Source organism: Cupressus sempervirens, chromosome 3, assembly GCF_028749045.1.
Source record: "Cupressus sempervirens isolate cs-2001-9-10 chromosome 3, ASM2874904v1, whole genome shotgun sequence".
NCBI lineage: Eukaryota > Viridiplantae > Streptophyta > Pinopsida > Cupressales > Cupressaceae > Cupressus > Cupressus sempervirens.
The window spans coordinates 452,825,668-452,897,756 of record NC_143120.1 but is presented as its reverse complement, the minus strand read 5'-3'; the positions used below and the strand labels follow the sequence as shown (position 1 = coordinate 452,897,756).

At 34.8% G+C, this 72,089-nt stretch overlaps 1 protein-coding gene across 4 annotated transcripts; it reads right to left on the bottom strand.

The window, feature by feature from the left end:
* Positions 1-27,690: 27,690 nt before the first annotated feature.
* On the bottom strand, positions 27,691-61,168 carry LOC149567032 (Phospholipid/glycerol acyltransferase family protein). 4 transcript variants are annotated; one of them, XM_089820257.1, is made up of 10 exons: positions 60,174-61,168; positions 59,193-59,303; positions 58,974-59,011; positions 58,513-58,577; positions 57,907-57,975; positions 43,954-44,087; positions 43,058-43,198; positions 30,350-30,511; positions 29,907-29,992; positions 27,691-28,441 (listed from the first exon to the last, which is right to left on the bottom strand). In XM_089820257.1, exons 1-8 carry the CDS (start codon positions 60,834-60,836, stop codon positions 30,407-30,409), a joined length of 1,326 nt encoding a protein of 441 aa, XP_089676383.1. In that variant the 5' UTR covers positions 60,837-61,168; the 3' UTR covers positions 27,691-28,441; positions 29,907-29,992; positions 30,350-30,406. The 4 variants fall into 4 exon arrangements, with proteins under 4 accessions (XP_089676383.1, XP_089676385.1, XP_089676384.1 ...); XM_089820259.1 differs by having other exon boundaries at positions 30,448-30,511; XM_089820258.1 differs by lacking the exon at positions 29,907-29,992.
* Between the last annotated feature and the right edge of the window lie 10,921 nt (positions 61,169-72,089).

Sequence of the window (72,089 nt, the reverse complement as noted above, 5' to 3'; positions counted from 1 at the left end):
AAATATGTATAACGATGAAGAAAATGTATGTAACACTAATACATTTGGTTATGCAAGTCGAAAGGTTAGAAATATGAGTAGAATTAGATAAAAAAACTATTTATTGAGAAATGGATGCTTTAATTTATATAATTCCTCTAATATGTAATTCACATTCTGCATGTGGTTTTGGACCTACTGATGTGTGCAATGAGTGTGCAGGAAAATTAGCTGAGACAACTCAACGAAAAAGTGGAGCTAAACTACTTGTTAATTTTGTGCTAGCCTTATATTGTAATTCTTTAAAGGTTGTAATTTGATCTTACTATTCTCCTAACTTTTAATTGTTCCTAATAAGCCTTTAAAGGCTTAGAAACATTAAATTTAAGTACCCCTATGGGTAAGGGTATGGGTGGGGGTACTTTCCAACCCTTTAGCCTCCTAGGTTGACTCTTAGGGTCTCTTAAAAACCCTATTATAGGCTGATTTCGAAAATGGGTTGCTCTTTACTTGGGTTAGTGAAACCAAACCTCCATCTTGAGTTACTTGAAGCTTAGTGGAGTCAAGGACCATACTTAGAGGCATTTTTGGAGGAGTTTAGCTTTTGTCACCCAATCCTCTAGTTTTGGAGGAAGTCTTGAAGATTGAAGGGAGAAAGGGAAGCTCTTCTCAAACCACCATTGCCATAACTCTTTTATGAAGGTAGGAGTTCTTCACTCCATGATTGGTTCTTTATGTGTGTTCATGTTTTGAATCTTGCTTGAATCATGTTGGAGACATTGTGTAGTTATGCATTTCTTGCTTGTGTGTTGTGGGTGGATTTGGGAGAGATTTTATCTTGTTTTCTTTGGATTTTATTCATATGCCTTCTTGATGTTTTGTTTGGTTTTTAGAAGTTTTCATGGGGATGTTTTGGCAACACTCACCCTTGGATAGGGAAGAAGTGGCCATGTTGGGGAAAGGGCCTTAGTTGGACCTCAATGGTGTAGTCTCCTCTCATGGTGAGAGGAGGGAGAAAGGGTAGGGTGTATGGGCCCCTACTTATAATCCCATACCTTGTTGTTATTGAGAATTCTTGAATGTGGAATAGAATGAAAATCCTTGTGGATATAGCCTCGAAAGGGCCTTGTGAAAGAATGGAAGTTCTTGAAGTTTTAGCCTCGAAAGGGCTAAGTGAAGGTATGGTGATTGACTTCTCCTATTGAGAAAATCTACCTTTCCCCTATATTGGTCCACTGTTGGACCTATTGTGCAACCGGGTGGGAATGCATGTTCAATTTGCTTATCTCCTTGTGTTGTTATCTCTATGTTGGTTCTTGTCTCTTCCATGTTTACCCTTGATGCAATGAAGACATTTGATAAAAGTTCTCTTGTGGAATCCTTGAAGAAAATTCAATGAATTGTAATATTATGTAAGTTGTAATTGAAATTGGATGTAGTGGCAAAGACATCCGGTTTTCTTACTAGTTCTTTCCTGATGGAGCCTTGAACCAGGATGAATAATAGAGGAAAGAAAAAGATTATGAAATTCTTCTTGCAATGCTCTCATGTGTTTCCAAACTTTGGCATACGTATGTGAGGAATTAGAATGATTGTAAATGTCTTGAATTGGGAAATTCTGAGTTTCAATTATGATAATGAAAGGCAAATGGATGTATTGAAGTTTCAATTCAATGTTTTGAACATTAACATGTTATAATATCAATCCTATATTGTGATCACCAAGCTAGCACTTTCATTGTTAAGTTACAATAGTGATACAATTAAATTTGATAAGGATTAATTCATCACCTTTTTTTTTGAATTCTGAATATGAGATCATAATTCCTTGCTAAGCTTCATAAAGAATAAAATCAATTTGATTAAGAGGATTATATTCCTTTGCATGCTTGTGTGTCAATTTGATTTAGAAGATTATAACTCCATATTTCCTTTAGAAATGTTTAACTCATCTTGTTTATCAAAGAATTTTAGCAAGGAAACATGTCAACACTTAGCCAAATTTGGCCTCTTAAGAAAAAAAATGTGCACCTCCAGGTCAAAAAAAGGCCCTCTGGAAAATGTATGGGAGAGATTTTAATTTCCCCCAAGTCACAGAGAATATTCTTTATATTATTCCTTTGGGTTGCAACAAAAAAATCAATATTAAATCTTTTTAAAGAAAAAAAAAAGATTATAAATTTAATGCATCTGAAATTTAAAACATTTAAATGGGAATCTTATTGACTTAACTCAACTACAAAACTTTTGCATTTACTCCTAAGGGCTAAGGGGGCTTGGGCCATCATGTCCAATCTTTTTTTTTAAATAAAAAAAAAGACAAACTCAACATCTAAATTAAATTTCCCCCTCCTGGTACAAGTGTCAAATGCATGTAGGAGGGTAAGAAAGATATTATAATCCTAAAACCTAACTACCCAATGCCCAATATTCTTCCCCCTCCCCCCCCACTTCATGCGCTGACCTTCTTGGGAGGCAATTAAGTTTGTGTTTAAAAAAAAAACATAGGGAAGCGCATGATTTACTTCCCCTACCACCATATTGCACAGGTCCTGCATGATGTGTCCCCCACGCAAGGACAGGGGACGGACCTGCAATGCGCAGGCCTTGGGTAGTGCGTGGGCAGGCCCTATAGGATGGGGATCTGGGGTTAGGTCATAGTCTAGGGGGATGGGGTAGTTAATAAAGCTTTTGTGTTTTTTTTTTTTATTTTTAAATTTGTTATGACTTAGGGTATTAGTTGTTAGTTAGAGGGAATTAGGTTAGTAGTTAGGGTAGATTAGGATAGTATAGAATTGGTTGTTTTAGTAAATAATTTTATATATATATTTTAAGTAAGCTTAGCATTAGATGGTAAATTAATTAGTTAATATTTAATGAATAGAAATTTTTAATGGGTTAAATTGAGTTTAGTTTTCCTATATTGTTTAAGTCTTAAAGTAATTAGATGTTGAATATATGTCAATGTTCTAAATGTTAGAATGATAGTTACGTTTTTATTAAATGTGTATTAGTCTTGTTTAAATTAGAATTAGTAGTTTAAATGACGTTTAGTTGACTGGTAGATTTATTTGAATTAACCTTAGTCTTAGTTTTTTAATTGCAAAGATAGATTAATATAAGTTAGATTGTTATATTTTGTATTAAGGATTACTTTAAAACCTATATTTAGATTTTAGTTGTTAGTGTTAGGAAGTAATGCTATATTCCTTTTAGGTTGGTATTGGTGTTAATATTAGATAGAGGTTAGATGTTAAAATCTTAGAATTGCCTCTATTAGAAAGGTTCTACGTGAAATTGAATATAGTAATTTAAAACAAAATTGATGTCTCAATAATTAGGTTTATTCTATTGTGAGCTTCATAGATTAATTTTAATGTGGACTTAAATTGCGATAATTTGAATAAAGCTTAGATTAAAATATGGATTCATTGAACATAGTCACCAACCTTAATAGTGAACATTAAATTAATTAATTAGATCGATATGAGAATGAAGGAAATAAATTTGAAAATTTAGAACATAGAAAGTAAAATCGTTAATGTTGTTATCTCTTTGGTATGTACAGTAAAGGTTAGTTGGATTCTGGTTTAAAATTTTAAAAAGGCAATCTGAATGAAGTTAAAAGAAGTTAATTCATGACATTAAGCCTAGGGCAATGGATTAAAGATGTAACGACGATCAAGTTATTCATTTAGTATAAGGGCCTAGTTAATTAGACTATCCTTAAGGTTGTAACAATTGATCATTATTAGTTCCATTATAGTTAAACCCTAAAACTTTTTCGACCATGTTGTCTTGCTTAATCTTAGTTAATCATAAGATCATTTATCAACCCCATTATCTTAATTAGATTATGAAAAAAAAAAATTGTGTGTTTTTGTCCTTACTTTTTGGCATGACATTTTGGTATCAGAGCCCATGTTTCAACACTAGGAACCTAAAACCATTATGCTTCTGAACTTAACTAAAAAACTTTAATTGTGTAGGATGCCTCCTGTTACACAGACCAACCGATGAGGTAGAGGTCATAGGGCGAGAGGTGGTAGAGCAGGACAAGAGGATGGACCTCCACCTCCACCTCCACCACCACTGAACCTGAACCAGGACATTATAGACGCACTTCAGACTTTGATCGGTGTAGTTCAGCAGAGATTAGTACTTGTAGTTCAGCCAGGTCAGCAGATTCCAGTTGTGGAAGCAGAGGGACCTAGAGGAGGTGGACCCAGAGTCTGAGAGAGGACTAGGAGTCCCCCACCGAGACAGTTGGAGGGACAGGGTGAGCATGAGGAAGAGTCAATACACCAGAGAGGACCCCCACATAAAAAACCTCCTAAACATATAGGAGATGATATCAGGGAATTGATTTGACTCGAGCCACCTTTATATACCAGTTCCACTGGGGGGACAGTAGCAGATGCATGGTTACAGAGCCTACAGCAGTGCTTTGGATTATGTTCGTATGGGAGTAATCTAAAGGCACGACTAGTAGTTCATCAGTTGAGAGGAGATGCCTCCAATTGGTGACATTAGGAGGAGACCATTAGAGGAGTGAGCATGGATACTCTCACCTGGGAGTCATTCCTAGAAAGGTTCAGGGAGAGGTACCTGTCTGAGCACTTCAAGCAGAAGCAGATAGAGGAATTTCATTCACTACGTCAGAGGGGTCTCATCGTGGCTCAGTATGAGAGCAGGTTTCTCGAGCTCCTTCCTTATGTCGAGTACATGAAGGACAAGAAACTGCGAGTGCATCGATTTATCATGGGCCTGAATTTCTCACTTCAGGGTCCAGTTCTCATGGCCTTTCCTACCACCTTCAAAAAAGTTGTTGAGATGGAACTAGTGGCAGAGGAAACTTGAGGTAGATAGGAGTCACAGGATCGGTCTCAGAACCAAAACTCTACCCACCCCCTTGGAAAGGGAATCAGAACTAAACAGCAGGGTCCCCTAAGGGCCAACAGTCTCAGCAGCAGAAACCCCAGCAGCAGCAGCAGAAACCCTCACAGGGTTATCAGGGCTCCAAGCCCAAGTAGTGGCATTCATAGGGTCTGAGGCAGGATTAGAAAGTACAGGCCCCATAGTCACAGCCAGCGAAGACTCAGCACTATTCTAGGGGTGGATTCAGTGGATCTAGCAGGTCAGGAGGCCCACAGCAGTCTGGATCACAGGGTGCCCGATCCTATACATGAGGACCATGTTACACTTGTGGTGGCATGGGGCATATTGCTAGAGAGTGTTCTCAGGGACAGTCCTCCAGTGGTCAAAGAGGGGCATTTTTAGAGCCGATAGTTGGCAACGTAGGCAGATCTCACAGAGTTTTTGCAACAGTTGACAACCGCCAGGCCGAGCATCAGGCCACGATTATTGAGGCTATAGGTAGTATACGAGGTAGCATGGTTACTATTTTACTTGATTCTAGAGCTACTGATTCATTTATATCTCCTTTTGTCATGGAGCATTTCGGGCTAGTGGTAGTTAGTCAGGATGTCAGCTGGGAGGTAGAGTTAGCCTCAAGAGCTAGAGTGTCAGTTAGTTCCATGGTGCATAGTTGCCCGATTCAGATTGGAGACATGTCCACGATGTTGGATCTATGTATTACCCCTCTAGGTTCTTATGATGTTGTTCTTGGCATGGATTGGTTGTATGCCCACAACGCCAAGATGGATTGTTGACAAAAGAGGGTGGAATGTGTGGATGAGTATGGTATCTCTAGAGTGATCCTCGAGGTTAAGAGACCCATATCCCTTCGTATTATTTTTGCTATGCATCTTAGATAGTGCATGCGAAAGGGATGTCATTTTCTCGCTATCACCATCAGCAACAGGGAGGAAGATCCAAAGGGGGAGCCATCCTTTGATGATTTTCCTGTATTGCAAGAGTTTGTAGATGTTTTTCCTTCAGAGCTTCTTGGTAGGCCTCCACCTAGAGAAGTGGATTTTCATATAGATCTTGTGCCAGGAGCAGAGCCAGTGTCGAGAGCACCATACAGGATGACTACCCATGAGCTTAGTGAACTTAAGATTCAGTTGGAGGAACTCTTAGAGAAGGGGCATATTCGACCTAGTGTGTCACCTTGGGGCGCACCAGTGATCTTCATTAAGAAGAAGGACGGATCACTTAGGTTGTGTATTGATTATCGGCAATTGAATAAAGTAATTATTAAGAACTGATACCCTCTTCCTAGGATTGATGACCTCTTTGATCAGTTGTAGGGTGCTCGAGTATTTTTGAAGATTGATCTCAAGTCAGGTTATCATCAGTTGAGGATTGTGGATAATGATATTCCTAAGACTGCATTCCGTACTAGGTATGGTCACTACGAGTTCACCGTGGTACCGTTTGGCTTCACAAATGCTCCAACTGTATTCATGAGCCTCATGAATGGAGTATTTCGTACCTTTTTGGATAAGTTCGTGGTTGTTTTCTTGGATGACATCTTGATTTATTCACATGATGAGAAGGAGCACGAAGAGCACTTGAGATAGGTATTGCAGAAATTGAGGGAGAACCATTTGTTTGGTAGCTTGTCGAAGTGTGCATTCTTTAGACCTGAGATACATTATTTGGGTCATGTCATATCAGCCGATGGTGTCTCAGTGGACCCATCGAAGATTAGGGCCATCATGGATTGGCCAACACCCACCAGTGTCACTGAGGTGAGGAGCTTTATGGGACTAGCAGGGTATTATCGACACTTCATTGCAGGATTCTCTAGATTGGCACATCCCATCACATCTCTTGAAAGGAAGGGAAAGAAGTATGAGTGGACAGAGAAGTGTGATAGAGCTTTTCAAGAGCTCAAGAGAGCCCTCACGAGTGCACCGATTCTTGCAGTATCAGACCCATCTGCGGACTTCGTGGTGTGCACTGATGCATCTTTGGATGGTATAGGGGCAGTCCTTATGCAGGATGGCCGACCCATTTCCTTTGAGCCTAGAAAGTTGAAGACTCATTAACTCAACTACCCTACTCACGACCTAGAGCTTGCGGCAGTAGTTCATGCCTTAGTGAGGTGGCGATACTTCTTACTGGGTCATAGATTTGAGCTTCATTTCAACCACCAGAGCTTATAGTACATATTCTCAAGCCGAACCTTAATGCTAGGCAGAGAAGGTGGATGGAGTTTCTTTGTGAGTATGATTTTGATGTTCATTACATCAAGGGGAAGGAGAATGTAGTGTTGGATGCCTTAAGTAGAAAGCGCCATGAGTTATCATCCATGACTACTTGTACTAATTTGAGAGAAAGTATTCTTTAGCACTTGCTAGCAGATGAGCTTTATTCAGAGGTTAGTTAGGTGGTGCGTTCTCAGAGACCCTTAGAAGGGAAGTATTCAGAGTATTCCTTAGAGTCCGACGGACTCTTGCACCATAGAGGACATATGTATGTACCCCTCACTGGGGGATTGCGTGAGTTCATTATACTTGAGGCTCACAAAGCACCTTATGTAGCGCACCCCGGTGTTAAGAAGTTACATGCAGATTTGAGACAGTTATATCACTGGCCAAGCATGAGAGTGCAGATTGCTAACATAGTTGCGAGATGCCTCGAGTGTTAGAGGATGAAGGCAGAGCATCGGCATCTTGGTGGGCTCCTTCAACCTCACGAGGTCGCTGAGTGGAAGTGAGATGTTATATCTATGGACTTTATTGTTGGTCTCCCCTTGTTGTCTCATCGCCATGATGCCATTTTGGTGACAGTTGACACATTGACCAAGGTTGCTCACTTCTCTCTCGTGCGTACTACATATACAACACAGAACATAGCTCAGGTATTTCTACGAGATATCGTCAAACGCTGCTCATCCTTTTGGAGAGATTTGTAGTTGGCATTGGGCACTAGGCTCAATTTTAGTACAGTGTACCATCCTCAGAACGATGGGCAGACCGAGCGAGTGAATCAAGTTTTGGAGGACATGTTGCATATGTACGTGATGGACCATTAGGTCAAGTGGGAGGAATACCTACATCTTGTTGAGTTTGCCTATAACAACGGGCACCATTCTTCCATAGGTATGCCACCTTATGAGGCCTTGTATGGAAGACCCTGCAGGATGTCGTTGAGTTGGGATAGGATCGAGGATCGAGTATCTATTGGCCCTCAGTTGGTTAAGGAGATGGAGCAGCAGGTGACTCTAATTAGACAGCACTTGAGAGAGGCACAGGATCGACAGAAGAAGTATGCAGATGCGAAGAGGATAGATCGGGAATATCAAGTTGGTGATAGGAGTTTTCTTGAGGGTGCAGCCACATAAGAGTCCGATTCAATTCAAAAAGGGCTCTAAGTTGGCACCCCGATTCGTTGGACCGTTTGAGATCCTAGAGAGGATAGGACCAGTTGCCTACCATTTAGCCCTGCCACCCAGCCTATCATGCATCCACAATGTGTTTCACATTTTCGTACTTAGAGGATACATTTATGATGAGTCTCATATTATAGATTGGGATGCTTTGCAGGTGGAGTCGGACGGCCAGTTAGCGCTACAGCCCATCCGCACTTCGAGGTCGAGAGCTGGACCAGGTTAGAGTCTAGTGGGATTGCTACGATGAGGCTACGGCTTCTTGGGAGGATGCAGCATAGATGCGAGCACAGTATCCTTATCTTTTTGATGAACTCTAGGAGGAAGTTCATGCCTAGTGGGGGAGGATGTGAAGCCTCGCCCTGACCCATCCTAGCACCGAGGATACATTATTATTTTGATGCTCATGCTTTGTTATGTCAGAACATTATTGGATACATTGAACATTGATAAGCTATTTTTATGATGTGTGATGCTTACTTCAGTTATTTGATTTTGTCATTTAATGCTTATAAATATGTATAACGATGAAGAAAATGTATGCAACACTAATACATTTGGTTATGCAAGTCGAAAGGTTAGAAAGATGAGTAGAATTAGATAAACAACTATTTATTGAGAAATGGATGCTTTAATTTATATAATTCCTCTAATATGTAATTCACATTATGCATGTGGTTTTGGACCTACTGATGTGTGCAATGAGTGTGCAGGAAAATTAGCCGAGACAACTCAACAGAAAAGTGGAGCTAAACTACTTGTTAATTTTGTGCTAGCCTTATATTGTAATTATTTAAAGGTTGTAATTTGATCTTACTGTTCTCCTAACTTTTAATTGTTCCTAATAAGCCTTTAAAGTCTTAGAAACATTAAATTTAAGTACCCCTATGGGTAAGGGTATGGGTGGGGGTACTTTCCAACCCTTTAGCCTCCTAGGTTGACTCTTAGGGTCTCTTAAAAACCCTATTATAGGCTGATTTCGAAAATGGGGTTGCTCTTTACTTGAGTTAGTGAAACCAAAGCTCCATCTTGAGTTACTTGAAGCTTAGTGGAGTCAAGGACCATACTTAGAGGCATTTTTGGGGGAGTTTAGTTTTTGTCACCCAATCCTCTAGTTTTGGAGGAAGTCTTGAAGATTGAAGGGAGAAAGGGAAGCTCTTCTCAAACCACCATTGCCATAACTCTTTTATGAAGGTGGGAGTTCTTCACTCCATGAATGGTTCTTTATGTGTGTTCATGTTTTGAATCTTGCTTGAATCATGTTGGAGACATTGTGTAGTTATGCATTTCTTTCTTGTGTGTTGGGGGTGGATTTGGGAGGAATTTTATCTTGTTTTCTTTGGATGTTATTCATATGCCTTCTTGATGTTTTGTTTGTTTTTGATAAGTTTTCATGGGGATGTTTTGGCAACACTCACCCTTGGATAGGGAAAAAGTGGCCATGTTGGGGAAAGGGCCTTAGTTGGACCTCAATGGTGTAGAGTCTCCTCTCATGGTGAGAGGAGGGAGAAAGGGTAGAGTGTATGGGCCCCTACTTATCATCTCATTGCTTGTTGTTATTGAGAATTCTTGAATGTGGAATAGAATGAAAATCCTTGTGGATATAGCCTCGAAAGGGCCTTGTGAAAGAATGGAAGTTCTTGATGTTTTAGCCTCGAAAGGGCTAAGTGAAGGTATGGTGATTGACTTATCCTATTGAGAAAATCTACCTTTCCCCTATATTGGTCCATTGTTGGACCTATTGTGCAACTGGGTGGGAATGCATGTTCAATTTGCTTATCTCCTTGTGTTGTTATCTCCATGTTGGTTCTTGTCTCTTCCATGTCTACCCTTGATGCAATGAAGACATTTGATAAAAGTTCTCTTGTGGAATCCTTGAAGAAAATTCAATGAATTGTAATATTATGTAAGTTGTAATTGAAATTGGATATAGTGGCAAAGACATCAGGTTTTCTTACTGGTTCTTTCCCGATGGAGCCTTGAACCAGGATGAATAATAGAGGAAAGAAAAAGATTATGAAATTCTTCTTGCAATGCTCTCATGTGTTTCCAAACTTTGGCATACGTATGTGAGGAATGAGAATGATAGTAAATGTCTTGAATTGGGAAATTCTGAGTTTCAATTATGATAATGAAAGGCAAATGGATGTATTGAAGTTTCAATTCAATGTTTTGAACATTAACATGTTATAATATCAATCCTATATTGTGATCACCAAGCTAGCACTTTCATTGTTAAGTTAAAATAGTGATACAATTAAATTTGATAAGGATTAATTCATCACCTTTTTTTTTGAATTCTGAATATGAGATCATAATTCCTTGCTAAGCTTCATAAAGAATAAAATCAATTTGATTAAGAGGATTATATTCCTTTGCATGCTTGTGTGTCAATTTGATTTAGAAGATTATAACTCCATATTGCCTCTAGAAATGTTTAACTCATCTTGTTTATCAAAGAATTTTAGCAAGGAAACATGTCAACACTTAGCCAAAATTGGCCTCTTAAGAAAAAAAATGTGCACCTTCTAGGTCAAAAAAGGCCCTCTGGAAAATGTATGGGAGAGATTTTAATTTCCCCCAAGTCACAGAGAATATTCTTTATATTATTCCTTTGGGTTGCAACAAAAAAATCAATATTAAATCTTTTTAAAGAAAAAAAAAGATTATAAATTTAATGCATTTGAAATTTAAAACATTTAAATGGGAATCTTGTTGACTTAAATCAACTACAAAACTTTTGCATTTACTCTTAAGGGCTAAGGGGGCTTGGGCCATCATGTCCAATCTTTTTTTTAAAAGAAAAAAAAAAGACAAACTCAACATCTAAATTAAATTTCCCCCTCCTGGTACAAGTGTCAAATCGCATGTAGGAGGGTAAGAAAGATATTATAATCCTAAAACCTAACTACCCAATGCCCAATATTCTTCCCCCCCCACTTCATGCGCTGACCTTCTTGGGAGGCAATTAAGTTTGTGTTTAAAAAAAAAACATAGGGAAGCGCATGATTTACTTCCCCTGCCACCATATTGTGCAGGTCCTGCGTGATGTGTCCCCCACGCAAGGACAGGGGACGGACCTGCCACGCACAGGCCTTGGGCAGCGCATGGGCAGGCCCTATAGGATGGGGATGTGGGGTTAGGTCATAGTCTAGGGGGATGGGGTAGTTAATAAAGCTTTTGTGTTTTTTTTTTGTATTTTTAAATTTGTTATGACTTAGGGTATTAGTTGTTAGTTAGAGGGAATTAGGTTAGTAGTTAGGGTAGATTAGGATAGTATAGAATTGGTTGTTTTAGTAAATAATTTTATATATAGTTTTTAAGTAAGCTTAGCATTAGATGGTAAATTAGTTAGTTAATATTTAATGAATAGAAATTTTTAATGGGTTAAATTGAGTTTAGTTTTCCTATATTGTTTAAGTCTTAAAGTAATTAGATATTGAATATATGTCAATGTTCTAAATGTTAGAATGATAGTTACATTTTTATTAAATGTGTATTAGTCTTGTTTAAATTAGAATTAGTAGTTTAAATGACATTTAGTTGACTGGTAGATTTATTTGAATTAACCTTAGTCTTAGTTTTTTAATTGCAAAGATAGATTAATATAAGTTAGATTGTTATATTTTGTATTAAGGATTACTTTAAAACCTATATTTAGATTTTAGTTGTTAGTGTTAGGAAGTAATGCTATATTCCTTTTAGGTTGGTATTGGTGTTAATATTAGATAGAGGTTAGATGTTAAAATCTTAGAATTGCCTCTATTAGAAAGGTTCTACGTGAAATTGAATATAGTAATTTAAAACAAAATTGATGTCTCATTAATTAGGTTTATTCTATTGCGAGCTTCATAGATTAATTTTAATGTGGACTTAAATTGCGATAATTTGAATAAATCTTAGATTAAAATATGGATTCATTGAACATAGTCACCAACCTTAATAGTGAACATTAAATTAATTAATTAGATTGATATGAGAACGAAGGAAATAAATTTGAAAATTTAGAACATAGAAAGTAAAATCGTTAATGTTTTTATCTCTTTGGTATGTACAGTAAAGGTTAGTTGGATTCTGGTTTAAAATTTTAAAAAGGTAATCTGAATGAAGTTGAAAGAAGTTAATTCATGACATTAAGCCTAGGGCAATGGATTAAAGATGTAACGACGATCAAGTTATTCATTTAGTAGTAAGGGCCTAGTTAATTAGACTATCCTTAAGGTTGTAACAATTGATCACGATTAGTTCCATTATAGTTAAACCCTAAAACTTTTTCGACCATGTTGTCTTGCTTAATCTTAGTTAATCATAAGAACATTTATCGACCCCATTATCTTAATTAGATTATGAAAAAAAAAATTGTGTGTGTGCTTTTGTCCTTACTTTTTGGGCATGACAGTCATCTCTTCAATGTTGTCTTCAATTCTACCCTCAGTTTCATGTCCTAGTCAAAGAGTTAGTGAAACTCATTAAGTATATGCTTGGTCATTCTTCCTTGTTGATATATTCCTATAGAAAAATGTTAGAAACACAAAACATGGAGATACATCCATTCCACATTACATGCATTTATTGAACTTGAGATTTTATTAATATGGATATATCACACAGTTGCAGGAAAATAGACTACTTGGCTACAAGAAATTCATTATGCTTTAATTACTCAAAAAGGAATAATATAAAGAAAATTATGGTAGGATACAAGTCCGTATGTTGTATGATTGTCACATACTTCCTTAAAATTCATGAAAACTATTAAATTAAAAGTCCTTAAACACCATAAACCCTATAACCATTCAAGTCAAAACAAGAGAAGCATAGACAAAATAGGTTATTAATTCAGCCCATCAACGTGTACAAGGCAAGCATTTCTAATCTTAACTCTCCTGATTATTTAACATTGCACTCATTATCTCTATATTTTTTCAAAGAAATGCAATATAATAAAACTAAATGGGAAATTGAGAGGGCCAAAATGAAAAAGATAATTGATGAGTAAAAATAGGAAATAGACTACCCTAAGCATAATGTAAAAACTATCACAAATATGGTCCCACTGCTCGTGGAAGGTAGGAAACCCCAAGGATCGATGCCTTGTGTCTTGAAGACAAATATTTTTTATTCAAACTCATGAAAGTAATCAGAGACCTTGGCCTTGATTTAGACACACCACATGTATTCTACCATGTTTTCCAAATATCTCCTACAACACTCAAGAATGTACCTTAGGAATTTTATCTTCATAATTATGTTGTACCATTGGATACAAAATGGAATCATCTACTTTAGATAGGTGATATTCATCTTGGGTCCTCATGTCATGGATCAAGAACAAACAAAGTATGAGAAAAGAACTTAGGACCTACAAGGAGGAAACAAGAAATAGTATGCTATGCTTAAGACCAAGTTGTAGGTATCCTAGAACCCTTTATTATGATTGGTTGAAGTTAATATATGGTTCATAGAGATTTTGATGGGATGGTATCCAATGGGGGATGGGTTGTACTCTCTCTCTCTCTCTCTCTCTCTCTCTCTCTCTCTCTCTCTCTCTCTCTCTCTCTCTCTCTCTCTCTCTCTCTCTCTCTGTGTTACATTTATCATTTAATTGATAGTTAATCTTGTAATAAATGAATAAATATTGTGGTATCTATATGTTTGTGTGTATTAACATTATGAAGGAATGATCAACAAATAGAACTGTGCATGTGTTAGTTATATATATGGTTTAGGTGATAGTCAATCTTGTAACAAATGAATATATATTGTAGTTTCTATATGTTTGTGTGTATTAACAAAGCAATGATCAACAAATGGTGCTCGATTATGTTATACCTTTGAAGACTAAGTCCCTACATTTCACCTTGGATTGGAAATTGAAGAAGCCTTCTAATAAATTGGTCACAACTCATATTGAGTTACTTCGATCAAAGCTTTTTTACAATATGAACAAAGAAATGGAATTTTGAGCACAATAGTGTGTAACTAAGTTTTGGACTTTCTCGCCCAAGGGGCCCATTTTGTGAGTCATCCCTATTAATTTCAACATTAGTTTTGTTTAGCTTAGTTTGTAAGTTTTAGATTTTGTTTTCTCTTACACCCACTAGAAATAGTTTCTTGTGCTTGTTCCTACAATTACAAAAGACAAAGTAGTTTCCTATTTTAACATCATCCTAAACTTTGTTCTAGTAATTTGTTTAGTATTAGCTAAGCATTTCAACTATGTCAAGTATTTAAGTTACTTCAATTTCCAACATGTATCCTTCAATGTTACTTTCTTTGAGTTGCAAAAATGCATAGCTCTAGTAGGGACTTAGTGCACATGCACTATTTACCCATTTGAAGTTTACATCCTTGGGTTGGCAAGTAAAAGGGCCTTCTCCATCAGAAAGGTGGCTAATCAAGCCTAGTTATTAATCTAATTTGGAAGTCAAGTGACATCTAACATTGTAAAATAGGGCAATTTCGCCAAATTTGAAATATACCAATTTAAAATGGGAAAAATTGTAAGAGATTTTAAGCTTTCATTAACACAAATGTTTACACTATTTCATGATTAAATTGAAATGTGCAAACATCTAAAGTGACATAATACAATGTTTAATGTCAAAGATCTTAAAACTTTCTCAAATACTCCTTTTGTAACACAATATAACAAAACTATAATTGCATATGTAATTTAAAGTGTTATAATATAAGCTTATAAGCAATAGATCTCAGAAATAATAACTTCTCATATTTTTCAATTGACAAAATTTTAATTGCATGTGCAACTAAAAACATAATAGTTAATCTTAAAATCCCTCCCTAACCATTTTGAAAAAAAAATCTAAAAAAAGATAGCAACACTTAAAGTAACATGATTTATCCTTTGTTAAATTGAATAATTTTGACAAATTTTAAGTTCCCTTATTCCAAATGCATTTGGTTGTAAATAGAAGAAATTATTTAGCAATATGTCCAAGTTTAAGTGTAAATATCAATTATTTATATTAGTATATATCAATTGTTTATGTTTATATCAATTGTTAATTCATATATTCATGTTAATTCATATATTCATGACATTTTTCCTTGTAAAATTGGAAAAAGTTTAAAATTTTGAAATTGACAAATTACAAATGCAAAAAGTGGAGTGTTTTAAGCTTTTAATTTCACAAATGTTTACACTATTTTATGAATCTGTCAAATGTCCCAAACTGAAATTTACAAAGATCTAAAATCAGGCAAAATAATGTTGAATGTCAGAGATCTAAAAAATTTCTAACATACTTCTTTGCTAATAGAATTTATATTAACTTTAATTATGTACACAACTAAAAAACGCAATAATTTAAGCATACAAGCAATAGATTTTAGAATCATCTAAAAAATGATAACAATAGTTAAAGAAGAATGAAAGATGATTCTAGCTATGAATAACAAAAATTATTCAACAAACTTAAATCATTTTACGTTAAGATCTATGTCCATTTTCATTTTAATTATTGGACAATTTCATGAAATAGTACAACAATCTATGTAATTCTAAACTCTTTTCAAAAAAATGTCCTAGCTAGGGATTTTAAAAAGTTAAGAAATTCTCAAAACTATTTTGAACTTTCTTGATTAATGCATAAAGAGAAATATGCACCCCAAGGATTTATGTCTTGTTTCTTAAAGAGACATATTTGTTATTCAAACTCATGAGAGTAAGCAAAGGCCTCGGTCTTCATAGACACACCACATGAATTCTACCATGTTTTCCAAACATCTTCTACAACACTCAAGAATGTACATTATGAATTTTATCTTCATTATTATGTTATACCATTGGATATAGAATGGAATCCTCTACTCTAGAGGTAATATTCATCTCAGGACCCTCATGTCATGAATCAAGAAAAAACTTTATACAAGAGAACAATTTAGGACCTGAGAGGAGCAAATAAGAAATAGTATGCAACACTTAAGACCAAATTGTAGGAATCCTAGAACCCTTTATTTTGATTGGTTGAAGTTAGTATATGGTTCATAGAGAGTTTGAGGGGATGGTAGCCAATTAGGATAGGTTGTAATAGGGTCCCTTGTTTAATGATTAAATAGATTAATTATGGAACTCAAGAAGTCAAAGTCACACATCATTGTTAACTTTGGATCTAGCATACAACAAGCACCTGTGTACGTCGACTTGGGTAGATTAAGACAAGACTATTGATTTCCCTTAATATTTTAGCCACCAACTTTGTTGTGGCCTTTGTATTGTTACAACAAGGCAGAGGTATGATATAATAAGGTGGCAGAGAATTCCATGTGTGGTCCAAATTAGAAAAGAACAAGGAATTATATTGGATCTTTGAGCATAATGGTGAAGGATAGAGAAACATGGGAGATTTCAAAACCAATTCCAAGATTATAAATCTTATAGTGCTGGAGAACAAGGGATAAATTTGGTAGGGGAAAATGATGGGCCTAAATATTGGCTCTTTAATGATGCTACTTTGTTGTATTCATAGTGTCATGTTCATAGAGTATCTTCTAGTTTACTCATGTACGTTACTTATTAGTTATACAAAATCTTATGTTTCTACTTTTATATCCCTAATATAGGGGTCATAGATTCTCTCTCTCTCTCTCTCTCTCTCTCTCTCTCTCTCTCTCTCTCTCTCTCTCTCTCTCTCTCTCTCTCTCTCTCTCTCTCTCTCTCTGTTTGTGTGTGTGTGTGTGTGTGTTACATTTATGATTTAATTGATAGTTAATTGTATAATAAATGAATATATTATTGTATTTTCTATATGTTTGTGTGTATCAACATTATGAAGCAGTGGTCAACAATTGGCGCTCAATTAGGTTATACCTTTGAAGACTGAGTCCTACAACTCAAGAAGAATTGACAATTAAAGAAATCACAACTCATGTTGATCTATTCTGATAGTTATTAATTTAATTGGAAGGTCAAGCAACATCTAACATTCTCGTATAGGAAAACTTTGACAAATTCAAAATATACTAATTAAAAATGGAAAAAGTACAAGACATTTTAAGCTTTCATTAACACAAATGTTTACATTGTTTCATGAATATATTGAATGTCTCAAATCGAAATGCACAAAGATCTAAAGTGACATAATATAATGTTTAATGTCAAAGATCTTAAAACTTTCTCACATACTCCTTTTGTAACACAAGATAACAAATCTATAATTACATATGTAATCAAAAATGTTATAATCTAAGCTAATAAGCAATAGATTTAGAAATAAAAACTTCTCATATTTTTTCAATTAACAAAGTTTTTATTGCATGTGCAACTAAAAGCATAATAATTAAGCTTAAAATACCTCCCTAACAATTTTGAAATTTTAAAAAAAATCTAAAAAATGATGGCAATACTTAAAGAAACGTGATTTAACCTTTGTTAATTTGAAATATTTTGACAAATTTAAGTTCCCTAATTCCAAATGCATTTGATTATAATTAGAAGAAACTGTTTAACAATATGTCCAAGTTTAAGAGTAAATATCAATTGTTTATATTATTAAATGCAATAAACTCAAGCAATCATTAATTCATGTATTCATGTCATTTTACCTTTGTAAAATTAGAAACTTTTGACAAATTCAAAATTGATCAATTACAAATGCAAAAAGTGGGGTGTTTAAGCTTTTAATATCACAAATGTTCACACTATTTCATGAATCTGTCGAATGTCCCAAACCGAAATTTTTTTTTTTTTTTTTTTTAAAATCTAAAACACAAAAGATGCTTCAAAAATTATTCAAAAAGCTTAAATCATTTTACTTTAAGGCATTTGTCCATTTTAATTTTGAATATTGGATGATTTCCTAAAATAGTACAACAATCTATGTAATTGTAAATTTTTAAAAAAAATTAAACCTAGCTAGGGATTTTAAAAATTTGAGAAATTCTCAAAAAATGTTGAATTTTTCTAACTAATGCATAAATAAAAAGGATGATTTTAGCTATCAATAAAAAGAAATTTTGAATAACTTTTCCACATAGTCAACTAATACAACTTTAACTACATATGCACCTGAAGAAAACAATAATTTAAGTTTTTAAGTAAAATATCTAAAAAATGGCAACACTAAATAAACCTCACAACACTAATCAAAGACAAAGGTAAACAAACTATTACAAAAGAAAACTTTAAATGTTCATACAAAGTGTGCTCCTAGTTGATATGCAAACACAAATGTGATTTTTTTGATGTGTCAAAAATACACAAAATGAGAAAAGGATAGACAAGTTCCATTAATGCATGTTTAGTGTCAATTTAAGATCTTTTTGTATTTTCAATCTCTGATATTGAACAATTTTATCAAAAAGTGCAAACGCCTATGTCGTTCAAACCTTAAAATTTAAAAGATAAAATATTGACTTTTTTGTTAAACATTAGCCATGACTTCTAAAATAAATCTAAGTTTTGAGAAAGCATTTTTAAAATTATTTTAGCTATGAATAACAAAGGATTTTCAACAATATTAAATTATGTGACTTTAAGATCTTGTGCATTTCAATGTGAGATCAAATAGTGCAAATATGTGTGTCATTCAAAGATTTATTTATTTTAAACTACCTCTAGCTTCTAGAAAATATTATGAGATGTGGCCAAAACAATTTTCACAAATTTTAACTTTCCTAAAAAAATTCATGGAGGATAATAACTCCTTGTGGAAACTTTTGATATTTTCATGCCAAGCGGAAGATGCACTAACCCTAGCTGTCAAATGTCATGGTTTTAAACGTCCTCCTCACAATGTATCAAGATAGATGCACAAAACAAGGTACCTACAATAAACTAAAGCTTTGTTAGCTTTCAATGACATAGATCTTAAAACTTTTCATTCCAAATGCAGCTTAAAACATGATAATTTAGCTTGTAAGAAATACCTCTTAGAACATCAACTTCTCACATTTTTCTTAAATGCCCTTGCCATTAAACACTTAAACTAGCACAATTTGACCTTAAAAAATTAAATTTTAAATGACATATTTGAGTTTTGTATCTACACATGCACAATAACGGACATTTTAGTTTTCAATAATTAGTAATGTTAAAAAATCATAGATCTACTCTTTTGCTAATACAACCTTAACTAAAAATTCACTCAAAGAACATGACAATTTAAGCTTACAAACAAAAGATCTTAGAAATGGTAACACAAAAAAAACTTTAAACCACTAATCAAATAGCAAACCCTTGCAGAAAACTCAAATTATTTGAATAAAGCAAAAATTGAACCCTGGCAAGACATATGGAGACTTAAAGCACCCTATTAGCAATATGTCAAAACAAACACGCAAAATGAGAAAAGAAGGATGAACAAATTCCATTAATGCATTTTAATGTGAGGAAGCTTTGCATTAAATGATATATACAAAAAAACACTCAATAATAGATAAGTAGGAGATTTGCTTAAGGGGCTTTCTAATGAATGGTTCATAAGGCACAACACTTGGTGACAATTTTGCAAATGGGATTGCAAGTAGAGTAGGTTTAACCATGGAGGAACTCTGTAATTAAGTGCCCTCAAGCTGGAGTAGTACTCATATTGGTGATCTCCCAAGAAGTCTCAATGCTTCACCTCTGTGAGCATCACCTAGATCTAATGAGTGCTAAGTGTTCCATTTATTCCTATGAGAGATGGATTAGTATGAATCATTATTTGTAAAAACATGGGTCAATGAGTTCGACTCAAAAACTACATAGTTAAATCCTGATAGCAATATCATCACTTTATAATAGCTGATATTTTTAATTTCTCTACAATTTTGATCTCAAATTTTAGGTAACAACCAATAGGAACTCAAATATAACAAATTTTGATAAATTAGTTGTTCTCAAGATACAGACATGTCTACACTCAACACCACTAAGTACAATGTTAACAACAGCATTAAATTGATATTTCCCTAAAAGTTACTACTTAAAGACCACTATAAAAATAATCAATTATAAATTATGAGAACAAGCAACTATTTCATGCATTTATTCAAAGGGCATGCATTCGTCCAAGTGTTTCACCCTATGGAACTCCAAATGCACTTATAAGGGACAAGGATGCAACATGACAAGTCTAAATAGGCCTTGTACAAAACTGTCATCAAGAACAATTAAAACAAATAACATCTAGAAGAAAAATTCCAAGCCCAAGGAGGGTTTGATTTAGATTAGCATCACCCTATGATCTAACTAACACATTAGTCAAATTCTTGTAAATGATGAGTTATGTACAGTAACCCTTCACAAAGAGGAATAGGAAAATAAAAAGGACATATTAGTAAAAGGAAGACCAGTTGTTGAGGGGGTCATCTCACAAATAGACAAAATCATGGTAGTGCACTATTGATATGTTTAAGGGAGTTACGATGTGGTTCCTAGAAGAGCCTAAGACCCCCCCCCCCTCGTAGTGGAGATTGTGTAGCCACTTCCAACCAAAAAAGCATGCATTATTGGAGGAGTCAACTCACAAATAAATAGAAAATCATACATTGTACTAGTAACATGATTAAGGATACAGTGTCCCTTTATGCAATGCCTTACTATTTTGGCCAATTTCTTATGTTTACAATTGCAAGAGACTTTTTACTATCTATTAAATCCTTATCTCTCTTACTAGAAAGTTTAATCAATTCAAATGTTTTACAATGAAGAGAAGTCTACAAGGTATTGTTGTCAAATAATAAATATAATATGGATATTAAGAGATTAAATAATTTGTATATATATCAACCTTGTATCTATATCGACATTATTACATCAATGACTCCCTTTTGCATCAACTAGTATATTATAATTCCTATTCCATGATATACATCCCATTTGATGTAGATACCATTCTACAAGTTGGATGTCAATATGATGGTTCAATTGTGTATATAGATGTGGATATATTCAGCAAATTGATATTGGGTTGACTCGTTTACGTGATGACTTGTCTTTATTACAAGTTTGCACCATTTAAATCGTTCTAGTTTATTCTCATGTTCTAGATTACTAAGAACATAGAATACACAATGAAAACACATTACACACACATTGATGCATGAAGACACAATGAATTCATGAAGTGAACACATGAATGCATGAAGACACAAAGTATGCACATTAATACAATGAAGACACTGACATGCACAATGTACACCCAATATATTACAAAATTAGGTTCTTTTATTGCACCCTACAATTTGCAATTTGCAATAAGCTAGGGTTATGGAAATGGTTTACAAAACTTACTTTTACCACCATACTCTTGACTATAAACCTTGCAACAAAGGGAACACAAGTTAGCATATAAGTTCCAAAATGTGAGTATACCACTATCATTCTTAAACAAGTTGATTCATTGAGATGAAGTTGTGATAAGATTATCTAAGTCAATCCCATGCTAAATCCAATAACAGAACTTTGACCCCTTGGCCCTAGTGGCAAAGCTTAGACATCCACGTAAGGTGGTCTACTTGATAAGATGTTTATCTTGCTTCCCTGGCCATATGCCATCTCTCATAGTTAATTAGCTCAACACACTAGGAATGGTAGAGAATCATAGTTAACAAAAATACATATAATATGTTTGCTCATAGAGCCTTGAAATATATTATTGGATGCATATGATTACAAGCTTAACATCAAAGAACAACTACCAAATTGTTTTGATGCAAATAGGTTAGTCATTTTAGGACTGTCTTTTCTAAGCATGTATCAACCCTTATATAGCTCAACAAGGGGAATGAAAGGAAGCTTGCATTGGGGTCCTTAACTCGACTAGTCTAAGCCCAAGAATGGAGCATGTCCCTCTTATCCCACTTAGAGATCAGCCTTATGCCCTTTTACCTACACTTCCTTCTTCCAACTATAATTGAGGTGAATAAATCATTAGTTGCCTTTCCTAAGTATGCCTCAACCCTCAGATACTATACTCATCAAAAAGAATTGTATGGGAGTTCCAATGAGGGTGTCAACTCGATTGGTCCTAAGCTCAAGAGTGTAACTTGTCCCTCTTAGCTTCAGCTAGCGATCAATCTTAATTCCTCTTACCTACTCTTCCTTCTTCCAACTACGATGAGGTGTATAAAACATATATAATTTATTCTTTTATTTTTTGTGTGATTGGGAATTTAAGACATAATACCATTCACTTATATAGGAGTTAGATATAATATTGTGTTGATCATAAGTCACAAATCAATTGACCTTGTCTATAAAGTTCCCTTATAGGAGTTAGATATAATTTTGTGTTGGTCATAAGTCACAAATCAATTGACCTTGTCTATAAAGTTCCCTTCTATACAGTATACACATTGTAGAGTATGTTCACCTAGTTAAAGATATCAATAAAAATAGAGTAATAAAAGCACTTAATATTTATGACATTAGTAGAAATACAGCAATGATGTTTATGGGCTTGATTGTTTGAAGTACACTAACAATCACACCTTAGTGTGCAATGGGTACATCATAGTTGTATGGAAAGTTAAATAAGTATTTATCTTTTTGTTCATCTCTCCCTCTCATCCTTGCTATATCTCCTTGTCTTTCTATCAATCTATTTTACCAGCTATATATATTTCCCTCTTACACTATGTCTCATGTATCTCCCTAGATCTATTTCTACTTTAAACTTTCAATCTATCTCTCTCTCTATCTATCATTTTACTTCCATCCTCTCACTCTATATTCATCTCTATCTATATATGCCTCTCCCCCTCCACATCTAGACAAAAGTTTCTCTCTCTACCCATCCATCTCTCTCCATCACCACTTTCCTATACCTTTAAATCTTTACATCTCTATGTTTCTTCTATCATGTCTCCCTTTATCTCTATCTATAGTTTATTATCTCTCCATCTCTCTTTATCCCTATATATATCCCCCATTGAGAAGACCATTTATCTTTCTCCCTCACTCTCTTGCCTATCTCTTTCTCCCTCCCTCCATCTATCTCCTCTATTTTTCTCTCCTGCTCTTTATCTCTCCTCATATTCACATCTATTTGTACATATCTACATATTTATGTTTGATGTCTCTCTATATATGGGTATAGAGATATGCGACGAGAGGGAGATGGATGAGCATAGAGAGGAATGTGTACCTTTATATTTCTATCCCTTCCTCTATCAAATATAATTCAAAAAATATTAATTGACAATTTTGACTTACTTTCTTTGGATAGATCTTCACTTATTTCATCTTACATTGAGTGTAATCTAGATGGTCGAAAATAGTGGCCTTTATTTTTTGCAAGGCATATACATAAGTTTGGAGCTTGTAGCAAGAGAGGCTTTTTATTCTTTAAAGGTAACTTACCTACTATTATGGCTCTAAGAATAGCCTTTTACTTAAGATCTTGTATGCCTTAATAGTTTGTAAAAACACATTCAAGCATCAACCTATGGGGTCTGCAAAATCAAACAACAAAATATTTTTTTTTAAACATTAAATAGCACAACTTAGAGAATTAAAAGCATGTAAAAAGTGTTCCTTCTCCTCATGTTCTACAAAAAAAATTAGAGTTTTTCCTTTATTCTTTGCAACTCCTCATAAAACCTCCAACTCATTTTCAAGGTGATGAGAGATTTGAAAAATAGGGAAATTAGAGCACCCAAAATAGAGATTTAAACAAACAAAAAATAAACACAAACACAAATCATTTATTCTTCCACTACTAATTACATTGTAAAATGCATCTAAAACATTAGATTGGTCAATCTTATAAGATTACAACCTTAAATCATTCATATGCAGTTGAAAATATTTACATCTTAATTAGGTTCCCCTAAATGAGAGCTCTTGATATTTTGTTCACCCTTTGTAGGGTAACAACACATAAATGCTTTCAAAGCTGATCCTACTATGCATATTTTGAAATATTTAAGTCACCTAATTTTGACCAACCAACATCCCTCATTTTCCGCAATTTCACTTGAAATATCAATGCTAGCACAATGTTTCCTCCATAATTTACCCTACTTTTCTCAATATAATAACTTTTAATAAAATAAAATGACTTTTACTAACATGTAATTTTATGTTTTACAAAATCTATCTATTTATAAGTCCAATTTTTCATGTACACTATTATATCTAACGTTTTTTCTCAATATCTAATTTATTACATATAAATAAATTTACATTTTAAATGATTTATTGTTAATATTTGTTAATACATATCTTTTGATATTGCTATCAGGATTTAACTATACAGTTTTTGAGTCAAACTAGTTGACCTATGTTTTATGAGTAGTGGCTCACACAAACCCATCTCTCATGAAAATGAACCCATATCTCATGAAAATGAATGAAACACTTAGCACTCATTGGATTTAGGTGATGCTCATGGAGGTCAAGCATTAGGACTTCTGGGGAGGTCACCCATCTAGTACTACTCTAGCTTTAGTCCGCTTAAAAATGAAGTTTCCTCCATGGTTGAACCCACCTGATTGAAACCTCATTTGCAAAACCTTTACCAAGTGTTGTGCTTTATTGACCATTCATTAGAAAGCACTCTAAGCTCATCAATTAACAAGTAGGAGATATTTTGCAGAGCAAGCCAAATTGTGATATTGCTATCAAAATTTAACTATGTAGTTTTTTAGTGAAACTCATTGGCCTATGTTTTATGAGTAGGTAAAACTCATTGGCCTATGTTTTATGAGTAGTTAAATCCTTTTAACAATATTACAATTTGACTTCTTGTGAAAGATATCCACTACTTAAAGAACATCTACCTATGCTAAACAAAAAAAAAAATTATTTATTTAAAAACTAATTTATGTATTCAACTAGACATACAAAATGTAAATAGATGTGCTTAATAAGTAGGAGATATTTAAGTTCTACCTTGCAATATTATATACTCTTTTAACCCTAAATAAAGGTTTCTAAAATGATGAATGTTTATATCCATCTCAACATATACAAAGTGTGTATATACTTCCTGTTTCATGCTTAGGCGAAGTGGATTCTTTCGTATGGTTAAGAATTTCTCCTCTCTTTCTCTAAACCCTACTCAAAGTTTTCATTTCGGAACCTGGCCACGGAAGATAAGGCGTGATTTCTAATGATATCTTGCGAAATGCGAATGCCTCTGCTAAGAACTGTTTATAAATTGAGGCGCGATTTCTGTTTGCTAGTGTCCATTCAAAGTAAACATTAAAGAGTTCCTTAGTATACACATGGTACATCATTTCCCAAATAGTGCATAGTCCGCTAAATTACCAGTTTATGCAAATCATAGACGCAGAAAAGTTTCATCCAAATCTATTATTAGCAAGCTTACAAGTTAATTCACAATCAAATCGGAGGTCAGCAACTTCACAAGATTAGATCTTATAGCATTGTAGCTCAAAATAAGGGGTGCATATAACACCCCCACCAAAGATATTAGTAGGAGGCATGAATTTTCCATTGCATGAAGTTAGCACACGAATGCTTTTGGATTCAACTGTGTATACAAACGCAACCCTTGCCTTTTCTTGATGATGGAGCACTGAGCCTGATGCAAAGTGCCAATGCAAATATACACAGTTGAATCCAAAAGCACCCTGTGTCAACATCAATTCTGCAAAGAAGCCTTGATTGCTTAAGATTGAGACTTCATTAGGCATTGAACGGATGAACTGCGTCACTTATTATGAAGGCAAGTCTTTTCCTGAAGATATACAATGCGTAGAAGCACTCAAACACGAAATTCTTCCTTGGTGAGCACAACCAAGCCACCTATTATATCTGATCAAAGAGAAACAATATAAGGTTCCTCATCGGGATCTCCCAATTTTTTTGCTCTAAGAGTCTGCTATTCAGCCGTCTCGATAAATTCTTAACAGACATGTTCAATATCATTTAGCCAACATATAAAACAAGAAAGTCCTAGGCTGTGAAAAGAAAACAAGATGCTCTTATTAATACACATGCTGATCATAGATAGGCATTCATCACATTCTTTCCGAATATAAAAATTTAAAAGCAGGCTTTTATACCTAAAATCAAGTAGTCATTACCTCAATGAATTGAAACTGATTTTTAATCTATCTGAAGGGGAACTATTGCTGTTCTGTTTGCATTCACTCATGCTCATGGAAAAAATCTACTTAAGGTATTAGAGGATAGTTGACTGTAGGACAAAGGTATGGATACAGCCATAGCCCAAAACAAAAAACACTATAATATCATAAATAATTCTGTTACAGAAGAGGCAAATATTACAGAAGAATGGCAGGTGAATAAAAATCTTGGGAAAAAACTTGACTGACTTGAGATCGACTCGAAAGGGACATTCCAACCAATCATCCTGTATTAGGAAGGACCGAGAAGATGAGGACGTCAAATCTGTGAAAACAAGAAGAGTGCTCACCGACCAACCTTGGTATACTCAAGTAAATTCAATTCCATATCAAGAACCATGCAGAATGATATTATGATTGCAGCATTATAAAGATCAAACTATGCTTGAACCTCATAATGAGAACCCATATTCTGAAGTAACCGACAAAAGAGACCACAATCCAAATAACCTTTTTAACAGGGAATATATCCATAGCTCCATGCTCGAGCAGGTTTCAATGTGGAATGTGGTTGTGGTCAAAAATAAAATGATGACATCATAACCACTTTGAGCCATTTAGATCCATCCCTTGGCAGAAACACCTAGTATTATCCCAGATATTAGTTCTACATCAAGCAGCAAACCACCCAATTATAACCATAGGGACAGACAGATAAATAAAGAATGGCAGCTGGGAGGCAAGAAACCCTGAATGATGTAATGATAAGAATTGACATGAGGAAAATAGCTTTTATCTGAATTTAGAGTCTTACAGTAAATGTTCTAGTAGTGTGTACACTAGCTCGTTAATGATTTCAATTTTAGGGTAGAAAAAAAATATTCAAAGCAATTATGAAATGTCCTCGAGTTTCACAGCAGGTGATAACTGTATCTGGTTTGAACATCAGTGGAGAAGTTGCTACTCCTTACAGTCAAAACAGATATAACATAATTAAAGCAAAGCTTATGCTACATAGAAAAGGAGTACTACCGAGACTTCCAATTATTGTTCAAGTAGTTGCAGTGAAAAGCTTTGCCAAGTCATGTAAATAGGCTCTGGCTCCTCCGGTAGGGAATAAAGTAGTTTTGGTATCTAAGTTCTGGTTTTTTTGGTAAATGTTTTGGTAAGCATGTTTTTTTGCCTCTGTATGAATTGAATTTGTTAAGTTTAGATAAAACAGCTAAAAAGCTTTTTAAGATAAGTTGGAAATGTCCGTAAGCTCAAAAGGAAACAATCATCGTATCTGGTTTGAACATCATTGGATGCAACCTGCTACTCATTACAAACAACTTTAGAGTAAGGACATACAGAATATACAGTAAAGCTTGAATTAGAAAGAAGAGTAACATTGAGATCAACAGACCAAATAAAGGCATGTAAATGTTAACATTAAAAAATGAGTACTTGTGAGAATCCCAATTTTTGTTTACTCTATGAGAAATTATTGAACTGTCAACCAAACACATGAATCTGATTTGGACATTTGCGTAATTGCAAGTACATGCTTTGCCAAGTCATGATCAAGTTAATCTTTTCCCATTTACCAATGCACCAAGTTGTTCCCAACTTCAGTTGTGTGACTGCGACTGTGCAAGAATTTCATAATAATTCTCCTCAGTAGTTAATTGACAAGGGGAGTGACAGGCTGAAAATGATCATTCAACATACGACCATTGATAGTCACACAAACTTATTACACTAAACCCCTCCTGTCTCAAACTTTGTCAATCTTTTTGAAAAAAAAAGAAGCCAGACCAGCACAGAAAAGAGGAAAGGCAAAAGCTCAATTTACAGAATGATGCAGCTTACATGCGAATAAGAAACTACTATATTACAGGAGGGGAAAAACCCATGAAATGTCAAATTATAAATAACTATTAATAAGAACACCTCCACGCCGCAGGAGTTTCTGACCATGCAAGATAGCAAGATACAATGCTTACGGCAAGAGATGCATTGCTCTGCATAGTCATATATAAATTTGATGTGGTGTCTAGATAAGATATCCAACAGAATTACAGACAGTCTCTCTTGTTTACATCAACACAATACAATTGGATCCTTTCCAAATTAAAAAATAGATAAACCTTTGACCAGCAAGTTATTACCGAGAGGCACCTGCATAAGCACCAAAAATGTTTAGTTCAGAAATGAAACACACAAACAATGAAGTCAGAATGAAAAATGCAAACTATGTTAATACTCATAGATGCCCAAAGCAGGTCAATGTGAGTCAAACGTAAATCTAGTTAAAACAGCTTCTAGGGAATCCTAAAGAAGATACAAAAATGATAAATAAAATTTCTAAACTAAAGCAAGATGGGATGAATCTAAATGGTTAAACTCTAGACACATTACAAGTCACAAAATCCATATAATAAGAGATAATCCTGCAAAATAAAATTTAAGAACTACATCTATATGATAAAGAATGACAATCAGTAACACTACTGCACCAATTGCTGCTTTTAACTAATGAATTGTCTCCCAAACTCCCCACAGAAGATCTTTTTTAATCCCCTAGATTGTTTAATTTAACATTTGATTCAATGCATAACTGATAACTGCACATCAGTTGCCTCCCAGCACAATCAAGCACCACGTCAAACAACTGTATTGGCAACCTTTAGAAGCCCAAAGCAAACGCTCTAGACAGTCTAGCATATCATTATCTGCACTAATATTGCAAGTATTTGAATTTTAAATAACAATACAAGTAGCAAATCCTCAGAAATTATACACCAAGAAGCAAGAGGTTTAAGCCTATAATATCTACAAGATGGAATTGCATATTTTACAGAGACAGCTGCAACAGTGTTATAATACTGAATAACCTAGTTTAAATGCCACCATCCACACCCCATTTGTTACTCCAATGAACAAACAAACTATTTGAAACTAGAAAACATTCTCTTAGGAGGCTTCAATAATTATTGACATATTTTTTAGCATGAAACCTGAAACCTGTTGTCGGGCTTCAGATGCAGCTAACTCAATTTTAATGTGTTGAGCAAAACACATATCTTCCTAATATTGTCAATTTTGAATGTAGCATGGTTCTTTCAAACAACAACTTACACTTACAAAAATAAGTTTGTGACAACCTAAAACTTAATATGATAGCACAGTAACACACTGAGTTTCAATGTAATATCTAAAACTTTCAGCTTTAAAAACTCACCTAAACGTGTAATGACAAACTGGATCCAAATTAAAATCAAAAGTAATAATAGTCATAAAGATCCAAGTAGAAATCAAGATCTTGCATGTTATATCAACCATAGTTCACAGACTCGGACTTTGAGAGTACTCGGCAAGTCCAAAATTTGTACTTCGCTAATAGTCAACAAAAACTTGGCAAAATTCAGCAACTTAGGAATTCTTAAAAATTTGAATCTCTTAAAGAAACATGTTGCTTGTAGTAAATTTATTAAATATGTGTACCTCAAATGTGATAACATGCATGGTTTTATAGCAAAAACAAGCAAAAGGTGCATTTTGACCAGCGTTCACCTGCAGTGTTATTTTTAACCACATTTTTTGTGCCTATAAAAAAGCAAGAGTTAAATTTGTGAAAACTCACCCAGCAAAAAAACAGAGAGCACTCCACAACTCTGTACATCCATCATATCTGGTTATAATTCTTTTACTTTCACTCACGATTTCTATCTGGAATAAGAGTGTAAAACAACACAATAACAGAAAGAATTACACTAGAAATGATTGGCCAGAACAAGAGTATCAAAAGTTTCCGAGTGTAAGAAGAGTCTCTTTAAAGTCTCAACATGTGGAAATGGTTCATAATTCAAATTCTTGTCAGCGTAGTGATGCAAGCAAGATTACAAATAGTAATGTTTATATTGGGTCAGACTGCCCATTATGTTTTGAAAAAGTGAACATGAGTTTTTTATTGGAAATTCTATTTAAAATCAGTTTTACAAATTATATCATCAAAATTTTAATGGAAAAATAGAGTGCCTTGAAATTCATCTCTTCAATAACATTATTTTTTCTGACAGTCCTCACCCGTGGGCACAGACGAAAAATATTATAATGTTCCAATTGGAATTTATTAGTGTTGTTTCAGTCTTCCTTCCGATGCAAAATGCTAGATTGATTATTACCGTGCAGAGCAGCATGATAAATCCGTTTTTCAGGCAGTCCAATGTCTGACATTGTGAGGTTCCCCTGTGAAATGAACCAGAAAAATCATAAAAATTCAAGACCCCAATTCTGCTAAATAGCTTTAGAGGCAATTACAAAATATATGTGTTTGCCAAAAAATGAATTGCAGGTTTTGCATACCAATTAGGTCTATTTGAGCAACCCAATAATTTAGAATCAAAGTTTACCAGTGACAAAGCATGCTAACAAGAAACAAAAGCAATTGAAGATAAAGTAGCACATAAAGTGATACTGAAATAACCAAATCAACTAGACAGCACTTCCTCCAGTAGCATCACTCAGAGAGAATATTCTCTTATTATAATACAGTTAACAGTCACACTCACAAACAGCAAATTTTGTCTCCTCAATAGAGTTTGTCATTCCCTAAAGGCTAAAGTACATAAACATGTGCCCTGCACTCTCAACAGAAGTTTCTCTTTTTCAAATACATACATTTCATTGAATTGACTGAGAAACAGATAAGCTGCAATGTGATCTGTTCGGTTGCATGGAAAATCCTATGTATTAATTTTTTATTGATCTAGTTATCTCATATCAACCTTTTCGCCGATCTGCAATTGTGAACTTAAAAAACCTACAACCCAATACACAATAAGTGAAGGAAAGACTAATAATTTGTCCCTTTCACTGAACAATTGATTTGTTGTATTAAATTGTCTATAAAATTGAACAGGAAAACTATCCTGGTAACAAAACCATATAATAAAAACTAATCTACATTTCTCACAATAATTCTTATACTATGACAATCATCTCAATATTTAAATAAAGTTGGTGAATGAGCTTTTTGGCTTCTTTTCTATCCAGTACAACTCCCATCCTGACAATCCATAATAAAAAGGAAAGAAATGTGCTAGAAGGCGATACTAACTGGTAGAACATCAAAATGGATCACAAGTTATTTTAAATATTTGATAAATCCGAACAGTGGGTGTATTGAAATTATGGAAAGTTTTAAAAGGCTTGGAACTTAATCAAAAGCATACACTTCAAGTAAAGCACATGCTAATCTGAGAACTACAATGATACCACGCATGTAATCCTACAGCAGAAGCAATAATGAGAACGATATTACCAAATGCCTACTTACTGTCATGAGCCGTAATAGATATATTATATATGTTAACGCCATAGTGACAGTGATAAATCAATATTATAAACAAAGCGATGTTATAATATTTCAAACTAATATATAGACAATATAGATAAATCAATATATTAATATATGTATAAGTACTATTAGTAATACTACAAGTAAAGTAAAGATATAAAGATCATTAATCAATATTGATATCTATAAATAAAAAGTTAAAAACAAATAAAGGATCAATATCATTATTAATAAATATATTATTGGCTTACTATTAAATATAAAATAAAGACCAACATAGACTTAATTGATTCAACATAGACAAGCCAGCAATTGGGAAGAGTAAATAATCCTTAGCGATAGCAAAAGATTATAAATCTAAGGGACATGTAGATTGATAATCATGGATGAGACAAGCATTAAATAATGCCAAACATCAATTAGACTAGTGAAGCTCAATCATGAAAAGCGAAGTGTAAATGTAATGGTAAACTTAGTAGTACACTGTTATTTCTTCAAATTTAGAACACTGTTCTGATTGTCTTGTCTTGCAGGTATCGGCAATCACAATGCAAATATAATATTCAGACTTTATATAGAAATTCTGAAGATGATGCTTGTCTTTCTTCCGATATCCAAAGGCAGACATAGTACTATTTATTGTTTTCGATTGTACTATCTCTTGCAATCTCATTCACATATATAACCCTATGAATGGGTGGTCATGCCTAATCAAATAAGGAGACATGACGGTTCATAATTTGTTTCCAAGAACCCCGATCATAATCGGGTGGTAACAGTTAACTAGATTTAACGCAAATCTCATTAGTGTTTGTTATGCTAACAAGTCAAGATCAATCTATAACGCAATGAATATATATGAACAATGCTTGATCAAAATTGCACAATTTCAAGAGATAATTGAAGGTTTCATAATTGTCAAGGATATACACAGTCAGATCGCTGCTGGAAAGGATAGTAAATTGAATCATTAATATGAATGTATATGTATACATGTATAGCAGTTCACAAAGTGAAATGATATACATGTATGCATACATAGTTATCAGCTTCACATATTTCCAGGCTAACCAGCGCTATCATATTTAACACTCCCTCTTCGCTAGGGAAGACAACAAGGTATAAATAGATTTAAATATCACCTAGCACTAATATCAAGGAGTATACAAAATATCGAGTCAGCATGATACTTGTCTATCCTAGTTATGGTATGTGCACCGACACCATGTCGCGTGATGTCTACCATAACATGTCATGGCATGTCCACGAACATTATGTCACATAATGTCCACCATGATTATCACACAAAGATCAAATTGATCTACAACAAATTTCAAGTCAGCGTGATATTGATCAATTAGTCTAAGAGATATTAACTATCAAGACATTCTATGAATATCAAGTCAGCACGATACTCATCATGACAGTAGACATTGTAAAGTGTCACCTTACAATGTTGAATACAAGTGTACATTATATCGGAAAGATCGTCACCTTGCAGTAATATACACAAGGGAGGCCCATAGAGTCATAGTCACACATATGACAAAAGAGTTTACATATCAAACATCTTTTAAAATATAAATTAGTACAAATAGAACAAATTTTGAGATTTAGTCTCAATGAATTATATTTCAACCATACCAAGTTGCTTTTTGAAGTGCTCCACTTTAACTCTAGAGAGGGCTTAGTAAGAATGCATGTTGTTTGATCATTTGTACAAATATAATTCCAATTGAATTGCTTTCCTTTCAACCATATCCCTCACGTAATGATAAGGAATCTCTATATGCTCGGATCGATCATGGAAAATAGGATTAACTAAGAGCCTGATGCAACTTTGACTCTCACAATGAATAGTAGTAGGTTTCAAGAACTTTCCAAATAGTCCTTCAATCAACTTTCGAAGCCATATTGCTTCTCTAGCTCCCATGGCAGTTGCAATTTATTCTACTTCAGTAGAACTTTGTACTACAGAAGACTGCTTCCTACTTATCCAAGAGATCATGGCTGATCCCAAACTAAAACAACATCCAAACGTACTCCTTCGATCAGTCACACTTTCAACCAATCTGAATCTAAGTATCCATGTAAGTCTACATCAACATTCTTATATTTGAGCCCACATCCAATAGTACCTTGTAGGCTAAGTCACAAGGTTTGAGTTCAACAACTATGCGGTTCGAATGAAATTCGACGAGTCAAAAAAATGAAAAAAAAAAAAAAACATTAAATTTACCTTGTGTAATTTTCAAAAAAAAAAATATATATATGTTATTTATTATTATATGTTTGAGTTTCATTATAAAAAATAAATTGTAATATTTTAATTTGATAAGGAAATAAATTATTACTATTTTAATTATATATTTAAGTGAATAATAGTAAGCATAAATTAATAAAATACAATAACATAAATGAAAATATTTTAATTGTATTAAAGTTTAATATTGTAAATATATATAACAAATTATACTAACATAAATTAAAATAAATTATATTCAAACTAAAACATAAAATGCTCAACCCTAAAAAAACGATAAAAATCTTGTTTGTTTATAACTTGGTGGTCGTCGACGGAACATGATCTAAGCGTTGACAGGAAGTTGCAGACTAATGGGAATGCCTCTTATCAAAACACAGAAATGACAAATAGAGTCAGGAGTACAAACATAGAACTAAGGACAAGAGTTGTACAAGTCACAGAAACAAAGGACGGGAGTCAAGAATGCAAAGACAGTCACCATCCACAATTTGCAGAAGTCCACCATTTGCACAGTCCACAATTCCAGAAGTCCAAAAATGATGACGAGTTGCAAACGAATTTTGGGCGAATATTTACGATTTTTTTTTTGATGGATTTGCCAAATTTCAAACCTAAAGCTGAAAATTCGGTGAACCCTGTGACTTATAGCCTGTAGGTACCTCAATATGTGTTTAGCAACAAGATGTATTTTACGTGGTTCACACATGAACTGACCCAAGGCATTCACTGGATAGAAAATGCCAGGTCATTTGTTAACCAAGTACATCAAGGATCCGATGATTTGTCTATATAGGGTAGGATCTGCAAATCTGAATCCAAGTGTTGCTTCTTTCAGCGAACATAAGTTTGTTTCCATCGGTGTGGACATAGACCTACAATTTAGCATTCCAAATCTTTTCAGCATATCAACAGTATATTTTCCTTAATTTAAAAGGATGTCATCGGGTTTGTGCCAAACTTCCAATCCTAGAAAGAAATGTTGTATACCCAAATCCTTCATATCAAATTCTGAAGCCAAATCCTTCTTGCATTGAGCAATGAGGTGACTTCTCCTGTAATAGTGGGTCATCAAAATATAGAATTAATATTAACATGTCATCTTTAATTATTTTAAAGTAGAGATTTGGATCAGCTTCATTCTTAGAGAAACCTAGTCTTGCAAGGTATCAGTCAATTCTCTCATACCAAGCTCTAGGACCCCATTTGAGTCCATACAAGGCTTTCTTTAATTTGCATACATGGGATGTTGCATCATGAATCACAAAACCGTCAAGTTGTTCTAGATCAACTTCTTCATAACCCTGATCAGGAATGTCGTCTTTACCTCCATCTGGTGTATCTTCCTGCACTTAGTTGCAACAATGGTTATAACTGCTCTAACAGGCATATATCTAGCAACTGGTGCAAATGTCTCTTCATAATCAATTTCCTCCTATGAGGAACCTCTTGCAACAAAACGTGCCTTATGTTTCTCTATACTGCCATCTACAGCATCTTTAATTTTAAAGAGCCATTTAGAGGAGACAATGGATTTGCCTTCAGGTCTAGGTACTATATCCCCCACATCATTTTTTAGAATGGACTGATACTCTCCTACCATGGCATCTTTCCATACTTGGTGTTTAAGAGCTTCAGTTACACTAGTAGGTTCTGAATTAATAATCTTGTTCATTAGTGCCATGTAGTTTGATAATATATCAGGCCTCTTACTCTCTCTAAAAGTGCATTTGGGAAAGTTTTATGCTTCCTCAACAACATTTCTAGCCCAAAGTGGTTGTTTCCTTTTGTTAACATTATGATTTTGATCCCTCTAAATATTAGGATCAATATAGTTTTCATTAGGAGCTTCTTCTGATTGCTCCCTCTGAGACTCAGAAGTAGGTCCTTCCTCCATGTTCTGAGGTGAGTACTGAATTTCTAACTGATCTGAGCTCTATTGGCTTCTGAATTAACAGCTTTTGAATAACCCAATGATAGGAACAAATAAATCTAGGGGTAGCTAATTCTCATGTTCAACATACCTATTTCGACACCAAGGCCAACTATAAGGCTATACTACTTCAGGCTCTGCAAGACCTAGGCAAGTGAACCTTAGATTCATTCATATGGTACTAGTTTCCAAAACATACACTGAATCTGGATAAAGCAGATTGAAACCCCAAATCTTCTATATTCATGCAAACAACCTAGACATGAAATAGCTAATAACATGACCTATGAACTTGACAAGCTAAGTGAGGGTAAATCCTTTCAGCTTTTCAACATAAAAGGGAAAAGACTTTGATTAATGTGTTGATTATCAGCATAACCCACATATGCAACAACAATTAACATGCAATCTCTAAGCTGATTAGTCCCTTATCCATTGGGCATTAAATAAGTCAAAACATGCTCAAGGATACCCAAGATATACTCAAATACCCAGATATCAAATCTATCTATTCACCTTGCAAATAGACATCGATCTTCAAAATGAAACTCATACTTATCAAATCCTCCCATGATCCCTGCAATTCTTTCAATGCATATCAAGCAATTTACTCAAGTCCTTGACCCAACAGAAAACTCCAGAATGGCATACAACTTCAAAGCCAAGTTGCAACTGGACAATATGCACCTTGTACATATATCACAGAAAATTACAAACCCATAAAGACGAGACAAGGTTCAGATTGAAACTTTCAACAAAGCTTTGTATTCATTTCCTTGAAACCAATACATCAAATGTATGCAAAAACTCAGAAAATACACAACGGACGACTGCATTATCTAAATGCTTAAAAGAAATTACAATGTTGTTCATAACAAAGAAAAAAATGTTGAGGATGGTGGTATCACAGCAATGGAAAACCTTCCAAACTAGAACCAACCTTGCGGTATCACAGTAGTGGAAAAATATCCAAGAATTGGAACGAACCATGTGGTATCATAGCAAAAGAAAAGAAAAGTATCATAGTTAATCCCTTAATTCTATTATTCTCATGATGTAGGCAGTCACAGATTCTCCTTTATTCATACTTATGTGATTCAGTTGTGTTTTGAGTGCAAGGGTTATGCCCATATTATTTATCTCAAATGCGTTCTCTAGAGATTTTAACATGAGGTTTGCAGTTGTCTGCCAGTATGGGTACTATGTGGTCTCTCACATAATCCACTACCAATTCCATGGCTTTCTTGTTATTTCCAATCCATTGGGATTTTTCGGGCTCGTCCTCAAGTTCTGTCCTTTTTCCTTTTACATATGAATCTACTTTGTTCTCAACTAATATCATCATGATTCTTATCTTCCACGCTATGAAGCTGTTGGCACTCTCAAGGCAATCCTCAAATCTGATCGGATTTGTCATTCTTAGTGAAGTGACACAACTTGATCAATGTATCTAGTCTGATTTATCAAGTTTTACCTTTGATCTTCCTAACTTCGCTCTGATACCATGTAAATGTACTGGTAGACTTAGTAGTAGACTGTTATTTCTTCAATTTTAGAACACCGATTTGATTGTTTTCTCTTGTCTTGCAGGTATCGGCAATCACAATGCAAATATAATATTCAGACTTCCGATAGAAATTCTGAAGATGATGCTCATCTTTCTTCTGATATCCAAAGGCAGAGAGTACCATTTATTGTTTTCGATCATACTATCTCTTGCAATCTCATTCACATATATAACCCTATGAACAGGTGGTCATGCCTAATCAAATAAGGAGACATGATGGTTCATCATAATTTGTTTCCAAGCGCCCCGATCATAATTGGGTTTTAACAATTAACTAGATTTAACACAAATCGTATTGGTGTTTGTTATGTTAACAAGTCAAGATTGATCTAGAAGAAATGAATATATATACATATATACATATACATATATATATATACATATATATGAAAAATGCTTGATCGAATTGCACGATTTCAAGAGATAATCAAACGTTTCATACTTGTAAAGGATATACACAGTCAGACCGCTGATGGAAAGTTCAGTTAATTGAATCATAAATACGATTGTGTATGTATACATGTATAGCAGTTCACAAAGTGAACTGTATACATGTATCCATACATAGTTATCAGCTTCGCGTCTTTCCAGGCTGACCGACTCTATAATTATTTAACACAGAGAATTATACAAAGCCTAAATAAGATTAATGACAAGTGTCAATAATAGTAGAAATTTGGTTAGCAACAATAAATGCTGAAGCAACAACCTGAAGAGATGACACCTCTTAATTAGATTGTCAGCAACAATCAAGAATATTGAATTTTGACTAAATAATGATTGGTTATAGCCTTCAATGATAACAGCAAATTGCTAAGAGATAGTTGATAATAATTTAAAGATAGAAGTGATTACAATATTTATCTAATCATCAATTAATTACGAAGCAAAGTTACTTACCTAATGTTAATTACGAAGACATCAAACATGTTTATGAAGAGACATCAAACATATCTCTTGAATACATCTTAGTTACCGGATTCAAGCCCTAGAGGCTGGATCTGGATTTGGATCCAATCCGGATCCAGATTCGTGCCTAGATTCATGCAGGATCCTTGTTTTACACAGTGGATTCGTCTAGACGAATCCACTGTGTAAAACAAGGATCCTGCCCGAATCTGCACAAATCCTCAAGGATCCAGCACGAATCCTCAAGGATCAATGGTTTTAAGTGGGTCTAAGTTATTTAATATGACTTGCTTAAATATTGTTTTTGCTTTCTAATCCTAAAATGACCTTTTTATGCATTATATATACTAAAAACTGAAAGGAATATACCCTCCACGAATCCTAATTGGGAAAAAAAAATCGCAAATCCACGGATCCGATTCACGTGCCCGAATCGGATTCATATCCCGAATCGGTAACTAAGGAACACATCCTGTCATCTCAATTTGCAAGATATGAGGCAATCTATCTCATTCCATCAGTCATGGTGAAGAAATGTTTTTTTATCTCTCATCCATCATTAGATCTGTTCATTTGAGCATAAGCCTGTTGGCATATTTTGGTTACATAGTTGGCAAACTCATATTGCCAAGATCAGACACAGCATCACTGCATATTGGCGCAATAATATTTATTCATATCTGAAACAGCAACAACTTGCTATAAATGATGTTGTCATATGGATACAATGCATATATTGGAGTGAATTAAGATATAGCAACTGCATCACTACATGTGAGATTAGGAACATTCTTATTCCTATCTTCATATCAATATTTGGATTGCTCAAACTGAGCAACAGCCTTCTTAGACATTAGACACATGTTCAGAGACATTGACCAAAGGATCTACGTCAGTGTAGTGAGGAGAATATTCAACACAGTAAATAAGATTAGGAAAATCAGAGTCATGTAATTATATCAATAAGGAATCACCTATCAATCTCACCTAGGAGAAGCACTATCCAATCTCGTCTATCAGTAAGGAAGTTTCAGGGTACAGCAAGGAAAAGTTAAGAAGGTAATAAATAAAGGGAAAGAGACTTTGCAGCGGGTCACTAATATTAAAGGTATGAATTCTATAATATGTATGACAAATATATATATGAATCAATGTATGAATATGTAAAGGCACAATTATACATTTATGGAATTGAGAAATTCTCATACATTCAAATAATAATTCTGATAAATAATTCTTCACAATTATAGATAATTCTACTTGTTTTGAATTCACTGTAGACAATTATATTATATTATATATGTGATGGATAAAATTTATTAAATATAAAGAGATATTTTGTATTTATAAAAAGATTAACATAATCCCTTTAGGGGAAAAGAAATTGATCTGAATTCCCACAGTGCCAATGAAGAGATTGTTATTATCTCCATAGGAACAGCTGATTGAGATAATAGTGTCAGTATGAGGGATTGACATAATCTCCATCTGACCAACAAGACTGAGATTGATATAATGTCTATAATGCTGGTATGTGAGGTTTATATAATCTCCAAATGACCGACATGACTGAGATTGATATAATCTACATTATGCCAGTATGAGAGATTGATATAATCTCCATAATGTATCTCTATCTAACCGACATGACTAAGATTGATATAATTTCCATGTGCCAGGATATAGAGGATGTCACTTCCAAGAAGAGACCTTAAGGGAAGCACTCCAAAGAAAACAGTGAAATGACTAAGGATGGTTCTAGAATTGATCTTATATCATTCGAGACCCTGAAGATCCTCATTAGGGTTAGGGACATGATCCAGTAAACATCCGTAAGGTTTGGGCTAGAATTAGGGTTGCACTTGCACCTAGAAATGTGTAGTTAAATTTGTTATTTGTTTAAATATAACATTTCTAGTATTACTTGTCCAAGCTAACTCTAGTAGAAGGGACATCAAAAGAAGAAAGAACAAACTACAAAGATATGACATGCACAATTGATCAAAATAACAAAACAACATCTTCTACACCATACAAATGAATGGTGATTAATGAAGTAGGAAGATTGAAATAATAACAGAAAAGTTAAAACTATTCAACAAAGGGAAAAGAAAACTTTCTACAACAATTTTGCAAGCTTATCAAAAGCCATCTCAATTTGTCAAAGGCTTGCTTTATTTGCCCATGCCCATCTCTAATAGGAGCAAATTTGAGAAAACATAAGCAAACAGTTGGCCAATCCAATGATATAACATGATGGAATGACCCTTGATCACTTATGAATAATAGCAAACCTTGACCCTTGATCACTTATGAATAATAGCAAACCATGACCCTTGATCTGGAACACAGAAGAGAAAATAAGAAAACACAAATAAAATCATGTCATTATTATGACAAACACAGCTGAGGTAATTTCCCTTGAGATTAGCTTGGCAAATATGGAGAAATGAGGACCCACGATAATGCAAAAAAATTCCCTCACTTACCAAATGAAGATTTTCTTTACTTTCTAATTTTAGTAAAGGAATGAAGGCTCAATTCCAAGTCAATTCTGCAGTTAATGTTGGTTTAGGAAAAAGCATGGGACGGCTGGATCCCAAACCAGAATTTCATGCCAAGCAAAGTCAAGTATCCCAGTGATCACCATGTCATCTTGCTAAGCATGGTAACCAGCCATTATAACTGCAAGTAAATCAGGTATTGGTTAATAAATACTGAACATGTTGGGTGTACCAGATGAGAGTTCATCAAATGTGCATGAACAAGGTGCAGAACAAAGAAATGTTAAAATGTTGCTATGCAATGAAGGTTGTAAATAAGAAAAAAAAATTAAGGTAGGACGGAAGGACTCAATGAGGTCCTGGCAGGCCTAGCAACATGCCCGAACAAACTCCTTGCAAAAAAATGTCCAAATTGACTTGCACTTCAGTCAAAAAGTTCCTTTGAGATGCTCCAACACCAAACTGATAAATACCACCACCATTAACACAATAACATTTACTACTAATATTCGCATTTATGGGAAGCAATGATCAAAAAGCTAATAAGTGACTCTTTTTTTCTTTCTTGCCTATTCTTTCCATGAACACTGTTTGGTGCTCCTCCTGCAATTTGCCCCTCAAATTTGTTGATCAAACCACAAATCTTCACTCCTGCATAAAACCTGTTACTAAATCGTAATATAATACATTTTAAATCTCATTCCTCAAGGTACACCAAGAACATAAAGAGGAATGAGCCCTATGCACCCATTTGATTCACAAAATTAATATGAAATCACCACTTGCAGCACTGTTTTGGACAGTCACACCAGACTTAGGGACCCTCAAAATGTATTCAAATACAACTTAAAAGTTCAAGGAATCATATATGCTTCATTACGAAATCAGATGAAGATGGCATGCAATATGACTGATATACCTGTCCCAAACCGAAAATAACCACCCTTTTACTTAACAAAACACTAAAATATTGATTTGGCTTACTAGCTGTTACAATTTGAGTTCAAATTTCTAGATTTCCCTCCAATAGCAAACTAGTCATTGACTCATTTCTAATAATGATAAAGATTTCCAAAGGCATTGAATAAGAGGTTTATGACTTAAAATATCTATCCTGACTCTCCTACAACCCAAACACTCATATTTGCATCTTTTAGCCATATTGACCATTGGTACATTATTTAGGACAATTAGTTCCCTTGACTCAAACTTTAAACTCACAAATTTAAACTTACTACATCAAATGGCTCTATCGGCCATACAAACATCATGAAATGATCCCAATGGTCTTATTACAATGCCAAATGACAAAAATGGTGTTGATTCAAATCTTCCATCTTCTTGGTGTACCTTGACTTCCAGGAATACAAGAAACCACTATTGTTTTACCAAAACATGGGGCTAAACCCACTTGCCAGAAACACACAATGTGGAGAATGAATAGCCAAGAAACATAATAAAATAATATAACTCTTCAAGGGAAAGCTCTATGGATATTAAACCCAGAGCCACTTAGATTTTAGACATTTTAGGTGCTTTGGAATTCTTGATGTCTGCTTAGATCCCCAAATGGACACCTTTTCTCAAACCAAACATGGGTGCCTTATGCATGACCCTTAATGTCTCAATATAGACATGGGAAAGAATGTATTTTGAGCATTTTAATTTATCATTTTCACGTCTTCAACTTGACCTCTTGAAGATGCATTTACAAATAGCCATAAAGAACAGATATTTTGTATCTTTCTCACATATCCTAGGGAACACTTTCCAAGGAACATGGAGACATGAATGGCTTAGAATTGCAAGGTAAATGTCACCTTGTTCTAACACTCTATTCAGTATATTTTACAAGAAACAAGAAAATCATAGTTTTCTCCCTTCTCACAAAACTAATTTTCATGTTTTAATAACCAAGATTTTGCCAAATTTCCCAGTTTTAAACCTAGGTAATCAAATTTCAGTTACACTTTTCTTTTGTCATGCAATACCAATACCCTGTAACATGAAATGCTACCATGTTTCAATTCCTAATCATATCTTCCTATATTTTAGTATTTTCTGCAAGCCACCTCCAATCACTGGTAAAAGCAAAACTCAACAAAGGTCATGGGCAGAACATTGCAATCTCACTGCACAGACACTTTTTTAAGATGTTAACAAGGATTATAAGAGGTGATAAAGAAATAAAATAGTGCAATAACAATTATAAAGATAGTTTCCACATACATTAAACATTAACATAGACAGTGTGAATACCTCAAGAGCCATCAACTTTCTAACATTGTTAGCATACAGCTTTGGATCACCCTTCTCCTTCTCTGATGGACAGTAAACTGGTAATCGAGTTACCTCCAAATAGTTCACAAACTGGCACAGTAGCAGAAGCACATGTCGTACCTGAAAAACACATCAACAAGGCTATTTTAAGTGCTGTCTACAAATTGGAGCAAGGTAATGACAACACTAATAGCCACAACAAACAACAATGCTTCAAATGTGTATTATTGATTGACCATTCTAGAGAATTGAATATTCAAATATATACTCAAATACTAAGAAATTCTTTATCAAATTTCCATATCACAACACATTCCAAATTACTGTTAAGTCCAAACCAACCATCCTTTTACATATCACCCATCCCTCCAAATGAAATATGACAATGTACATAAAGCTGGTGCATGTCAAATCACTGATATAGAATAAGCTCTCTCTAAAACCAGAAATTTGCCTACAGCATTTATGAACTGCAATTGTATTTAAACTGTGTCAAATTTTCATAATAAACTTGTCTCTCCCTGTCCACCAGAATGCCTTCACAGTCCTTGTTTTGTAGACCTACGTTCCAGGTTAAGAAGCTTATTGCATGAAATGCCAGAACTAGCTCTTGTTAAAAACCTCTGATAAGTGATAACTAATATTTCTTGCACAAATCAAACAACAAATAATAAAGCCTGAGAATCAAGTTCAATAGAGAAAGAGATAGAGAAAGATACTCTAGATTAATGTTTTCAACTGCCTCCCTTCATATATATTTTTGTTAAAAGAAAAAACTTTTTCACTTTGCCGTGAAAGAAAAATATGTGCTATATAGCAGACTTTAGTAGATATTTAAAGTCATAATCTGAAAAACAAGTTAGCATAGTTCTTACTCCAGATATGGTATCCCATGCTGGGCTGAACCTTTGGTATCGATATCTTAAGATCACAGGCAGCACAGGAGTCTTGGCCAAAAAAGCACCGGTCTTGAAGGGAAGAAGGAAGTCTCCATTTGTAGTTGTTCCTTCTGCAAATTACACCAGATGAACCCATTCAAATAATCATTTAATATGCACCCAAAACATTCTTTCTGTTTCAATTTACAAGATATTGTTTTCATTTCACAATTTCTGCTGGAACAAGCAACAATATATTCGGGACATACAAATCTACATGAATAATTTAAGAACAACGTGCAACAAAGAGAAGTAACAATAGTGGTGTGTAAGGACACAAGTTTAGGGCATCCAAAAATATTCTATCAAAACATGCAGACGTGACGGATGTGTCATGCAAGAAATATAGTATTTTAAAAAAACATGAACACTGTCACTTACCTGAGCAAACTACAATTTACAAATAAACTACCTCTGCTATTATTAGCTGCAGTGGGTCCACTGATAGGAAGCCAAGTGGAATTTGCATTGGATTACAAGTTACATGTAAATGACATGTATAAGGTAGCCAAATAGGGAAGGTTGAAAATAAAGTTTATCTATCTAATTGTAATATATATAATGTTTTACATTAATTAAAGGAGGATGGAGGGGAGCGAAGCTGGAATAGAATGTAGTGAAACCACTCCACATTTATAAAATATAGGTTACCCATGTCATTGATAGAGTGAAGTGAACAATCAACAGTGGGGGTTAAGGCATTTCTTCCATCATTTTAAGTTTAAAGATACAAACAAACATGTTATCTCTTAATTCTAACATCACATATTTCAATATGAGGAATTCATTCAATCCATCTCAGTCACACGCTTGAGCCCCAGCTGATTTGGTTCTTTTGTTTATTGACACACCAATTGAACTAAATATTGTTTGTTTTATTGGTATCCTAAAAAGCTTAGTATCCTAATAAACTTAGCTTAATGTTTAAAGCTAAACCTCACCAGCTCAAAACATAACATAGAAAAAAACTACAAGAAGAATGTCAAAGGAAAATGAACTTCAAGAGTCCATTAAACCTTAGTTGCCAATTCGGGTTCGACGTTTAATTCGGGTGCGAGAATCCAACTTGTGGATTCGTGATTTTTTATTTTTCCCACTATGATCCATGAGGATTCATGTGTGTGTGTGTATTCCAAATTCCAAGTTTGACCTGTGGGTCATGGCAAGTGGATTCACGTGGATTCATGTGGATTCATGACAGATTCATGCAGGGTCTGGATTTGACCCTGTGGATTCGTCCGGATTCGTGGTCTGCAAATCCAGACAAATCCACAGGGTCAAATCCGGACCCTGCACAAATCCGGCACAAACTGGTTCACAAATCCTGACCCAGATCCAGTTCAGGGCCCAGATGTGCAGATCCCATAATTAGGCATTAAACTGACCTACACAATACAGAAGTGGATCTTAAAATCAAGGAAAAGCTAAACCAATGCATGTGTTAAATATGAAAAATGGCCCATTTATCATAAGCCCAAGCACAAGATAGTAACTTCTAGCAAAAATGTTGGCATGGTGCCAAGAACTCGTCTCATTGTGCAAGGAATTTGAGCGCATGCAAAGCTGGAACTTTGGTCTACTACCAAGCGCAATTGTTTCTATCAAATGAAACAATTTAGCAACTGACTAATATTTCTGACATTAGAATGTCTTCTGGACTGAAAACGTAGGGCTTGAAAACCCAATGAAAAATGCATTTTAACCAAATAAATCAGAATATCATATATTTAAAAAACACTTAATTACTACTAAGTGAAAACAATATTAGCCAAGTACACTGAAATATTTTGGAAAGAAGCATAAAAAAAGTAAAACATGATCTTTATAAGCCCTTCATTTCTAGTCATGAGAATCAAATAAATTCATTTGATTTCATTCAGTGATACTGACTCCGCCCTGTGGAACTGCAGGTTCAGGTGCCATCCAAGTTTAGTTTGGTAAAAGGTCCACCAGCAGCACTTCCAAACTACTATGATTTCGCCCAAGATGAACCTGGATGAACCAGTCCCATATTTTGACACCATTACCTCTTGCTGCAATCAACCGTTGCTTTTTTTTATTTTGGGTTTTGGTCTAAGTACTTCTTGGCATTTGACTCCTCTGATTTATATGCCTGAAAACACCCCTTAACCCTAAAACAGATTCCAAAGCATTTTGAAGACAAAACAGAGTATTTTCCCTCATATTGAATCCAAAATAAAAATATCACTTTTCTTTTCTGAACTTTCATTCTTGCTTGTCATTGCAGAAATAGAATTGAAGACTGATTGGTGACTGACTTATATGCCTATAAACACGCCTAGCCCTAAAACGTGAATTCCAAAGCATTTTAAATACAAAACAAAGTAATATCCCTCATTGTGAATGCAAAACAAAAATATCATTTGTCTTTGCTGAACTTCATTCTTGCTTGCCATTGCACAAACAGAATTGAAGACTGACCAGTGAAGGTTCCAAAGCAGTTGGTTTGCTATTCATATGCATGTGCAAGAGCCTGTTTGTAGCCAAGGAGATCATAGAGAGATTTTAGCAAAAGCTAAACATTGTTTTTCAAGTTTAAAAAAGAAATCTGCATTTTTTTAACACATCAATTCTCTTGTTTTGTTTGAAATTTTTGTTTTGTTTTCATTCTTCTACAAATCTATTGTGTCCTGTTTGTTAGTATTTTCTATAAATCTACAGCATATGCTTAAACTTTTTCATATCAGTTTGAATTGTATATATATTCTTCTGTTTTTATTTGTTTTGAATTTGCTGTTTGTTAAACTTGTTGCCGTGATGGTAACCAATTATAGCTCCATGGGCCAAGCCGACTTCAAAGAGATCCAAATTCTCCACCTTTGATGATTTGGAATATTAACCTCCAAGTGATGAGGGTCATATTTAGATATGCGATAATTGGGGTATCAGATATTCAACCTCATATAGTCAAGTGTATGCCCATTCGTACCACATCCCAAGTATCAAATATTGCCCAAGAAAAAATAATGTACTCATTGCACAAGAGCAAGTCCTGCCATATATTCATGAACAAGATAAATAAAATCAAGCAACAAGCTAAAAATTAAGTCATCTTTTGTAAAAGAAACCATCTCAAAGATTAAAGCTCCATCCACCTATAGAAAGCTACACATGTTTTGTTACGACTGAAGAACAACCCACAGCCTTGACATAGAACAAGGATTCAAAAATTCAAAAGGACCATTGAAAATGGCACTTCACAATGAGTCTCACAAGACTACCAATCAACACTCTGCAAGATTTGTCTGCGAAAATGGATTGGCTTTCAATGTTGTTTTCTCCCCTAATTGGCAATCATTCAGAATTTTTACAAGGCATTGAATTTTTTTGCACTACTACCTGGATATGATTTTCCATGAAAGTTCTGTGGAGAAAGTTTTAAGATGATTTTCTACCTGCATGATTCTTTTCGTGTTACTTAAGGTTTTAAGTTTTAACAAAACTGTGGTTTTACCAGTGTACAAGTCTTTGTTTTTGATGCACAGAAATTTTGCTGTTTTCTGGGTTTTGCTAATAAATTTCCTACAACCTAGGGTCTGCAGAAAAATATGTGCTTTCCGATTAAAATATTTTGCATGATTTTGGAGAAAAAACAATTTATTTTCTGCAAGGGGTTTTCTTGTTTTCCAAGAAGTGCCTCAAAGTTTATGCCACTTGTTCACTGAAGGTTTTGACTGGTCTCTGGTAGAAAAATCAGACCTTTAGTTGTGTGAGAAGTGGACCTCGATGAAAAACAGGAGGGATGGCATTGTTGAGCAACATAACGTTGGAAAGAAATCAACACTTCAATGTCAAGATCTATTTTACTTGGTAGCAACGGATGCTTTCAATTTTTAAGTACTCTCTAGATATGGTCGTTCTGGGTGCTACTACTCATCCTACAATCGCAGGCAACAATCAAGACAACTTTGGTGAGTATAACCAAGATTCAATTATGCCACTGAAATTATCAGCCCTCGATGAGATGCTTTGATCTTCATGAGATGCCCGACAAGAGCCAAACGTTCTTTCTGAAGAACATGGTATCCTCACTTATGATGGATGAGAAGATGAATATAAAGGAGCATCTTATACAGATCATGGATATACACAATCAACTGGAGGCCATTGGTTGCAAGATAGAGGAACATTGTGGTGATTATGTTGAAGAAGTTACCATACTCCTACGAGCACTTTATTTAGACACTCAACATTACCTCCACTAATTTGACTAATTGATATTGTAATATTTAAATTTCATACTGTTTTTGTTCATTATATGATGTTATGTGGTATTCTAAACTCAATTACCATTGCAAATATAAATATATTTATGATGTTTATGTGTTTTTGTATGCCTGAGGTGAAAACAATCCCAACCCAATAAAATTGACTGGACCCTCAAAGCCAAACCCAAACTAGTGTCAAGACAAGTAACTTAAAATTCAAACAACACTCTTGAAAAAAATTGCAATAATCACCAAAATTCAACCAAAAAACCCACTCATAAGAAAATCCACCATTACAGAAAATAAGCATCACAACCAAGCAAGTACAGCCACCAGACATGTCAGTCTCAATTGGTGGCCAGTCACATATAAATATGCTAAGTTGCTGAATCGTGGGACTTTTCCTTGTGATTCTGGGTACAAAAAGTACCAGAATCAGATTCTGAAACGAATCTCCTCTGGGTACACATCTATGATATTGTTTTTAAATTCCAAAATGTTTAGTGAGTCTAGTTTGGTCTTTCAGATATTTTTTAGACCTAGACTGCTGATTAACGAACTCTGAACTTATATATCATGAGATTTTGGCTTGATCTTTTTATACAGAAACCTGAATTTAAATTAGAATGGTATGTTTCGAATTTTTGAAGTTTGTAATGGTTTTGTTTAGAATATTATTGGTATATGATATTCTATATTTAATTTTATTTTTAAGCTGCATATATATAGACATACATATACATACATACATACATTATGTACGAACATACAGAAAACGTACCCAGCCTACCGAAAAGACTGTCATACAGGCATTTCATAGCCACGTACCCGTACCCGTTCCCAATTCAGCAACTTAGTAAATATGCAAAAAATCTAAGCCTGCTATTTAATAAATGAGTCAAGAATTCAAACTTCACTTTTTCACATAATTCCCCACAAAAACAAATGCAATGATTATTGCACACAACTCAATTACTGGTTTACTCTCAGTGTGCATTTGACAGTTTACCACCATATTCAGCTTTGAGAAATCTTAACCAATGCTGATCCAAAAATAATTAGCAGTCTTAAAAATTTTGCCCACAGCAGGAGTGCATGGACAATAACATCATAAATTAATAAGCTCTGTACAGAGAAACAAATTAAGAGGCTGAAAAAAAAATTAAAAGAAACTAACAAGCAATGAAAGAATGGCATTAAGATGTGACTAAGATGACAACCGCTCTTGCAATCTTTCGTCTCAGCGATGGCTAGCATCCAATGCCCAGGTTGTCAGGGCCATCTAGCACTCCACCTCACAATCTACAGCCTTGGACTAGTGAGTTGAAACTATTACTGAGAAACAGAGATTGTCTAATTTTCCCCTATATTAAACAATATCCTCATTTTAAAGGTATGCAATGCCTCCCTTGTTTTTCTCATCAAGAATCAGTGATATAATGTTGAGAACTCCTGACTACAGCTCTAATGTCTGTTTTCCATGTGATTCAGTGAAGTTTCCTAGCCTATAATATATCTCATAGTCTAAGGTTAGTAATTGCAGGTGGATAAATTATTGATTCTAAAGTTGTCCCCAATGAAGAAAAATAATAAGGGTAACTTTATTTTAATTAAATTAATTAGGGTGAGAGACCTCACTATGGCCAAGATGGAGGTGCATCAAAATGCAACAGGCAAGCTATTCTCCTCAAACCTGGCAAGGAGAGGCAGAAACACTCAAAGCCCAAGTACAATATTTGAATTTTGGAGTCTTTCGAAATGCGTAATAAGTAGATAAAAACTAAATCACAAAAACATGTTCTCACCTTGCTTTCTAACTTAAAATTTGATCTTGCAAATGCTTGGTGGCAAAATTGATGTGGAAGTGTCCCAAACTTGCAAAAACTTGCCCTTCACATCTTATGTCAACCATGTAGCTCATCTAGTTGTGAGTGTATTTGAAGCTTATTCGAACCATTCACACAAAGAAGAGGAACAAGTTGGTACAAAAATGCTTCAATTACCTTGTCTTTGTGCAATATACCATTAAGTTGCATATAAAAAAGGTAAAGTCAACACCAGAACCACTTGATTGGATGACAGATCCTTATGGTGATTGGACAGCACAGGAGCAGCCTCCATTGTTCACAGAGGATGACATATATGATTTGGAGAGGCATGCTATGGAGGAGGGTGGTTTTGCACTAGGATTGGATGACATTCAAGAGGAGGGCAGTGCGAGTGAGGACACTGAGAGCAAGGAGTCATTGCCAATGCCAACACCAGCACCAGCTACATCATAGAGGACTGCTAGGGCTAGACCCCCTCCCACTCCCATAGTTTTTACTAGAGCTACGAGGAAGGGAAAGGGGAAGGGGAAGATGTAGACTAGTTTCATATTGTACTTGACATTTGTATTTGCTATCCTTTTACAAAGACAATTTGCTATTTTTAGTTTGCTTCAGAGTTTAGAGACTCTAACTATGGCTGCCAATCATCGGCATTCCACATGAGGATGCGCTTTTATTACATACTGCATTTATATATATCTAGATCAGCTTGTTTGGTTTGTCCACTCATTTACTGACTCATTAGATGCCTCTTCTTATTAAATTTTTCAAAAAAAATGCATTTCTAATTAAATTTAAGTTATTTTTAAAAATCCCAATATTAACCTGAGAAGTTACCAATTTATCTGCGATATTTGCTGAGAAAACTTTTTTTGCCTCGTCGATAAGTGGCAGAGAACAAGATTTTGAACTATGGAACTTCATTCTAAATGGTTAAATTCAATATCAAAGATTATGTGATAGTTATTTGTTTTGTTTTTAATTAAATCATTAAATTTGACAATTGTTCATAGAATCATAAATGATTAAAAAATGTTTGTTTAGTTGTTGAACTATTGTTTATATTGGAAAATAGTTCATCAATCCTAAAAACAATATTTAGAGGTTTAAAGTTATGCTCCATGGGTATGCATCCCCTCAGTTAGTACCCCCAATCCTATATCGGAGACACTATACAATGTTTCTTTTAGTTTGTTGAACTATTGTTTATATTGGAAAATAGTTTATCAACCCTAAAAACAATATTTAGGGGTTTAAAGTTAGGCTCCACAAGTACACGTCCCTTAAGCTGGTACCCTAAATCCTATTTCGAGACACTATAGTATTTACGGATAGCCTTTCAAAGTACCATGCCAATCCCTTTTGCATGCAACAAACGAGAAATGTATGGACACCTTTGGGAGTGACCGGGGAAATCGGTAGGACCACCAAGGGACTCCTAAGAGTTCCCTAGCCATATTGGAGACTTCTGCCCACCCTATGGCCTACGCCACTTTTGGACGACCAAAATAGAAAACACATTTTTTATTTGCATAGAAGGCTGCACATTAATGCTTTCACTCTTGTTTACAGCTTAGATAGGTAGTTGCACATACACATCATTCTACAAATTTCGTAATGCGTCATGTCATCATGCATTGCTTGCAACATATCTATTTTTGTATTTGTCATAGGCTAATACTATTGCAATCACTTCTATTAAATTATTACGTTTAATGTACCACTCTATCTAATTAAACTATTATAACTTGACGACAAATGCAGGCCACTATGTGGCACTTGTTATCCAATGCTTAAGCTACAACATTTCAATTTCAATCCATCACTTCAAACGTCCTTTCCAGCTTTGATACGGCCTATGTTCAGAAAAGTTATCTCAAGAAATCATATCATTGATTTCCTTTGGTTATGTTGGCATCAAGGGTTCAAAAACATTATTTATTCCCTAAAATAATTTAAGTCCATTATGAACATTCATCACATTGTCACCTAATGGCTAACAAATTGCTTTGGTTTTCCTTAATATTATGAATCTTTTTTCAGTTCTTAATATTTTGTTTGTTTTGCATGGACTATGGAGTTTCTAGGACAACAAAGACAAGGGATGATGGATGTGTCTGTAGAATGGAAGCCTTTATTTTGAGGACAGCAATTAAAAAAAAGGGAAAATTATAAGAAATGCAATAAATAAATGGGATTTATCACACACTGTAGAACCATACTAATAACATTAGACCTGAATTGAGAAATCACAACAGCTGATAAAATATTTCCTTGTTCTATTGTCAATGTGCAAATACAACAAAAGGCCAAAAGGCTACAATTGCAAAATGCAGAGATTCTGAAAAACAATATACCATGTTAGTTACAAACAGCAACAAAAGCATAATATGTATACTTTTTGACAATGAATGCATTTGAATTTCGCTTTCATGTTTGATGATTCCAATGTGAAATCTCAATTTGTATCTTATCCTATGTATTAAGCTTTTAGAATGTTTATGATGAATGCACTATCAATGTTATGGTATGCATATTGAAAAAACTCTATATATTTTGAAAATTCCCCTAGTCTTTTGAAGGTTATCCCATGACGTCCCCAAAAAAATGGCTTAGAGGTACCCCATACCGAGAACTTGTCTTGGCATCCTCTATCATCCCCATCCCTGAAACTCCGTGCAACATAGTTTTATTGTATTAATTTATAATTTATAATGATACTATTTTACATTTTTTATTCATTTATTTATTTAGTTAAAATTAATTAATTTGGAAATGCATTTGTTGCAAATTTGTATAAATTATTCAACAGCTAATTAAAATTAAAATTTATATAGTCGTCAATTTAGGATTCGTATTTTGTGTATCCACTACTTATAGGCTTTGCGCTGCCTAGAATAAGAAAAAGAAAAAGAGGAATCCTTGTTTGATGAAAAATGAAGAATAATAACTCCCGTTTTTGCAGAGATGTCAATTCTATAAAGTTGAGTTCCAAGGCAGCGTTACAGAAATGTACACATCTGTCATGTTTGAGGCAAAGATGTTTATGTATGAAAGAAGTTGTCACTCTTCAAAATAGTTGATCAAACACTTGCATGTACTATTCTACCATCAAGGGTTCCTACTCTTGCTAGTACTACTAGTTTTCCATCTAGTCCCAGGGCTACAAAGCCTAAGGGAGAAAAAGAATAACCAGTAATAGTGATGCTACACAATATATCATTCAATATGTGAGATAAGAATGAGACAAATAGTGACATTGGTATTTCTTCTTTTTCAATGGAAATTTATTACATGTGACTCACTCCCATTAAAAAGACGATGTGGGAAAGATAATTATAGAGAATAATGTGTGTGTCATTGGGGGAGACAAAATTGAGAACAAAGATCTTGGATATGAACCATGCCAAGATTGAAATTATGATGGGTAAAATGGAGCTAAATACAAGACAATCATATGTGTTATTGGGGGAGACAAAATTGAGAAAGCGATCTTGGATATGTACAATGCCAAGACTGAGATTCTGATGGATATAATGAAGGCTAGACAAAATTGAGAACAACGATCTTGGATATGTACAATGCCAAGATTGAGATTCTGATGGATATAATGAAGGCTAGCTAAGTCACTAGTGGATGCAACATAGTCATGGATGGGTAGACAGACATCTAACATCATCCATCCACCAACATCATGGTCAAATGTACAAAGAGCCCTTCCTTCATTAAGGCTATCAATTGTTCAAAGCACAAGATTGATTTTAATTTTGAGTTCCAAATATTTTGAGATGCTATTGAGGTTGGGACAAAGAATGTGGTGCAAGTAGTGATAAACGTGGTATGTGCATGCAAAGCTGCAAGGAAATTGATTAAGGCAATCCACAAGCATATTTGGTGGATTATTTGTGCGCATGCCATCAATAATGCACTCAACGGGCATGGACAAAATCAATTGGCTCAAAGAGAATGATGCTAGAGACCTGCAACCATCACACTTGGATATGAACTCTTCCAAAAAATTAATATTCTAGTAAAGAAAATGAAGGTTACCTAGGCCAATTGTGGATGCAACGTAGTCATGGATGGGTGGACAGACATCAAAAATCATCCACCCATCAATGTCATGGTCAAATGAACAACTAACCTTTACTTCCTTAGGACAGCAATCTGTAGGTAGCATTTGTTGTTGCACCAAAAGCTTGAACTGCTAATGCTTAATACGAAAGCCAAAACTTACCCAGATCCACAATACAAATCTCCAAGGAGGTGCTAACCACCATGTCAACACTCTCAGCAATTTCCCCCTTAGCATCGACCAAGTCTTCAACACCAACTGAAGGAAGACTCGAACCCGTGACCCAAGGGCTCTGATACCACTTGCTGGAAACCAAAAGCTTGAGTTGTCAATGAATGTCATAGCAGCCAAAGACAAGGATCCATGAGAGGCGGTTAAGCACATGTCACAAATCCATCAGTCTATGTTGAACGATACCTTCACCTAGAGGGGATGGAGGCACCAACCTCCCAACACAATCTCAGATGTAAACTATTCCAAGATAATATTTTGATAGAGACAATGAAGGCTACCTAGGTTACTAGTTGAAGCAGTGTAGTCATGGATGGGTGGACAAACATCAAGCGTTGCCCACCCATCAATATCATGGTCAAATGTACAAAGAACCCTTAATTCCTTAGGGCTATGAATTGTTCAAGGCACTACAAGGATGTTTATTTTCAAAACCATATCTTTAGAGATGTTATTGACTAAGGTATGTGGTGCAAGTAGTGGCAAATGTGGCATATGTGAGCAAAACTCAAGAAGCTGATTGATGCAATCCACAAGCATATTTGGTAGACTAAATGTGTGCCTTCCATTAATAATGCACTAAAGAGAATGGACAAAATTGGCCCAAGAGGTAGTCAGTGATGCTATAAATGTACAAATGTTTATTTGCAAGCACCACACTTACATATGAATTCATCAAAACCTTCTCCCAGAAAAACTTTTGAAACCCACAAAGGCTAGATGTGCATCATACTTCATTCTCTTGGACAAGATACTTGAGGTGCAAGAGGCATTGCAACTGATGGTTGTGAAAGAAAGATGGAATCACTAACCTAATTCTAAGTCAATGCAAGGGAAGAGGATGAGGAAAGTGGTGAAGAGTGACACTTTTTGGGCTTATTCAAGACACATTGTTGCCATCATTACTCTAATCTTCAAGGTCAATAATACCAATATGCTAATGTACATAGCCTTGGAGACTTATGAGTGCATTAACAATATGCTTGAACAAATGAAGGTTGTTTGTACAAGAGAAATAACCAAATTGTAATTCTGAAATGAACATATTCAACCAATAATTCATAACAAATGATAGAAGCTCAACACTCCCTTGAAAGTGGCTACCTATGCATTGAACCCATACGATGCATGCAAAGGCCTAGTAGAGCTACCCCCATCCAAGATGCTCAAACAAAGGCAACATTCATGAAGATTGTTCAAAAGACGTATGGTTCTACAAATAGCAACACTATTAATATCAATGAACAAAATTTGCCATTCTTTGGGGATATCCAAAGAAGCCAAGGTGGGGGGCGTAGAAGGATCCATTTCTATGATGGACTGTGCATGGGCCTAATTCATTGACAACCACACTAGTCAAAAGTTCGCTCACAAGTTGCCATATACTCTATTCCTATAGTGAGCTGGTCTATCTATAGCTTTAACCACTCTAGTATAGTGTCTTGTGTATTATTGACAGTAACACTCTTGCATACAAGGAGACTCCTACCCAATGGAATGTAGAGCCAAAGAGGCTAACGCAGGTTGATGATGATGCAGCAAATCCAAGGTTGGTTGGTATCAATTTGGGTGAGCTCGCTCTTGAGGGGTCCAATGGTTCAAGCCATGAGTTTTGCATAGACTTTAGCAATCAATGATGATTAAAGGCATTGGCAATGTATTTGAATTTTGACCATAATCATGAATTAATACATATACTTATATTCAACATTTTCACTGTTCTATACCATATGTTTTGAGTTTTTTTAAATTTCAATTGTTATACCTTATACATTCTTTAAGTACAGAACATATTTGCATCACTATCTCACTTCCACATCCCACCACCTCCCTCGAAACGGAAGCTGATGTGGGCGAATTCTGGATGCGACTAGAAGCCCTATGGAAGCTTCTGGGAAGCCAACTTCAAAACAGGCTGTAAATCCTCAACAAAATCCACAAATTGCAGATGAATCTCCAAATCCTTCTTTCTGAGAAGGCTTGGGAATGGGACAGGTCATCTTGTTTCTTCTGGTGTTTTGCATATTTTCAGCCTATTGTAAACTGGTTTTAACAGTTTTTAATATGTTTGTAATCTTTGGCATCTTCCTTTGAATCCTTTCTATCAGGCAAATACTCAATCCCTTCCTAGAAGAGGTCCAGTATAGAACCATCATTTAAATAATCAAAGAAAGCATAAGCAAGTCATGACTGTGTGTTCTAACCGTCTATCATTATATTATATCTAATATGCAAAAACAAAATTTAGCCTTTGAAGGGACTTGGTTGATTGCTTCTATAGGATGCTAGTCCTTTTGTTTAGCCTATTTGAGGACTGGCATAAAGAATCGCCTGTGTTGGTTTGTTTTATACTTCATTTTGATGAATGAGCAAAAACTTTCCTTCCCAAAATATGATTTCACCTTCCTTCTATAGAATAGAGAGAGAGAGAGAGAATCCACATCTGTGATTGGTTTACTAAGCATAATTTAGCCGATTATGTTTTATAAATGTTTTTATTTTCTAAATCTTTTTTTAAGGACTGTCACATTTGGACCAGCAATTTTGTTAGCCATGATATATTTTACTATTAATATAGCAATTGGTTGCCTATGCTAATCAAAAAGCTAATGAAGTACCAACACCAATACCAGAACTATAACAGCACAGATGCCTCCAGCTTGGTGTTAAATTTCAGAATATTAATCAAAATTAGTGAATCTGGTCACATAGGATCCAACATATCACTTTTGGCCTTTTGCACAAAATTCCCCCTTCTTATTAGCTATCAAGTATCCTTGCAAAACATTGCATTCCAAGATCAGTTTCAGCTTCTCACAAAAAGTTCTCTAACTTCCTTTTTAAGCTATCCATTATCTTTGTATGCTTTTATTTTGAGCCCAGGAATTGATCAGCATTCAGCTCCACCACTTATTGACAACACTTCACAAGCACAATTCAAGCCATGGGAAGTGACATGTCAAGAAAACACAGACGATGCTATTAGTCATAGAAAAACCAAAACAGAGCCAGAAATTACTTGCATGTTCATTAGTAACGGTTAATTTTAAGCTCATCCTCAAACAAGGAATGAATTAATGGCAAGTAGATATGCAGAATAATGCAACAGCAAAGGAACAACCATTAGCCTCATAACGAAACTCTGACCCTTAAAGCTTAAAATTGCATTAAAGAGGCAGTTGCCTATGCCCCACATACTCCAAACAATCAAAATAAATATCCACAAGCATGATAAAGGAAAAAGAGCCAGGCCTTTGTATTCATGGGTTTGATGCCATATCTTACACCTCTTCTATAGCATCCAGACAAATCATTAAAAGAGATGCAAATAATAAAAAGAATCTTTAACACTGACAATAACACACTAGTGTATCAACTGTTATCAGGAAGATAATTGATATTCCAAGAAAGGAATTGCATAAAACCATGTGGAATCAAACAACCCCTTACATGAATGTAAAATAACTATTAACTCAGTATCATAATCTATTTTCAACTAATCCAGTGGTTAAATTTTAGAAAATACCTGGAAAAAGCATCATCATTGGAGAATGTTTATCATGATTAGCCGCTTGAAGCCTCTCAGTCACTACACCTGGAAATTGACATGTAATATTACAATTCCAACAGCTATAGGTTGAAAGAATTAAAATCTAGACATAAGATTTTCTTATAATTAAAATTGGATCCATGCATTCTGTTGATTGTCTATTGCAATCTCAATAAATTAAAAACCAATTGATGTGTAATACATTCTCTTAATTATTCCTGCCCATATTTTTTCCACGTTGCTTTCACCAATTGTCAAGGTTAGTGATTCTTGCAGCATTCCACATAGGGCACACCATAACTCTATAAGACATATTGCAGTAGTCCCCGAACTCTATGACATCTTTATCCCTAAAAACTAAGTATTTGTGCAATCCTATTTAATCACAAGTTAAATCAGTTCCCAAAACCAAGCATATTTTATAAACCTTCAAGTAGTAACATAAATTAAATGTAGTAATTAAAACATTCATTGATTCCTGGTTTGATGCTTTCCACCACCTTGCTACAAAACGTTGATTCTGTAGCTCTAATATTTTTCCCAATGAAGTGAACAAGAGATAAACATGTAAATGGATAGTACCTGAAACCCCTTTAAAGTTGGATGCTTTTGACTCTCGTTGTACATAGACACAGCCTAAGCACTTGCTGCACATCAATAAGCACAATCATCCAGTTTGTTAAAATCTACAAGACAATGAAGTCGCTAAAATATATCCTGAGTCAGTATTCTAGCACAATCATCTTAAGTATAAAGTAATTCCCATTGGTCATCAACTCTTATGGCATGACAGACAAGATATGTAGTTGTAAACGATATATTTTATAACAAGAAGCACCCAGTACTAACATATGGAAAAAATTAATCAAGCATGCAAAAATAGTTTCAGTGCTGAATGAACACGATATTATAAACCAATTCTAAATGTATACTTTCCAATAAGCATCCTACATAAAATAATAAGGGTAGAAAGAACTAGTCGTTATTAAGAAATGCAAGTGCACATAAAACAGGTGTTTTAAAATGTAAAATTAACAGCTAACCTGATTAGACCAACAAGGGGAAGTCTCGCCACTGATCTCTTTAACAATGTATCATGAAACACAGTCCAATACAATAGGAGAGATGCCAAATTAAAATCAGAAACATATTTATAGTTTGAAAAATAATTGATAAACAATATCCAGAAGATGAATTACCACATCAGCCAATACACTTCAGCACAATAGACACCAAAGGGACAGTCCAAAATTATCACTAACCTTTGCAACAAAACTGGGAAATGATGCTGACATGTGATATAGAATATCCAAATAAGAAACATGGTTGGAAACAATTGCCCCAGGTCGATCAGAACTTTCCTCAGCATCATTCTGTACATACAAAAGTAAGGTATTGTTATTAACAAATTCCCTTCTAAGCATTACAAGCTGATATATGGTTTGCGGAGGTTATATTTGATTTGATCCAAAACCATTTCACCGCTGCAAAACTCATAAAAATTTGTAATTGGAGTTTCTAGAATGTAATGTTACCCTACCAAAGCAGCAAACTTATCATATCCATGCTACCAAAATATAAATTCATTTACGTTGTGACATTGTAGTATGAAGTTTCCAAAAAGCCATAATGCTACAATTAAATGCGTGTGCCTAATTCTGGTAGATAAGTACTGAAGAGAAAATTATCACTGCCTCAGACGCACCAAGAAATCAGAGCATATGTAAAGGATGCACTCATTCGGGAACCGCAAAACACTAGCATAACATGCATATAACTTAGAAAGTCAATTACTACTCAGGAAGTAGCTAATTTGGCGAAAAAAAGGTTTGGACTACGCTTAATTGCGCCATATAGTAGTTTATTGACAAATTTCAGATTCAGATAACTTACTAGTCTTACTCAAACACATTCACTAGCAAAGGGAGTTAATTCTGACTATGTGCCTGCTGTAGTGGAACTTAAGCTCGTATCAACCACTGAGGGTATTCACAAACACAAAATTGCTTGTCAAGGAGGGCATTAGCAAGGAACTAGAAGGCAATGTACAAATTGTTGTGCACACACACATTGTTGAGTAAACGCCAATCAGATTTGTAAGTAGGATTTTCAAGGTAAGTTTCCAACATTGTGATCAAAAATGGTAAGCCAAGGCCATTTCATCTTGGTTTCCAAAATGAGAAGATCATGCCTGTTGGAACACTTAAAAAAGACAGACACTAAAAATTAGCGTCAGCACTTACCAGCGAACCGTCCTTAACGAACAGGCCGTTTGGGGATTGATCGGGTATCACATACTTCTCTTTTATCCGGTAAAAACCTAATGCAAAAAGCATAGCCCTGGAAAGAAAACGCCCACATGCAACTATAATGCTCCTCCTAATCCCGCTCATGTGGGCATAGTCTTCCTGTCCATCTTCCCTATTGGGGGCCTTAAATAATGTACAGAGCCTACAAATCAAATAATATGTAAGCAGGATAAGAAAACCCACTACCACCCGAATAGGCACCACCACTATCAGCGCAACTAACAGCAGGGCCTTCTCCTTCCATGAGACCTCTCCTTTCCCCAATGTGCCATACTTGTCATGCCTCACATACGCCGCATACTTCATTTCCATTTCCTCCAAAGATTGCTCGGAAGCATTGGGTGACCCCCCTTCTAACGTAAAACTCTCGGCTTTTCTTTCGGAAGGAGATGGCTGCTCGCAATTCTGCGCATTGGGCAACAATGGTACCTCGTCGCCCATCGATTTCGATGAAACCGACTGCAATTCTTTGTCTTTCATTGCCATCCCTTGATCCCGCGGCCCCGAATTTTCAGTCAATGCAGAGGCTTCATCGCTCGATAGTTCTCTGAATTTTTCCTCCATTTTCAGATTTCCTGGCTGCTCCTCCGAATCCATTGTTGAGATCTATCATGAACTCGGATTCAATTCCAGTTTACGAAATCATTGCTGGGCGAATGGAATGATATTGCAGATGAAAATTAGCATAAGTATAGTTTGTATGCGAGGAAAAGGATCCCACATCAAAGATGTTGTGGGTCCAACTCTACAGTCATGAGCCTCCGCCGCCTTCTTTAAGGTACTCTCTGCCTCTTCCTTTTCCAATGAAAATGCGGAAACAGAGGCAAAAGGATTGCAAATTATATAGACAGTTTACAGTGTCCCTTCTTCTAATGAGTGAAGCCCAATAATGCCCAAAACAGTTTTTTTCCCATTTGGATTCAACTAACACTGATTAGGTTGTCGTGAAGGTTTTTATAATTAGTCTCTATCAAGAGCAATCAAGCCAGCGCAAATTTTAAGTCAATCACTCAATGAGGTTGTTTATTTAATAAAATTATTCAACTTAATGTTTATCTATAGATTGCTGACTTAGGTGTTTACTTTAAGTAAAATTTAATTTACTTTTGTAATAAATCAAATAAATAATATTTATTTCATTTAATTTACTCTATACTAATAAATTATCATTTAAAAAATATTTCCATAAAATTTATTATGAAAAGCTAATAAAAAAATAATATGAAAAAAAAAAGGTATAAAGTGGAGCAAAAAAATATATACTAAAATAATTATAAAAACTAAAAACTAAACTAATTGAAGTCGTAGTGCTTCACCTCTATGAGCATCACCTAACTCTAATGATTGTTGAGTGTTCTATTTATTATTAGGAGAGATGGATTATTGTAAATCACTACTCATTAAACATGAGTCAATGAGTTTGACTCAAAAACTATGTAGTTAAACCGTGATAACAATATCACAATTTAACTTATTGTGGAAAAATATCTTTAAAAATTAATATGAGAAATATTAAAAAATAAATTTAAAAATAGGAACTCCTTCCACGAAGATCTTATTGGCTAAAGTAAAAATTAATATTTAGAGTAAAAATACTAAACTACTTAAAGTAATTTCAAAATTAAAACTTCAACCAATTTAAAAAATCAAAATAAAATAAAAGTAAAGAAAAACATGAGTTAAAAGTGGAGATAACAACTAATTATTTTTTAAATAAATAAATAAAAATTAGACCTAAAAGTATAGATAAATTAATTTATAAATTAAATACAAGAGTTATAAATGAAGATAAATAAAAAAAATAAGAAAAAAAAGTTAAAGTGTAGATAATAGTTAATTAAATTAAATAAATAGGAAAAAAAATAAGAGTTATTGGAGTGAGATAAAATAGATCGAAAAATTTAATTAAGTGATTAATTTAGGTGGTATAGGAGAGTATGGTTTTTTTTGTATCATCTACAGGGATGACATCGATATTCTATGTTATTTAGTTTCTAGCATAGTGTGTGATTAAGCCAGAATTTTGGTCTATATTTTGTCTTTAATAGGTGGAATATGGCTAGAATAGTTAGTTGTTTCTCAAATATCATTCCAAAATCTGACAGCATCCTATCCAGCTGTAATTACTGGTATTGTCAATTTGAGATCCAATTCAGCAATTTTTTGTTAAGAATATGTTTAGAACCTTTTTTGTACTAGCTTCCTATGGTGTTTAGCCAACTGGATAGTTTCTTTTGGTAGAGATGTAATGTTGTAGGGTGCGATCAAGGTTGATCCTCTTGAAGATAGCAGTATCTCTATGGAATTGGATGTAACAAATTTGGTCTTCTTTCATATAGTAGCAACTTTATGGAAATGGATGGAATAAATTGTCAAAGTGTATCCATGCATTGATCTTAATGTAATTAAAATATACTAGTATGTAGGTCACTGGGTTATGCCCCTTTCATGAGATGTAATAATATAGGACTTCGGTCCCGGGCTAGACTGGAGGTTTTCTTTTTCGTTCTTTCCTACCAGTGCCCGTTTGAACGGAGAAAGTTGTTGTTACTTTTTGTTATTAATAAAATTTATCATGGCCTTGGTTGTTTACCGATCAAAAAAAAAAAGATCAAAAAATAATTAACGTGGCTAATAGTTTTCTAATCATAGGGTGACAAATTTTCGGCAAAAAAAGTCATTTTAGGGGAACGAAGTTCCCACATATAGCCTATCAACTAAATTAAATAAATAAATAATATTTATTTTGTTTATTAAAATAATTAAATTTTATTTTACTTAAATTAAAAATTAATTTTAATTTAATTTATGCACATTAAAGTATGGTTTTAAAAAATATTAGTAAAAACTTATTGGCTCATTGTTGCAAGCACAAAAGCTTAGAATTGCTAGTTTATATCTTGTATGTTAGTTATTTGGATGATTATATTTCCATTTATTCTACTTTCAACACCTTGATTGACCTATTCTTAAAGTTAAAAAAAGTGCACCTATAAATTGTTGGATCTTGGACTTAAAAATACATATAACTATACACTAGCAGTTGCATGCTTTTGTGCTTGCAACGATAAGTCGATATATGCTTGATAATAAAACTAGCAGTCGCATGCTTTTGTACATGCAACGAATGCACCGATAGGAGATGAGATTTAAGAGAAAAATGTAGAATGAACATTGAACAATGTAAATATAAGTTTTTTAAAAATGAAAATACAAAAATAAAAAAGTTAAAGATTAAAATATAGATATAAAATTTACAATATTTAGGAAATTTGAATATTACTTAAAAAATGTGTTCAATAATTTCAATATTTTACAATTAAATTCAATTTATCAAATATGAAAAAAAATCATTTAAAAAAAACTCATCAAAAAATTTATTAAAAATAATAATAAGAGAAATTTTTTTTAAATGAAAAATAACAACATCTCTAACAAATATTCTATTGACTAAATAAATTATAGAAATCAAAAAAATAATATTTAAAGAAAAAACTAAACTAATATAAAAAATAATTTAAAGTAATTTAAAAACTAAAACCTAAATCAATTTAAAAAATCAAAAGTGTAATAAATAGAGATCACAACATAATCTAATGTGAAGATCACAAGTAATTATTTTTTAAATAAATAAGAAAAGAAAAATAATAGTTAAAAGTGAACATTTAAATTATAATCTTATGTGAACAAATTAGATTATTAATAATTTTTAATTTAAATAACATAATATTTACTAAAATCTTATAAATAGATTAATAAATATTATTTATTTAAATTAAATTTATCAAATATGAAAAAAATCATTTAAAAAAACCCATCAAAAGTTCTATTATGAAAAATTAATAAGAGAGATTGGTGTAAAGTGTTAGTAAGTAAATAGAATTAGTAGGTTGGTATCAAGCCCTTTCTCTTTTCATAATTTCATCTTGCTCCTATATGTTAAAAGAATTCACCTAGTCCAAATAAGCGGAAAAATTGATGGCTCTATGCTATGGATTCGCGTCCTGCGAGGCTAGGGCCTATGTGCCCTAGGCCTGCTGGTCTCAGGCATTTGCTGCAGTGTCTGGAGCCACTGTTTCTGCGTCTCGACTGTGTTTTGGAGCGAGTATCTGCGTAGGAGGAGTGGAGGAGCTGCAGTGAGGGATTTGGATGTTTATGTGGAGTCGTGGCCAGTCAGGATTAGGCGTATAGAGGGAGTCTTCTTTCTACGGTGGTGTGAGGGGCACAATAGTGAACTGGTGGATATGGTTCAGGTTTTAGCTTGGTGATAATGCCTTTGAGTCCAAGCATGGGGCAATCGGAGGCCCCTAGGGCTCAGATTTTGTCTGATGATTTGGTAATGGTTGATTCATCTTTTCAGATGCGAGCAGGGGCTAAAGGCTAGACGGACAATATCCCGTCTGGAGAAAAAGCGGCATCATCAAAAGGTTCTATCCGAATTAAGAAGACAAATGGGTGTTTGGAGAGGTCTAATGATCGACCAGCGTTAATCATTCAACCTGAGCAAATTTTAGAAGATGTGGAGTATTGGGGTAAGCATGCACTCATATGTAAGTTTTTGGGTCTTCGACTCTCTCTCCCTGTGTTGGAATCATTGGCGCATCAGATTTGGAATTCGAAAGGGGATATGGAAATTCTACTGGCGACTAACAACTATTTTATGGTTATTTTCTCAAGCATGTCGGACAGGAACAAAGTATTTGAAGGGGGCCCATACTTCTTTAACCAAGTTGGGTTGTTCATCAAACCCTGGCACACTGGATTCAATTCCGCTGAGGAGATCCCGTCTCGGGTCCCTGTGTGTATTCGGCTTTCGCACCTGCCACTAGAATTTTGGAGAGAGGATATTCTTCATTCGATATCTCTTTTTCTTGGAAAACCAGTTGGGTCGGCCACCCAAACCCAGGATCGAAAGGTAATTTCATATGCATGAATTTGTGTGGAGGTTGATCTTATTAATCCGCTGCCTAATTTTATGGAAATTTTCTTAGGCCCTTGTTCATGGATTCATCAGTTGGACTATGAGACTCTACCCTTTAGATGCAGGATTTGTCGTGAGTATGGGCACTTGCAACACAAACGCCCCCGAAATAGATTTTCTCAATCATCAACAACTACTATGTCGACCCCTAAGGATGACAAGGGTAAAGCCCCTATGCCAGCTGGTCCCTCTAGGGATAAGGAGGGTTTTATCCCAGTGAAGTCGTGTAATAAAGGAAAGGGTCAGAAGAGAACTTGGAAAAATAGACAAAGTGATTACACCTTCAACAGGTTTAATGTGCTGGAGAACTTAATTCAGGAGGAAGGTATACCTGTTGAGATATCCCTGGGTGATGGCTCTCTTTTGGAACCCCAGCTAGAGGAAGTTGGGAATCTAGTCCAGATTCATGAGGAAGTACAAGGCCAGCCAGTTGGTTCAGATGGATTGGTTCGGGAGTTAAGCTATGATATTCTTGGTGGCTCACATCCCCGTGATGGTCCACATATCATAGCCTCTACCCATCCTGGCAAGAAAGGAGGGACCGACAACACAAAAGGCTCTAAAGCTGCATCCACATTGGGCTTACATCAAAAGCCCTTTAAAAAAAGGATCTCAGAGAAGTCTGCTAAGATTGGAAGGAAGACGGATCAAGAGAAAGTTAAGATGATGGGTGAGACTTTGGTTGAAGCAGGGTTTGTGAAGCCCATTGACTCCCACTTCTCACAATCTTCTAAATGATTGTTATTTCTTGGAATGTTAGGGGGTTGAACAACATCCCTAGACAAAAGGTTGTTCATAGATTGATAGATTCTCACTCTCCAGATGTTATTTTCATTCAGAAAACTAAACTTCCAGTTGATGAATTGAATAGTTGTGGGGAAAGGTTATGGCCCCATGGTAGTTGGCAAGGAGTAGGTGCTCAAGGAAGCTCAGGTGGTCTTGCTTGTCTCTAGAATCCTAAGAAGGTGACTCCCCTATGGTGGATTGCGAGCAGGTCTTCCATCTCCTTTATGGCTTCTCACTTTGAGATAGGTGAAAGGTGCTTGTTCTCCAATATTTATGCTCCTAGTGATTTGGTAGGAAAATCTCTTATGTGGTCGCATATTATATTTGTCTGATCTTTAGATCCTTTCCTTCCTTGGAATGTTGCCAGAGATTTTAATGTTGTTACTAGTCTAGAGGAAAAGAAGGGTGGGACTTCTTGATTAGGTCCTTCTTCTAGTATGCTTAGAGATAATATTAGTTCTTTGAATCTTATTGATGTTAAACCTAGTTATGGTATATTCACCTGGAATAACAGAAGGAGTGGGATGGAGGCTATCTCTAAAAGGCTTGATAGGTTCCTAGTATCTTATTTTTGGATGAATATTAGATGGTCTACTAGTTCAAAAATTCTTGATTGGAGAGGATCTAACCACTGGCCTATCAGGCTCTCTGTCACTCCTTTCAAGACTTTTAAGAATCCTTATTTCAAGTTTCAGCTGATGTGGTTGAGGGATCCTTCCCTTCAGGATCTTATGATAGCCTGGTGGTATGAGGGTAGGCCTCCTCATGGTACTGCCATGTACACCTTTGAGAAGAGGCTTCAGCATGTGAAATTCAGGCTGAAACAGTGGAATAAATAGTGCTTTGGAAACCTTCAAGTGCATTTAAGAGGAGCCCAGGTCAGGCTGGATAGTGTCACTCGCCAGATCAAGGACCAAGGTATGACTCCAGTTTATTGCCTAAAGAATCCTCAGCTTTGAAGGAGGTTGAAGAATGGGAGCTTCGCGAGGAAATATTTTGGAAACAAAAGTCCCAAGTGGATTGGTTGCAGGAGGAAGATAGAAACATTGCTTTCTTCTACAACACTGTTAAAGCTCGCAGGTTTGGAAATTCCATTACTTCTCTTGTTTCTTCTTATGGAGATCATCTCTTTTCCAAGGAGGCAATTTCTTTAGAGGCCACTAATTACTTCTCTTGACTCTTCTCTAAGGAGGAACATGTTTCCTTGGTGGAGACAAGGGCTATTTTAGATTGCATTCCTCATCTTATGTCTGGCAGTATGAATAGAGATTTGTTAAAACCTGTTATGCTCGAAGAGCTGGAGAAGGTGGTATTTGGTATGAAGAAAGGTAAAGCCCCGAGCCCAGATGGATTTCCCATTGAATTTTTCCAAGAGTTTGGGGAGATTATTAAATTTGATCTTCTAGAAGTTGTTCGGGAATCATATCAAAATAAACAAATGCTCAAGTCTTTGAATGCTACTTTCTTGACTCTTATCCCCAAGATTGATGGAGCTAACAGGTTGGATCAATTCAGACCTATTGCTTTATGTAATGTCACGTACAAAATTATCACAAAATGAATTGTTGAAAGGCTTAAGCCTTTTCTTGCCTCTTTGATATCCAAGGAACAGGGAGATTATGTTGGTGGTAGACAGATTCTTGATGGAGTGGTTATTGCTTCAGAGGCTATTCATGCTATGGCCACATCCAAGGAAAAAGCTATGTTTATTAAGCTGTATTTAGCTAAAGCTTACGACCAAGTTAGTTGGGAGTTCCTAGGTCAGGTGCTTCTTGCTTTTGGATTTGATATGGAATGGGTGGATTGGGTTCTCAGCTGTGTGAATTCCACATCCTTTTTAGTTCTTATTAATGGAGAACCTACTAATCTATTCTCTGCTTCTCGAGGGCTTCGGCAGGGGGATCCTATCTCTCCATATCTATTTATCATTATGGCAGAGGCTTTGGGCAGGTTTATAAAATCTCAAGCAGAACAGGGACTTGTTCAAGGGTGGAAGTGGCACAATGATATTCCAGCATACATGCACCTCCAATTTGTGGATGATACTAGATTGATGGGTTTGGCTACCATTAATGAAGCAAGGAACTTCAAAATGATTTTGGATACTTATTTGAAAGCATCTGGACAGCAGATTAATGAAGGTAAATCATCTATTTATTTCTTTAATACTCCTCAGTTGATTCAGGTTAGGATTGCTAGAATTCTCAAGTTTCAGGTTGGATCCCTTCCTTTGATTTATCTTGGAGTACCACTAGCCCTGGGGACTCAGCTGAAAGAATATTGGCAAGGTCTGTTGGAAAAATTTCATAGCAAGGTGAGTCACTGGACTCATAGATGGCTCTCCTCTACTGGAAGAGTCATCCTCCTCAAGACTGTGATTCAGGCTCTTCCCATTTATAGGTGTTTCGTGCAAACTCCCCCCATTGGAGTTATGAAAGATTTTGATGCTCTGTCACGACAATTCCTTTGGTCTGGCAATCTCCTCTCTTCTAAATGGAGCTTGGTCAAGTGGGACATTGTTTGCCTGCCTAAGTTTGCTGGGGGATTAGGCCTTAAATGTATGGCTCTTGGTGTCAAGGCTCTGGCGGCTAAGTTATATTGGAGGTGGTGCAAGAATCAAGAACGAGATTGGGCTAAAATTCTGGCCCATAAGTATTTCCTAGGAGTGGAACTTTAGGATATTCCTAGACTGGAGCTGGAAGGTAACGGATCCTTTATTTGGGACACTCTTAAAAGAGGTGCTCCTCTCATCAAGGATGGCCTCTTCTGGATATGTAATGAGGGATCATGTGTGCTATTCTAGTAGGACTCTCGGGATGGCTATCCTCCCATTCTCTCCAGTTATCCACACCTTCAACCTCTATGTCAGATTTTTTCAGCTGCCGAATGGACCAAAGTTGTTCACTTCAAAACTATGAAGAGATGTGGTTTGATGGTTGTGGCTAGTTGGAAGGATCCTCAGGATTGGCCCCCGGGGGGCTCCTCGAAGATTCGGGCTGAGCTGGCCAATCTTCTCTCTGTTAGGCTGTGTAGCTCTTCTAAGGACAAAGACATCCTGGCTTGGGGTCCCAACCCTAAAGGTATTTTCAGTGTGGCCCAAGGGTATTCTCGGCTGGATAGTCAATGTAATGAAATTCAGGAGATTCCTTGGTGGCGGAAGGTTTGGAATAGATTCTCATGGCCTAAATGTTATTTTTTTCTATGGCTGGTTGCTCAAAAAAAGTGTCTTACTTGGGATAACCTCCAGAGAAGAGGGTTGCAGGGTCCTTCTTTCTATCCCCTCTGTAGGTTGCATGGAGAAGATGTTTCTCATTTATTCTTCTTATGTCCTCTCTCTAGAGAACTCTGGCATAAGTGGTGGGAGGCATGGTGTCATGGATGCATTCATGCTGAATCTCTTATTGAGTTTTGGGATAGCCTTGGTAGACCCCCTGCAAAAACGTCATTCCTCTAGGTGGCCTGGGCTGTTGGACCTTCTTTCATTCTTTGGAATCTTTGGTTGGAGAGTAATCATCGAATTTTTTGTAACTCCAGCCTGGGAGTCGCTAAATTATGGTAGTTAATCTTAAGCAGGCTTCAGGAGACTATCTATGTTAAATGTGATATGACGGAGCTAGTGGATCTTGATGACTTCAGGATAGTTAGGAATTTGGGATTGGTGGACAAAGGATTGGGAAGTAGAAGTAGTAAGAGATCTCAGCCACTAAAAAGGAGAGTGTGTAGGATGGGAAGATGGAGACCTCCACCAGATGATGTTTTAAAGATTAACACTGATGGCTCCTCCCATGGGAATCCTGGACAGGCTGGTGTGGGGGGGATTGGGAGAGATGCGGATGGCAAGGTTTGTTTCATATTCTCTATTCACAAAGGAGTTCATTCCAATAATGTGATGGAGGCCTTGGCCATTAAGGTGGCTATGGAGTGGGCTTGCTCTCTTGGATGGAGGAGAATAGTGTGTGAATCGAACTCTCAGATTGTTGTTGACATGATAAGTAACCAGAGAATAGAGGACTGTAACTGGCATATTGCCTCTCTTGTTAGAGAGATTCTTCACTTGAGTAGCTTTGTGGATGAGATCTCCTTTTGTCATATTCCCAGGGAATGGAATGGAGTTGCTGATGTCTTGGCAAAATGGGCATCGAAGAAGGGAGCTGGTTGGGATATTTTCGATAGGGATGATCTTCCTGCTGATTATGTGGGAATTTTCGAGCACTTAGTGGAAAAGGATAGAACTTAATGCTTTTTGGGTTGTGGTTTGGTGGTTTGGGCCTAAGGCCTTTGTAATTTGACTTTTACTGAATAAATTTTTACCCCTTTTTTCAAAAAAAAAAATTAATAAGAGAAATACAAAAAAATAATATGTCTAATAAATATTCTATTGACTAAATAAATTATAGAAACTAAAAAATTATATTAAAAGAAAAAATTAAACTAATATAAAACTATAAATAATTTATTTTTTTTTAAAATAAAATCTAAATCAATTTTAAAAATCAAAAGTTAACAAAATAATGTGGAGATCACAACTAATAGATAGAAAAAGAAAAACAATAGTTAAAAGTGGAGATAACAACTAATAAATATCAAAACAAGAGTTAAAAGTGAAGGAAGATAAAAACTAGCCGATAAATGATTAACGGGAAAGATTTTCAATTTTTTGGCCAAACTCTTGCAAGTTTTTAGTTAAAAATTTAATTTCTAGGAACAAAGTTCCCACAAATAGCCTATCGGCTAAATTATTTTTTAAAATATAACATTATGTGATAAAATTAGATTATTAATAATTTTCAATTTAAATAACATAATATTTACTAAAATCTTTTAAATATATTAATAAATATTATTTATTTAAACTCAATTTATCAAATATGAAAAAAATCATTTAAAAAAACTCCATTAAAAAATCGTCTCTAACAAATATTCTATTGATTAAATAAATTATAGAAACTAGAAAAATAAATATTCTATTGATTATATAAATTATAGAAACTTAAAAATAATATTTAAAGAAAAACTAAACTAATATAAAAAACAATTTAAAAATTAAAACCTAAATCAAATTTTTTTGTATTAAGTATAAGGAGATAAAAAAACATACAATAATTCTGCAAAGTATCAGTTCATCGGAGGACAAGCCTCACACCAAAAAAGAGGAATTACATACAACCCGAGAGGAAAAAGAAGGAGAGGAGGCAAAAAGAGCAATTAATGGAGCACATCTTCAACAATATCCATCCACGTTGTCCAACCCATTGAGCCTTCCATCCATACTAGGTTCTTCTGATCTTGAATCTGTTTCAACATGTAAATCATTTCGCTAGTGAAGCTATGAGGGTTCCTTTTGACTTCCTTGCTGATGAGCTTGACAATTTGGTTAAAAGTGTGAATATTATCCAGATGTGTCCTCCAGAGATGCCCATTCTTCACCTCATTCGCAAAGAACGTGGCATGACAATCTTTAAGTAGCCTTTTAAACTTAGACTTGTTGGTTTTCATTGTTATTTGAACTTGCGAAAATTTTTTTTTTTAAGTGAGACTTCGAAAAGACTTAGTAAGCAACCTAGGGATATTTTGAAACCTTTCTTCATTTCTGCACTTCCAGATTTGCCATAAAATGTTAGCTAAAAGAATGTCCCAAAACATTTTAACATCCTTTTTTGCATTGCAAATAAAACTAGTAATGATTTCAAAAATATTGAAAGTAGAGGGTATAGATATACCAAACATTAACCAAACCTCTTTAGCAAAACTGCATTAAAAAAAAAAATGTCTTCTTGTTTCTAAGGTTCTGTAAATGTTGCAATAATCAATATCAGAGAAAGAGCATCTGATAGGAAGTTTGTTAAGAATAAGCATCCATTTAAAACATTTAATTTTAGGATCAATAGAACTTTTCCAAAAATAATTAGACAATTTATTCCAGTCAGGAATATCCAAATGAGTATACCAAGTATTATTAATATAACTGATAATATCATCATTAGGATTTATAACCTTGCAAATATCCTTAGCTTTAAGTTTGGAAATGATGATTCCACCAAGTCATTTAATTTTTCAAAAAACTGTTAGAATCAACATGACAA

What these genes read in the sequence shown, in the direction of transcription:
- LOC149567032 (XM_089820257.1), bottom strand. Translation starts at nt 60,836, where the DNA reads ATGGATTCGGAGGAGCAGCCAGGAAATCTGAAAATGGAGGAAAAATTC. An exon ending in TCGTTAAGGACGGTTCGCTG is followed by an intron (nt 59,304 to 60,173) that starts GTAAGTGCTGAC and finishes TTGTATGTACAG; the next exon opens with AATGATGCTGAGGAAAGTTC. An exon ending in GAAAGTTGATGGCTCTTGAG is followed by an intron (nt 30,512 to 43,057) that starts GTATTCACACTG and finishes TTCATTTCACAG; the next exon opens with GGGAACCTCACAATGTCAGA.